Source organism: Thermothielavioides terrestris, chromosome 2 (assembly GCF_000226115.1).
Source record: "Thermothielavioides terrestris NRRL 8126 chromosome 2, complete sequence".
Taxonomy (NCBI): domain Eukaryota; kingdom Fungi; phylum Ascomycota; class Sordariomycetes; order Sordariales; family Chaetomiaceae; genus Thermothielavioides; species Thermothielavioides terrestris.
In genome coordinates this window covers 8,312,506-8,373,453 of record NC_016458.1, presented here as the reverse complement: position 1 = coordinate 8,373,453, position 60,948 = coordinate 8,312,506, and the positions used below count along the sequence as shown (strand labels likewise).

Here is a 60,948-nt window from a genome sequence, read left to right as displayed (position 1 = left end):
TAGCGATTAGTTTATATCGACAATAGGCTAGTTAATATAGTTAAGTAGCATTGTAATACCTAGGTCCTTCGTCTAATGTTCGTAGAGCATTATAATAGTAGACTATTTAAGCGTTAGATATATTATCTTGCTATACGCCTAAACCAAGCGTCAACGCTTTTAATCTAGGTATAGGGTCGTAAATAAACGCTATACTTCCTTTTTATATTCGCTCTCTAAGTAAAGGAAGACTAACACTCCTATAGCAACAAGGTGCTTTGCTATAGCTATAAACTGTTGTACCAACGTTCAACAACTCCTTTTAATAAGGATAGAGACGTCTATATAACTTAGCCCTTTAATAACTACGCTTCTTTTACTCCTCTCTTTAGCAATAAGTGTACCAACTATATCTAGTTAAAGAAGAAATATACTTAGACTTATATCTATAGGAATAATCAAAAGCACCTAGCTTAGGACTTGATTTTATAGGACTATCTTCTATATAATCCGAAGAACGATCCTAGGCTAAAGCTACGCCTAGAAGAGATAGGCTAAGAGTGGTTTGTCCTACTAGAGGTTGCTATTAAGGAATAAATAGTATAGTACTAAGCCAACTATAAGAGCTTATATTACTAAGGGATAGAGAAAATAGATAGGGATAGGCAAGGGGTAGGATATAGTCTAGGAGCTTGGCCTATAGACAATAGATCGAGAGACTATATATCCTAATTGTAGATTTTTCTTAGCCTTGACTTTAGCTCTAAGAAACTTAGTCCTATACAATAGAAACTATCTATCTAGAGGATAGAAGTGAAAAAGAAAAGGTAAGAACAACTGTAAAGCCTCTAAGAGTAGAGCCGCCCCTTAGAAAGAAAACTTAGGTACTAGCGAAAAAGAATAAAGGCCTAAAGGATAAAAATAAACGAACGATAGTAGATAAACGAAGATTAAGTAAGACGTAGCTAATAAAGATATTATTAGCAAGTAGAAGGCCAATATAATAACAAGTATTAAAAAGAAAATATAGTAAAACGCTAATGAAACTATTGAAGGTAGTAGCTTCTAGGACCTCTCCCCTTCTTAAACTATATATCTTTATATATCTAGAGGACTAGTATTAAAAACTAGGTGGTTTTCTATATAGGATTTCTATAATAAGCTCTTAACGAGGTTGCTCCTTCCTTATCCCCTTTGCGATAGTATAAGTTTAGCTTACCTAAGGCGCTATAGTACAACTAGGGGTTTCCTCTTTAAGGACCTCCTCCTCTACTATAGTTACAACGTCTTTAACGACTATTTATATAATTTCCTTCCTTAGTAGGCTATCGCTATAAGTATAATAAAGATCGCTAAGGCGGTACTATCGACTAGTCAAGGCGCTATATAGTTCACTACTATAAGGAAGCTCGACTAGTTGACTACTATTAGAAGTCTTAGCCAATTAATAAAGGTAATAACCTATAGTCTAGTCGCTAATATTCTAGTTGTCTTCGATAGTACTAGACCCCTCTTCACTATCCTTATAAAGCCTTAAACGACTGTCGAGGCAGTAGCATTCTCTTTAGAAGTATCTAGTATATATCTCCCTATCGTAGAGCGCCAAGGTAGCTAAGTCTCGGCTAGCGCTAAGGCTAGGATTAGCTCCCCTGTCGTTCTATACTTCGTTATAGCAACTGTCGAGGCGATAGCCTCCGTCGAAGCGGCTATCGTCGTAACAACTATCGTAGTAGCGCTTATCGTCGCTACGCCCCTCTAAGTAGAGGAACAGGTTTATATCGTCTACTTCTAGCTAGACGTTATCTAGTTTAAAGAACTTCTTTATACAATTTAGAGGATATAGTATCTAAATAGGTATATTGTCTAAAGTCTTTAGAAAGTAAATGTCCTAGTCTTTAATTATCTAAATATAGAATAGGCTAAACTAATAGTACTCTAGCTTCTAGACTAAGTTTATATCTAGCTACTAAACGTTATTATAAACGAGGACGAAGTCGTTAATAAATATTACTATATTTTCTAAGCGAAATTTATATTTATAGGCTTTATTATAGCGTTTAGCTAGCTTTTTATAAGCTATAGCAACCTATTCGACGATAATCTTATAGTTATACTTAGCTTCCTAGAGAATATAAGTATAGAAGGCAATAAGCTTTGTATAAAGTTTTATAGGATCCTCTCCCTTTATCTAGGTATAGACAGAGTCCTAGGTAAGAATTTACTAGGTAGAAACATTAAACTCGACTAGACTAATAGGCTTATAGTTGTAGGTAAGAAAGAAGGGAGATATTCTATAAGAGCCTCTAACGGTTATACGATCTATATATAAGATATATAGAAGGAGCTCCCTCTACCTCTTTCCTATACTATCAATTATCTTTATAAACAAGGTAGTAATTAGGATATAGCTAGCTTTATTTACTCCGTTTATATACGAATTGTATAGCGAGATAATAACTCTTCTAATCTATAGTTTATAAAAGATCTCTTTAACTTCGCCTTTGAACTTAGAGCCTCTATCGACGACTATAACAATAAGGTAGCCCTAGCAACAAAGGATGTACTATATAATAAAGGACTTAATAGCCTTAAAGGACTTGTTTAGTAAGATCTTAGCCTCGACGTCTTTTATAAGATCGTTATACACTTCAATAAGGAAACACTTCTTCTCCCTATAGCTAGACGATATATATTAGATATCGAAGTACTATTTAGCAAAAGGGAAAGGCGGAGGTATAGTCTAGTTTACCACTTCCTTGAACCTCTAGGCATTGTATACCTAATATAGTATATAAGCTTGAATCTACTTTGCTATATCTTCGTATATACTACATTAGTAGTAGTAGTTCATTATTCGTTAGTATATCGCCTCTCTCCTATAATAGCCAACTTCGCTATAGTATTAATCGAAGATTAAACGCCTTTCTTCAGAGATATTAACAATACACTTATAATACTATAAATAGTTTATACTTTAGAGGAAAAGGTGACGATCCTTAACAAAGTACTTTACCGCTTTTCTTTTAAGCTAACGTCGCTTCTAGTATAGCCTATAGCCTAGCAAGGTCTCTATCGTCGATAGGAAGTAAACAATGTCCTAGGAACATTAAGAGTAACTATCTTAAAGGCGGACAAGCTCTAGCTTCCCTTCTAAATACAATGCCTTTTCGCCTATATAGTTGATAAAGATCTAGGCGTCGACCTAATCGTCGATATCCTCCTCTACTTCCTTCTCTATATAGTTAGAGGGCCCAAGAGGTTTATAGGACAATACGTTGGCTACAACGTTTTTAGGACCTAGGATATACTTGACTTCGAAGTCAAATAGACGGATCTAAGCGATCTAACGTATTATTAGAGTACCTAGGACATCGTTTATAGTACTATTAAGCTAATGGACTAGAACTAGAGTATCAGTCTCTATAATAAAACGTATATTAAAGAGATAGCGACGAAAACGCTTTAAGAGGAAGAGTAGCCCTTTTAATTCCTTTTTTATAGTATTATACTATTTCTTTACCTCTAACTAAATATCACTCTTAAACCGATATAGGTATCTTTTACTATTAGGGCCAACCTACTCGAGTACCCTACTCTATTCGAAGATACTAGCGTTATAGACTAAAAAGATTATATTGAACTAAGGATCACTGTAGACAAGTATCATTAAAACTAAAGCGGTAATAATTTTCTCCTTTAGTTCGTCTATCGCCTTCTATTTAAAGGGCCCCTAGGTCTACTCAATATCTTTCTTTATTAGGGTATATAGAGGAATTACAATAATTGTAAAACCCTTAATCTAAATCTAGTAGTATCTGACTATTCTAATAAAGGTATATACCTCCTTAACGTTAAAATAGGTCTTCTACTCCCTTATCTTAATCACCTTCACTTCTTTAGGAAGATACCCCTCTAGTATATAGAGATAACTAAGTAGGACTACTTTTAATTATACCTACTTCGATTTCTTAGCGACGATAGTTATACTTACTAGCTTTATATTTAGCAATACTATATCGATGTTCTTAAGATATTTAATAATAAATTCTCAACGTCCCTCTCTATCTAGATAGCTAGTATAATTAGATCAAGGACCTTTTATAGCGATATCGTCTAGGTAGACGCGATAGACATTAGGGATAAGGTCACCGAAGATCGTTGTTATAGCTCGTTAGAACTAGGCAATGGAATTTATATCTCCTATCGGCAATATATATATATAGAAGAGCTCGATTAACGTTGTAAAAGTCGTTAAATCCTAGCTATACTTATAGAAGTTGACTTAGTTATATTTAGAGAAGAGATCTAAGAGGGACATTAGTCTATAGCCCTCGAAGTCTTTACTAAATTCCTCTATAGTAGGTGGAACAAAAGTATCGTAGATCATTATAGCATTAGCCTTTTAAGTATTATTAATAAGCTATAAACTACTATCCTTTTTTAAAACTAGGAACTAGTTATTATAGTAGCTTATATAGCTATATTCAATAATTCCTTATATCTACCTCTCTCTAAGTAGATCAATAACCTTCTATATTAGCGGTTTTAAGATTAGGATCGACTTACTCTACTAGGCCTTATATAGGATAGTCCTAATATACTAGGGTGGAACAACGTCTTTATAGATACGCCTATACTTAGTAAAATCCTATATAAATATAGCCTTTTAGTTCTATAAGATCTTAGTGAACATCTCTTTCTCTAGCTTAGTAAGAAAACCGTCTATAGTAGCAAGTATTTCTCGAAAGCGCTCCTTAGTAAGTCTTGAGCCTAGTTTAAAATCTAAGAAACGAGGGACTACAAGGTTTTCCTAGTCCTTCTCGAACTATATCTTAGCTTTAGCCTTTATAAGCTACTTTTTTTACTATAATAGGTCTCCCTCTAGCGTAGAGCTATTCGACAATGCTAAGTCAATAGGCTAAACCTTATTTACAATATTCTTCTAGAGTATAAACGTCCTTAGGGCCTTCCTAAATTTATAATAGAATACCCACCTTAGCCTTTTATTAGAAAAGGGGTTTCTAATTAGAGTCCCCCTCTTCCCTTTTAAATAGGGTAATAATTTGATTTTACTTTTCTTCTTTCGTCTAGATAGAGAAGACAACGAATAAGAATATACAACGTAAAAAAGAGTACTAAAGAGTAGTATATAGGACTTCTATAAAATAAAATAAAAAACCGCTTTACCTATATAATTATCAAGGAAACTAAGGGCAGTCTCACCCTCCTCTATCTCTACCTAGTCAAAGATTCTTTTAAGACTCTTCGTTAATCTTTGAAATTGCTTTTAAATAGATAGTTATATTAAAGATAGTAAGCAATTCCACTAGGCAATCTTCTTAGAGACGATATACGCCTAGACTATCTTCTTCTCTATAATTAGATTAACGATAATCAAATTGCTATCGTAGTAATCGAAGGTTAAGGTAATATCTTTGATAAACAATATACTAAGGATTACTTTATAGCTACTAGCAATGTCCTTAGTTATAAAGAAGTAAAGGTTAATGCCAACTCCTCCTAGGTATAGAGTGACCTAAGTCTCTCTAATAAACAGTACTAAGCTGTAAAGACTCTTCGAAATAACTTTGGTAGACTAGTATAGTATTATATACTTCTCAACAATACTTATCGAGATATAGTTGTACTCTAAACTAGAGTCGATTAAGGCAAAGTGCTTATTATAATAGCCTTTTTCGAACTAGATATATAGAGTAGGAAGAGACTATACTCTTATTATTATACTAAGTTTTATATACTATAAGACTAAAAGCGTTAAGATAGACTTTTAAAGTAGAATATAGATATGATTGTCAACGTCTCTAAATAGACCTTTATAAATCTAATACTCTTAGAGGCTTCCTATATAAATGCCCTATATACTATCTTTAGTGACTCTAAAGATTACTAGAACTATCTTAGTCTAACTAGAGGAAGAGTCGTTAAATATATTTATATTAGTATATAAAGCCTATATATAGACCCCTATATCTTTTAGTATAGTAGTCGGTCTATTAGGCTTAGGAACACTAGACCCCTTGTAGTCAATGACCTTAATGTCGATGGAAATGCCCTATAGATATACGATTAGAGCATCTTTGTACTTAGGCGAGATATAGACTAAGTTATTAAAGGTTAGACTAGTCTTCACCTTTATCGTAGTATAGATTATATCCTTTATATATAGAGGTAATATAGTAATCTTTAGTATAGGCGGCTTAGACTATAGCTCCTCTTTCTTTATATAATTCGCTATAGCTAGGTTCTTAAGGATAGTTATATAAGGAGGCTCCGCTAGAGGTATAGGAGTACTACTTATTTAGAAGTTATCTTCCCTTTTGTCTTTAGCGAACTGACGCTTAGTAGGCGATATACCTTAAAGTATAGTCTTCGTTTCCTTGTCCACTTCCTCTTTAGCTTCCTCTTCGATCTAGTTAGAGAGAGGAAAAGGTAGTTAGTGGAATTCGTTAGCCTTTAATATAGGCTATAGGACAATCTTCTAAGTTAAGATATAACCTCCCTCTAATGGAACTATATAAAACGACAACTGATTAGACGCTATATAATAGAAGGCGAAAGTAAGCTTAGGCTCCCCTTCGTATATAAGACGATTGATTGTTGTCTAGACAGTTGTAGGCTCTTAATATAGTTTAGGCTACTAGAGGTAATGCTTATTTAGTACTAGAGATATATCTAGCTTAAATAGGTAACTATTTAGACGCTTATATTTACAATAGTACGCCTAGTATATAGAGTAGCTATTATACTATAGGCAATAGGCTATATACGTAAGGACAAGCTAGCCGATCTTGCCGACCTCTTATATATTATTAATATCTACCTTCGTAAAGGTGATTGTCTTAGCTAGTATATAGCCTTTCTTACTCCTATCGCTAAAGCAGTAGTCTATACCTTTATAATATATTAGACCTATAGCTATAGCTTTTATAGCTTTTATATACTCGAGGACTATATAGTTAGAGTTACTATAATAGTAGTAATAGCTAGAGCTTATAGGTCTATTATAGCTAGAAGGACGACTATCAATATATAGGCTAGTGATAAAGCTAATGTATCTCTTCTATAAGCGGCTCCGCTATTGGAAATATATCTAAAGAACCTCGATCTTATTAGAAGTAAGATCGATTCTACGTAAACGAAGAGCTTTAATCTTCTGTTCGAACTACTTAGCGATCTTCTACTTCTAGATATATAGACGCTAAAGCTAATTAGCTAGATTGTCGATATCGTTAAGCGTAGATATAAGAGCTTTCTTTAGCTTCTCCTCTTCCTACTCCTATAGTTTAAAGGTCGTCTTAATAGTAGGTATAGCCAAAGGCGAGTAATACTTCTATAGATCGATCTTACGCTCGTAGGTCTTAAAAAAGAGGTCTCCTATATTAAGACCCTTCTAAAGAGTATCCTAAACGAACTCGAGGAAGTCTATCTACTTTGTAGTATAGATAGAGTCCTTGTCGTCCTTCTTCAAAGTACACTAACGGTCCTTAAGAGCTATTTAGATCTACTAATTAAGTATATACTATATAGTCGGAACGATTATATACTATAGCTCTTTACGAACTTTAGTAAAGGCAATAACGTATATATAGTCGATCAACTCGAAGTAGTTGTAGATAACTTTGCTAACTGGCTAGTATCTCCCTTCGATCAAATTAAAAAGGTAACCTCCGTCTCTATACTACTTAGGATCGTCGTTCTTCTAACACTTTAAGAACTTAGCTTTAAAAGCTATCTAGGTCTCTTAGTCCTTTTTCTCCTAGTAATAGATAATAGGCTAGATCGTAGTATTATATTAAAGCTTAAATAGATATATATAAGTTTTATCATTAGTAACCTAATAAGCCTTATATATCTCTTCGAAAGTTTTGATCCAACGTATAGCATTCTAACCAAAGAAGTGGCTCTAAAGGCCGGCCTTTACTAAGGTTAGAAAGGTCGTACTAAGTATAGTAATAAGAACGTACTTAGTTATCTTCTTTAGAGCTTTAGCTTTAGAGAGACTAGAAGGTGTTACTATAGGTACCTCTATATAGATAGGCGGAGTAGAGGTATCTAGCAAAGACGGAAGGGGTATCTATACTACTTTAGCTAGGTCTTCTTCGCTTAGTATACCTTAGAAAGGCTATAAGACAAATACGTCCTTGGACTCTCCTTTAGAGGTTAATATTAAGATTAATAGTATTATAGAGGTCGATAGAATTCCTAAAGCTTCTATAGACAATATATATATATATCGCTAGAGTCTAGTCATTAGACGTTTAACTATCGTCTTCGAGAAAGGCAACGACTATATCGATAGACTATAAAAAGACTAATATATATACTTCTATAGGAATATCAACTCTTTTAACGTCTATCTAAAGGAAGAAAACCTCTTAAGAAGCTAGGTTCCTTTAGAATATATAGTCTAAACGCCTTAAAGGATAACTATAGGCTCCTTATAGATTATTTAGATACCTTTAGCAACTAATATACTAGACCTAACTAGTATAATAACAATAAGAGTATAGCTTTTAAAAAGAAAAGTAAAAGTCTACACTAAGACCTTATATCTAATATAAAACAATGCTAGATATACTATTAGAAAGAGCCAAATGTTGTAAAGGTATAGTCCTAAGCTTAGAAGCTTATAAATAGCTACTATATTTAACCGCTTTTATAACTAGTTTAACTAGACTAGGGAAGAAAATAATAATTAATGAAAATTCTACCCCTATCTCTACTTAGGAGGATAGAACTATCGTCTTTCGATTAGGTTAGCGTTTTATAACCACTATATCGATAATAACGAAGCCTCAATAGGTCTTCGAAGTATTAGAGATAATAGGATATCTTTTCAATGCTCTACGTCGTTTAGGCAAAGGAAGGTCTTCTAGGACAAAGTCTCAATAGATCCCTAGAACGTATATACCTTAATAGGTTTCTATACTTCCTAGAAATACTAGTATCGATATACTAAAGCCTCAATAGGTCGGCTATATCGTCGTCGTATAGCTATCAATATAGTATTATATAGTTCTACGATCTTAGAAGACTTTATAGTCTATACTATCCTATTTAGATATAGAGCTAAGCTCCTCCCCGATTAAGCCCCTATTTGAAATAGTATAAAACCTCTATACCAACCTACTCTACTATACCTAGGATTAGACGTATAAGATAGCTCCTAAAGGAATATAGTATACCTCTAGACAGATGAAGATAGTGCGTATCGAGTAGTAGGAAGGATGTCTCCTAAGAGGAAGATATATAGCTCAGGTACGTCTAGTGGGATATAGTAGAAAGACAAAAGACAATAAGAATATAGTTAGAGCTCAACAGCTCGAATGCCTATCGTCTAGATAGAGGTAGGACAACGAAAGGAGAGGCTCAATAGCCTTCCTAGAAGAAGGAGGACCACCAACGTAGTGTCAACGAACGTATATTGACAACTGCTTAATGTCTTGCTTAATGATAAAGAAGATAGGCTTAGCCCACTTAAATATATATGATTAGAGGGCTAGACCCCCTAACAACGAATACAACGCTCTAAGACAAATAGAAAAGTAGAAAAACTAGGTCCCCCCTATATCTAGGTAGTCTATTACCCTAATCCACTATACCTACCCTCTATTGTACTTCGACCTACATTACAACGTTATATCGCTATAAAACTACGTATTTAGCCTATATCTAATAGATCCTATTGGTAAGTGGTTAACTAGTTTGCTACCGGCATATATTAGCAGTTGCTAAGTATTAATCTAGCTATAGACTAGTATCCTACTATAGACTAGCTTACTTTGTACGACTAGCAACTAAAAGATGTACTAGGTAAATTGTTTTGCTACTTGCTAATTAGTAGTTGCTTAGCATTGATCTAGCTATAGACTAGCTCCGAGATTTATATAGTTGACAATAAAACGATATACTATATAGCTAGTAGTAAAACAATGTACTATATAGCTAGTAGTATAACGTGCTATATAGCTAGTAGCAAAACGATATGCTAGGTAAGTTCTATTGTTTTACTATTTGCTGATTAGCAGTTGCTTAGTATTGATCTAGCTATAGACTAGCTTGATTTATATAGTTAGTAATAAAATGACGTGCTATATAGCTAGTAGTAAAACGATGTGCTATATAGCTAGCAGTAAAACGATACGCTAGGTAAGTTCTATTGTTTTACTATCTGCTAATTAGCAGTTGCTTAGCATTGATCTAGCTATAGACTAGCTTAATTTGTATAGTTAGCAATAAAACGACGTGCTATATAGCTAATAGTAAAACGATGTACTATATAGCTAATAGTAAAACGATATGCTATATAGCTAGCAACAAAACGACGTAGTATCTATAGCCTATTAGTGCCCTTAGTCCCCCTCAATATATAAGTGCTATTTAGTCAAATAGCGAATTTGATCACTAGCGTTGAATTGCTAATACTATGCCTATAGCGAGCTTCCTAGTCCTAGAATATATATCTACTAAACTTAACTTCGATCTAGCTACTTAGTAGGTACTACCCTAGCTCCTCTTTGTCTTTAAACCTCTAATTGTACAATCGTTATAATTAAGTAGTATTCCTAGTCCTACTTTAGCTTCTGCCTAGCTATTGGACAGCTCTATACTGTCCAATGAACTGTCTAATAAGGGAGACAGTTCCTTTATAAAGGAACTAGCTTCTAGATATAGGTATAGGTATATATCTTTAATTCGCCTATCTAGACTAGAGCCTAGGGCGCTAAATAGTGGCCTTACAATTCCTAACAACATTTAGGAGATCTAGGAATATTAGTTTAAAGAGGGCGAGTTTACCCTCCTATATATAGCCTAGTAAGCTAAATAGCGCTAGGTATCGCATTTCTATAGTAGAAGAGACGCCCTAAGGCAATAGCAAATAAAGACTGTTTTCTACTATTGCCTTTGGAAAACGCTATAAAAGACTAAAGGGCAAGGTAAATGTAATAAAGCGCTATAGAATATAGAACTATACTACTATACTCTCTACGAGGTTTAGTACAACAATAGCACCGTTGACATTGCAATTTACTATAGGCACAATTACTTAATAGAAGATATCGAGATAGTTAAACGCCTATGTACTATTATAGAGTATATTGTCTACTTCCTTACTACTAGATATAGCGATAGCGCTATAGAACACTAGCTATATAGCTACGCCGAAACTCTTAAGGCTAGGGTACGTCTTTACTACGTAGGTAGCTAGTATATTACGACCTAGGAGATTTACAACCTTTATAGATCTCTCAAGCTCTATAAATGTAATAATTATAAAGTATAGTCCTATAAAGTTTTCAAGGAGATAGAATTCGTAGAAGCCGTTACCTAGCTACTAGCCTATAGTGATTAGTATAAGTATAAGGCATTGACTATACCTAGTGAGAACTCTTCTACATTGGTCTTTATATATAGAGACCTATTAGATATACTAAAAAAGTATAGCCAACTAACGATTATAGATACTACTGATAAGACTACCTATAGCGGTTAGCACCTATTTATAATCATAGTTCAGGACTTCAATGGCTACTAGCTCCCTTCTACTTACTTCTTTACAAAGAGGTAGACTATTAATAGTATCGTAGTATACCTAGATATACTACTAGAGTAGTATAGGGGAGTAGCTAATAAAGGCTAGCTTTTAAAATATATAATTACCGACGACTCTATAGCCGAATAACTTACTATCTAAGAGGCATTTGGCTATAATAAGTATAGCCTTCTATATATATAACATCTCCTCTATATAAAGCATTGCTAAAAGACTTTAAAACGCTAGATTAGCATTAATAAGGAGTGCCTTAGCTATATAGTGGCTACTCTTCTAAGCCGTTGTTTAGAAAAAGGCTATATAGAGTCTATTAAAGCTACTATTGCTTACGCTAGTACTAACAGGCTTAAGCAATATTTAAAGAACAACTAGCTAAGTAATACTCGACTATAGGCGTATTAGGTACAAGACACAACCCCCTTGCTCTACTAGATTACTACAACAAATATAGTCAAAAGATAATACTCAAAGGTTAAGAACACTAAGCCTATACTAAAGTAGTAGATAACTAGTAACTTCCCTCTTACTAATTTAATCATTTACCTTGATTACTATATATAAGACTACTAAAACAAAGTAATCTAGGCTAAGTTTAGAAGTCTCAATTATATACTCCTAGCTATATATATAGAGTGGTTTAACGGCTAGGGCTTTAATAGGCTACCTAAGTAGGCTTAAGCACTAATTGTATATAAGCTATCGATAGTATATAAGCGATTCAATGCTAACGAGCCTCTCGACTTTAACAACGTTTTTATACTAGACTAGTTCTTTAGTCTATAATACAATGATAGGCAATAGTAAAGCAGTGTAGTAGCTATCTAGCTACTATAACTAACTGCCTAAGGTACTACCAACATTACTACCGAGGTCTCTATACTTAGGTAGGCTACTCTAGACGAACGTCGTAACCTAGACTACTACAATATAGTCAACTAGGCGGATTAAGTGGCTCAGCTCTTATAGGATACCCCAATTCTAGAGCTAGTTGGCATCCCTTGCTATAGGTATATATAGTTCAAGAGCTAGTTGCTCCCCTACTTATATATCTAGTATTATCACTTATTGACGAACTCGTTGTAGCCAAAGCACTTCTAGCAACTAGTTAGCATCTTAGAAGCAAAAGGGTTTAGGATATACTATAGCGTCGTTCTATAGCTAGCAGATCTCACTAGCTTAGACAAGGTCTTTATCAATCAGTAGCTATTCCTATAAATCTAGAAGCTAATATAATTACTATAAACTACGATATATAGGATCTAAGATAATATATAGGCAATATATAACTTGTAAGAGGATCTCGACTATATTCTAGGGAAGCTATTAGACAAGGTTTAAAAGGATTTGCAATAGGTTTAGACATTAGATATTCCTTTATTTATATCTCAGTAATAAGTAGCAATATATAGTTCTTTAGTTAAGTGCTAGCTAGCTACTAGACTATACTACTTTATATCCTTATTCCTACCTCCAACTTCAAAGAACTTCGTAATAACTAATAGCTAGAAGTTAGAGGATTAGTAGCTAGCTAGCTACTAGACTATAAGCGAGTTGCTCGGTTCCTAGCTAATTAGTACGTTTAGAAAGGAGTTTCTATAATACTAAGATATAGCAAATGTTGCTAGTAGTCTAAGTCTTAGCCCCTCTATAGCCGAACTTTATAGAGTTAATCGAAGTTTTTAAAAGGGGGCTCAACACTATATAAAATCGTAGATAAATAGAAATTTTATCCTAACCCCTAAGCTTAGCTTTATAAAGAAACTAGAGAAAGAATATAAGTATAAAGGAGATACTAGCCAACTACTTTTCTACTACTAGTCTAAATACTTTGTAGTTAAATAATTCTAAAAAATAAACAATGTTTACTCTATATAGTTGATATTAAAACCTTTGATTCTTTAAGAACTATATAGGTATATAAGCTATACCTTTTTCTACTACCTTAGAGCCCTCTACCTACTTCTTTTTCCTTTCCTTCTTCCAACCTTATAGCTATAGCTATTGCCATCCGCCCACCTATATATACTACTATTATATAAGTTGATTTAAAGCTATTTCCATCGTTGCTATCGCTAGAAAGCTAATTAGCTATATTATAGCTTTAATCTATACTTTTTATATACTCTATAAGTCGGTTAAATCGAAAAATCAGTCGAAATCGTAATAATAGCGATAGTATTACAATTAGTAGTAGCTAATTAAATTATATAGCAACTTTAAATATAATAATATAGAGCTATATAAGGAGAACAACCCCCTTGCTACTACTAATAATAACGCTTTTACTATTAGTAAATAGCTAGCTCCTGCTACCCCCCTAGCCCCTACCGCTAACCTTCCTACTACCCCTAACTAGTAGTAGTAGCGCCTCTAGCCCTACCCTATACGCCCTACACACTCTATACCCACTACTACTACCACTACTACTACTACTAACGAGGGCGCTACTAATAAACAGCTAGTTCCTACTACTCCCTCTACCCTAGCTACTACCCTTCCCACTACTCCTAGCTAGTAGTAGTAGCGCTTCTACGCTTGCCCTACACATTCTATACCTATTACTACTACTAATACTAGTACTAGTAGTAAGAACGCTACTAGTAAGTTGCTAGCCCCCCCTGCCCCCCTAGCCTCTACTACCTCTAGCTAATAGCAGTAGCGCTCTTATATATATCCTACGCCTATTATTACTACTAACATTAGTACTAACAGTAAGAACGCTACTAGCAAGTAGCTAGCCCCCCCCCTCCCCCTGCCCCCCCCGCCCTCGCCGCCTCTACTACCCCTGCTACCTCTACTAACAAGGGTAAGTCGAAGCCAGTTACACCTAACAACCTTTAGAAGCGCCTAGCTAGGTCCTTAGGTATAAAGTCTTTAGTAAAGAGTGCTATTTAGGTACTAGTTAGTAGCTAGCTAACGTTAGATAGGCTAAGAAAAAGAAGGAGGAGTTCGACTATAGTAAAGTATAGGCGGTACTATATATAGTCTACGTTATATATATCTATAATAGGGATATATAGGCCTACTACTTCTAAGAAAGTAAGTATAGTATTATATTTTTTAATATATTAGATTTATATTTGCTAATTAGTATATAGATCTAGGCAATATATACTAGGAGTATACTAAGTAGGGCTATACTAAGTTCTACGTTTTTATAAGTAATATTAATTAACAAACGACTATTAGTCTAATACTAATAAGCTATTAGTAGCTACTCTCTATAATTTAGCTAAAGATTATTAAATAGTATAAGCAAGTCTTTAAAATCGACGAAGACGAGCCTCTACCTATTAACTTTAAAATGTAAAGTAAGCGTTTAGTTACAACTATTTATAAGCTATATAGCTCTATAGCTACTTTATATTTATACCTAACTAACTAGTACTAAAAGGTACGATATATAAGGAGACTATTGCCGCCCTGCCCTTGGCTAACGCCAATATACCTACGTCTAACACTCTCGCTGCCTCTATAGCTCACTTTTTACTTACTAAGGCTAAGCCCTAGTAGAGCATTAAGGAGAGAGTTGCTTTAATAGCAGAGCGCTAGGCTATAGCTACTAAGTAGCTAGCTACTACTACTAAGGAGTTAGCCTAGCTAGCTCGAGATACCCTAGTAGAGGCTAAGCAATATACTAAAGCCTTGACCTAGGTATATAGGCACCTTATAAATATTAAGAAGAATATTATAAATATACTATACCTCTACTTTATAGCTAGCTAGTAGCTAATTAGTATAGTATAAAGAAATCTAAGGTAAAAAGGGTAGTAAAGATATAGATAAGGATAAAAGTAAAGCGGATATAAATATTTAAGTTCAATTCTTTTATTTTAATACGTTTCTATTGCTACCTAGTAACTAGCTAGGCTCTACCTAGGTCAAATATAGTTAGTCTTATACTTCCCTAGCCTAGCTATAGCCTCTATATATAACCTGTTCTTATATAGTAAGATAGTAGTAGCTCTAAGGTAGGTTATATCACCTACTATACGGACTTAACTAATATAGCGTAGATATAGCGATAGCCTGTAGCTAGCCTATAGCGTAAGCGCGCTATTACCCACCTTTAAGCGCGCTATACCCTAGAATATACACGAAGACCCCTTGCCGATACTGCTACAGTACTTCGAGTTGTGGTAGGGGGGTGGCGTTGACAGGGGCTGGAAATTAGTCTTGGCGGGACCTCTTTAACGACGACCCGTGGCTACGTAAAAACGTTGTAAAAACAAAGCCGACAATTGGCCAAAATTAGTCTTGGCGGGACCTCTTTAGCCATCAGCGTCCACATCTGGCACTAACTTAACCAAATGCGGGACTATTCAGATTGGCGAGTGAATGCTTTGCCCCACCAAACACGGTGGACGCGATCAATTTACTTTCTTCGCCCTAGCAACCGATTGAACTGCGCTGTCCCCATTCTCGCAACGAAACGTGGGCGGTTCATCGCACGTGCGTCGCATTATGCATCGCAAACATTGCTTAGATATCACCGCTCGTTCGACAGGAGTTGCGTAGCACTTGACTTGCGCTCGACCACATCGGCCCACTCCGATCATGGCGGACCTGGTTGAGCCGCCCAAGAAAAGGGCGCTGCCCTTCAAGCGCACCGTTCCGCGGAAGCAGCTGTCCGCTATAGCCGCAGAGAAGACGGATGATGACAGCGATCTCGACCTTTTTAGACATTCCCAGGAAGTCTTTCCCGAGATCCTCAGGGAAGTGCAGGAGGACCAGAAGGAACACGACCGCAAGCGCAGGAAGACGTCGCCGGACGGGGCTTCTTCTCAACGAAGGAGGTAGGTAGTATGCCATTGCTGCTCGAGAAGGTTGAAGCTGAATTAGAATACAGAGAGTTGTCGGCTGGCTCCCCACATGCTGCCGCATACCCACGGAAGGCATCCGCAGCAATGGAGGAGTCGGATGACGACCTAATAATGGATGTGAAGGGAAAGGGCAAAGAGATCATCGGGACGCGAACAAGGTCGGCACCCCGGACTCCTGTCTCAGCGAGTGCGACTCCAAGAACGCCAAGCTCCAAGAGAGGCACCCAGATTCCCGCTTCGGGACGCGCATCTCGGAAGTCCCACGGTTCACCAGGAGTTCCAATCACCGTGCTGGATGATGGCAGCGATTACGATGACGGTGCTCAAACCCTGGGGTCTTCTTCTTCCAAGCCGCGAAGGTCGAGTGAACGGCTGAATCCGCGCCGCCAGAATCCGCGGAGCAACGACGACAACGATGTCCCGGTGGAGATCCTCCCTGGCCCCAAAGAGACCGAGGTGGAGGAAGTCGCGCCGGCCGCCGAGCAGCCCGACGAATTCAGCGAGTGGGTGGCCAAGGCGCGCGAGATGCAGGCCCAGCAGAGCCAGCAGGCCGTGGTGAAGCTCTTCATGGTCTCGCAGCTGCCGGGCGCCGCGCCGCCCATCCTCGTCAAGCGCCGGCTGAACCAGGGCGTGCAGCTGCTGCTGGACGTGTGGGTCGCTAACGCGCGGGCCAAGGGCGTGGAGATCCCCGACGACGTCGCCAGCCGCCTGTTCCTCACCTGGAAGGGCAACAAGATCTACAGCCACAGCACGCTCGCCTCGCTGGGCGTGCAGGTGGACGCGCAGGGGAACCTGGAGGGCCACGACGGCGAGGGCTACCACCGCGACGGCCTGCTCCTCGAGGTCTGGACCGAGGAGGCCTACGCGGCCTATATGGAGGAGCGCGGCAGGAAACGCGGTCTGATCCTCGGTCCCGAGGACGACCTGCGCTTGGCCGCGGCGAGCGGGGAGGAGCCGTCGTCGCCGCCGCCGCCGGTGCAACAGCAGCCGCCGAGGAGGAAGGGCATCAAGATCGTCCTTAAGGCGAAGGAGCACGAGCCGCTCAAGCTGACCGGCAAGGACGATACGACGGTGGAGGCGCTGATCGAGGCATTCAGGGCACAAAGGAGCATTGGGCCGGAGTGGGATGTGGCCATATATTTTGACGGGGAGCGCTTGGATCAGGAATGCATGATCGCGGATATCGACGTCGACCCGGACGAGGCCAACCAGTTGGAGGTGCATATCAAGAAGGCCAATCGTTGAGTTCGGGCATGGGCATAGGCATGGGCACGGGCATGGATACGGATGACTTCAATGACCTGATGGGAGTTTGGAGCAATGATACCCGGGATTCCCGCAGCGGTGGAAGCAGGTCAAATATATCAATGATTTTTCAGCCGTTATGCTTTTTGCGAGCCAAATCCATCTGGTGAGTATGCAGTATCTGGATATGCTGCTGATGCTCGTTCACGACAAGATGCAGGAAGAACTCCAAGTACGCCTGAACGCCATAGCCGTCTCCCAATGCCCCCCTGCTGTTCTGTTTTCACACCTCAATCTATCTAAAAGCGCTCCTTCATCCTCGAGGCAATTATCCTCAGGTTGTTGTAAACCTTGCCGGGCTGGGCACCCAGCACGAGCGAGACGATGCTGCGAGACAGGTCAGCCAAGTCTGGGTCCAAGCAGACGCTCAGAGGGAGGAACCCACCTCTCACGGGCCATGCCGATGTTCTCGAAGGCACCCAGGATGTGAACCCTCGACCCGGCCAGCACGATACGGGTTTTCGTCGCTGGAGCCCATCCGTCAGACCCGAACCAAACTCACCCCTTGCAACACACAGATGATAACTCACCATTCTCGATCGCAAACTTAGTTTTCTAAAAGAAAGGGATAGAGAGTCAGCAATCTTCTTCCACCGACTCCCCCTCACTCTTTTTCTCACCCCCCAATCACCCAAGGCAGAAACACTCAAAAAGGAAAAGCAAAACATACCCCGTCCTTGCCGGCAATGCGCCCGATCGCGCGGCTGAGCGCGTCCTGACCGAGCGTCTGGCGCACGTCCTTGATGTCGAACGACTGGATGTACAGCGAGTCGAGGCGCAGCAGCGCGATGGCGTCGTCGATGTCGAAGCCCATGGCGAAGGCGGACACGAAGTCGGCGCCCATCTGCAGCGCCTCGTTGCTCGTCGTGAACCGGCTCGACCGCAGCTCCACCCGCTTCTCCTTGACGTTCATGCGCACCTGCAGCTTGCAGTGGTCGACCAGCGGCGGGTAGCTGGTGGTGGGGGAGGGAAGGGACGGAGGGGAAGGTTAGTTGGGGCTCGGCTTCAATTTAGGGGGAGGGGGGGGGGGGGTCCCGGGGTTGGAGGGCCGGGAGAGGAGGTGGAAGGGAGTTGCGTACATCTAGGACAGGTCAGTATAAGGACATGGCGGAGGGGGAGCTTGGGGAGGGTGGATGGAACATGCCTTGGGCCAGTTCGCTTTTAACGCCGACATGCGATTTGGCGGGATTGGGATCTTTCGTGTCTCGGCACGGCGAACGGGGTCCTAGACGGGGAGCAGGCTGTCAGCATCACAGCTTCGAGTCGTGGCGGAGGCTGGGTCAGCCACATACCACATCCCTCCCTGGCGCAAACCTCGGCCGCCCCTCTTCGTCAATGGCCATGTCTGTGTCTTCTTCGGCAGCAGCCGGGGGCGGCGCGGCAGCGCTGGGTCCGGCAGCGCTGCTCTGCTGCATGTCGACAAGGAGTTCATCTTCCTGTTCAGGCGCGGGGACGGGAGCCGCTTCGGGCGCTGGGGCCGGCTGCAGGAGGGCTGTTGGCGCAGGCATCGTCACAAATCTCGGATCAGGCAACGGCGGCGGGTAGTTATGCGCTCAGTCCTGTGATCAAGGGGCTGCCGCAGTCCGTCTATTTCGTTGGGTCGAGTGCGCTGCTCACCGTCTCTCGCTCGCTGGTCCTGTTATTTGGGTGGTGGGGTTCGAAAATCGCACAAAAACTTGTGGATCTCCCATTAAATGCATGCTTATCTATTGGCTAGCCGCATCGCCCAGCGATCATATCTCTGCGCGATAGGGAGCTGGGGGCCGCTCTTAGCGTCATCAAGTCTTTCATGCACGGCGCGTTCCCAAGTTTCGGTGCTGCGGCTAGTGCAGGAGCGACGACACAGCAGACAACCCGACCCCGTGGATGACGCCGCTTTCAAGACTAGCACCCCGAGTGCCCTCGGCCATGGCCTAGATTCTGCTCGCTGAGGTCTATGTGCTTCAGCATGTCTTTCAACAATGACTTCTAGCGCAACGACGACCCAGCTGGGCCGTCACCTCTGGGGCTCGATCCGCGACTCCGCCGCCGCGCTCTCCGCGAGGTTCACTGGCCGCCGCCCGCTGCCGAAGTGCCCGTCGGTAGGGAAATTTCTCCTCTTCAACACTCCGCACCGCCAGAACATGCGCCCCTTCCACTCGGCTCGGCGGTTTTTCCAGTCTCACCCCTCGCACATCTCACCCCGGAACGTCCGAAAGAGCTGCACGTCGGGCGGCCTACTGCTTCTTGGGCTGAGCTCTAGCACATCTTCGACGAGCACCGTCGTGACAACATGTACCGCAGCGGCGGACTCGGCACTGGTGGGAGGCGCGGGACAGAGAGCGAACTTGAGCCATTTGGCCAGGCAGATATGGATCAAGAGTCGGCAGGCCAGGGACGGCCGGGCGTGTGCTGGGAAAAGGGCCAGCAGCTCGAGCTCAAAAGGCGAGGAAGACAAGAGCAATGCGTCCACTACCGACGGGAAGCCAGACGCGCCGCAGCAAAGTCCCTCTACGACGCTATCTCCCCAAGCGTCTGAGAACGAGTCGCTTGCAGAGTCCATGTCGAAATATCTGCACCTTCCGAAGATGCCGCATCGGCCAACAAAGGAGGAGCTGCTAGCCGCCGCCAGCGGGTTTGGTCAGCGCCTAAAAGTGCGCTTCAAGTGGTTCTCGATCAGGAGCATGCGGCCTTGGAACGCTGACGAATGGGGGGCCTTTGTCTCCTGGTTCTTGTTCGGGCACATTGTGTGGATCTTGGTCGGGACGACTACCTTCTTCTCCCTTATCATCCTCTTCATCAACACCGTGTTTGCCCAAGGTATGTGCAAGCCGTCTTGCTGCTGACGAACGTGCCGCTGATCATGAGTAGAAACGCTCGCGAAGTGGATCGGCGACTACCTGACGCACTCGGCCGGCCTGACCGTCGTCTTCGAATCGGCAATCGTTCCGAAGTGGAAGGACGGCGTCATCACTTTCCGTAATGTCTTTGTGTCTCGACGACCTGGCCAAGTCCGGTCGTCCGTGAAGAAGGGGTCCTCCAACGCCGCGGCCGAGGCGGCCGCTGCCAGGAAGGCCGATCAAGATCTGGCCGTCGAGGAGGAAGACGACGGCAACTACACGCAATTCGACGTTACCATCGATACCGTCAACGTCACGCTGTCCTTCCTTAAGTGGTGGAACGGCAAGGGTCTCTTGAAAGACGTCGAGGTCAAGGGCGTCCGGGGCGTGGTGGACAGGACGTCAGTCCGCTGGGATGACGTCGACCGGGACCCGCTCTCCTACAGACATGAGCACAACCCCGGTGACTTCGAGCTGGACTACTTCAAACTTGAAGACCTGCTGGTCACAGTCCACCAGCCGGGCGGCTTCCGCCCCTTCTCCGTCTCCATCTTCTCTTGCGAGCTTCCCCAGTTGCGGAAACAGTGGCTGTTCTACGACTTTCTCAGCGCCTCGCACATGTCTGGGTCGTTTGACGGGTCCCTGTTCACCATCCACCCTCGACAGATACATGGGACCCCTTCCGCCGCGGAAAGGCGGCAGGCCGAATCTGACGAGGCATCCGCTTGGAAGAAGTTCTCGCGGCTACGAATTGACGGCCTGAAGATCGACCATCTGAATCGGGGCGTCGAGGGGCCGTTTGGCTGGATATACGAGGGAAACGTCGACATAGTGGCCGACATCATGTTCCCGGCCGATCCCGCCGAGGGCATCGGCAAGGTCGTAGCCGGGCTCTACGACAAAATGGAGGAAGCCGTCACGAGCAACCGGTACCTTAAAATTCTCGAACAGTCCAGCAGCCGGAACCGCCGGCCTGAAATCGACGTGATCGACAACTCCACGTCGGGCATATTCTACGACCGCAACCACAATCACGACGACAATAACAACAACCACGACGACGCCGCGGCGGCCCCTCCGGCCGAAAGCGGACCACCACCAATACCTCCCCCGGCCATGCCCACAACCACCCCGGCCAGCCTCGCCGCCGCAGCCGCCATCTCCCAACAACAGCACGACGGAACGCAGCAGGACGCCGCCGACGCCGAAGCACCGTCCTACCTCGTCATGGACATGCGCATCCACCTCAACGACGTGCGCGCCGCGGTGCCGCTCTTCAACAACCCGCACATCAGCTACGTCAACCAGGCGCTCGTGCGGCCGATCGTGGCCTACATCAACGCCAAGCGCACCTACATCCCCATCAACTGCCGCATCGTCAAGCGCGTCGCCGACTTCGACGGCGCCTGGTCCGTCTGGGACTGCGGCCTCATGGACGACACCGGGGCCGAGGTCTACGCCGCCTTCGCGCGCGACGTCGAGGACCAGCAGAACCGGGTCCGCCGCTTCAAGCGCGTCGGCCTGTGGACCGTCAGCCTCGTCGTGCATGCCTTGCTGGCTGGCGTGGCGGGGGATTTGATGTAGATGTTCTCTTTTTTTGGCGTCCTTTGGTTTTTGATTCTGGTCCCGTTGTGGTGGATGCGTTTCTCTCATCTCTCTGCTCTGCGCGTGATGAGTTTCGTGGATATGTATGTATATGGATGTACGGATGAACGGGGCGGTATGTATGATTTGTTGGCCACGCGAAAAGAACGAGCCGAGAGAGAGGCTTGACTTGGTATTTTGAAAGAGGAAGGGCGGGAGAACAACCATGTTCCATCCACTGGTCGGCTGCATGGGAGGAGCAAAACGGCGTCGATGGACTGGATGGGCTATACATACACAACAACTGTGATGGTTTGCGGGGCGAACAGCCAAGATCTGATACCCCCTTAGTTATTCTTGTATCAGATATACCACGATTGGAAGAGCAAATGGGGGGATCGGGGGTCGAAAAAAAGGGGGTGTAAACACGAGCGAATATCCCAAGATTCCCGCACAGACAGGCTCATAGGCTCAGGATATGTACATACATCTTGTATCACGTGTGCTCTGGTGCTCGGTGAATGGAAAAATGGCCCGCTAGCGAAGCAGTTCTCTATACGCTGTCTTGCGGTATGGCCCACTCCGAACATTATCTAGCCTCTTAAATCAACACCGGCGCAGCACACCCGACGGACTGCTTCCTCACTGACTTCCCTCTCAAAGCCTCTGTACCCTGCTGCTCCCTCTGAGTCTTGACGCGGAGGGGTTGGAGGCCACGCCAAGGGCTCCTGTTTTCCAGGGATGCCAGTAAGGGCTGCCCCCGAGTGTCTTTTCCCAAACCCTGACCAGCAGTGATGAGGACACTGCCGGGACGGTCCTGTTACCTGGCCTTCCTTTTCCCTTTCTTTTTTCCCCTTGGAGAAAGCAGGCGGGACGTTGGCGCAGCGAACTAACGGGTAGCCATTGGCAGCTTTCACATGAAGTCGTCACTAGTTGAGAGTTGATGTTAGCCCTCGACTTGATGACCTTTACGGGTTGCGAGCCAGATCACCTACTCTCCGAAGGCGTCGTCGTCATCCTCGTACGTGTTTAGGTCCGTCACGCCCCCGCGGGTGACCCCGGCAAGTGAAGCCTTGGTCTTGGCAGCCTTTGTTTTCTTGCCGCCCTTTTCGGCCGCCTTCTCCTCCTTCATCTTCTCGTTGCTGAGCGTCGTCAGCGTGCTGGCGACCTTCTTGATCTGGTCGCTCGGGAGATCCTTCGCCAGCTGCTTGGCGAACTCCTGGAGGAAGAGGGTGTAGTGCGGCTTCTTGGAGCTGCTGGTGATGAGCGGGACTAGTACGTTGCGCAGCTGCTCGAACTGCAGCTTGGTCGCGGGCTTGAACAGCGGCAGGGAGGACAGGTCGATGGTCTTGGTGGGGTCGCTCGCATCGATCGGCACAGCGGACCCGGCAGTCGTGGCCTTGCGCCCGCTGCCGATATTGATGTCTGCGAACAGGTCCTCGGCGTGGCGGAGATCAGACTCCTTCTCGGTGCGACGAAGGCGTTCGCGCCGCTGGGCCTCAGTCTCCTCTTCACTCTCCTCAGCCTCGGCTTCGGCCTTAGCCTTCGCACGCTCGGCCTGGCGCTCGGCGATCCGCTGTGATCTACTCTTCTTGTTGGCGGCGGCTTCAGCCTCCGCCTTCGCCTTCGCTTCGGCAGCCTTCTTTGCCTTTTCCCGCTCGACCTCGGAGTCCTCGGCGGCGTCCCACGACTCTAGCACCTATTTGTTGTGGCATGTTAGCCGGGCAGGGGACAGACGTGGGTAGTCACGAAAATCGCATGACGGAACACGTACATCGCTGCCCTCGGCTTCCTCGTCGTCGAATCTGCGGCGCGCGGGTGCAACGACGGGAGAGTCCGGGGCGGAGCTGGAGGACTCCTCTTCTTCCTCTGCAAAGCATGGCCCGTCAGCTCACCGCGCATCATGTCGAGCATAGCCGCCCCATAGAATGGAAATGAAAGGCCATAATCGGCAACGCAACTGAGGGCGCCCCGCCGAAGCGACGGTTTTTGCGACAACCAGACCTGGCACGAGATGGCCTTCCACAGATCGCGGGGTAATGGAAATTTGCGACTTACCCCACCGTTTCGCTGGTCCAGGCATGGTGATAACTGTTCGTTGCGGCGTGCAGGACGAGAATTCCGCAGATTCAGAAAACGGTGTGCAAAAAACTGACGTGCCTTGAAGTGGTTTGAGGGAGTTTGCGACGCAAAAGTTATCGTCGATTGGGCTTGGGGTTGGGCAGCTGCCGAAAAGCCTTTTTTCGAGTGTATCCAGTGTATCCGTACTCCGAACAGCACCGATACAGCGGCTACTTCCAGTTTCTCGATATCCACACTGGCCTGTGGCGGGGTATCAGGACTCTGTGCGGATGTAGACCCCGTAAAATGCAAACCCCGGATACATCTCTTTTCTTCTCCAGCATTTTTGCTGAAACCAGATTTCCAAGTTTCATGTTGAAGGGAAATGGGCACTTGGTTGGCTTCGAAACAACCTGGAAGGCTCCGCCATAAAGGGCAGATTCGTGCTGGGCTTGCTCGAGAGACCTGCACCTACTCCGTACCAGAGTACATTGTCCTGCCACTGAGAGAAACGTCGTCTTGGTTGACTGGCCGAGCTTTGGCCGAGCTTGGCTTCGTCGCATGAGGCTCTCATTGCGATGGCACAGAACTCCGCGGGTTACGGGCAACTCTCGGCAAGGATTACGGATTACGCAGGATTGCCCACCTCCGAGCGCCGTGGTTCCTCAGCCGTGCCCTCTGTAGTACAATACCTTACCTGTGCTGTGTATTATTCCCTTGGCCTCTTCCCACTGCAACCTCATTCTCAGTCCAGCTTATCGATAACTGATGCACAAAGTTAGCAGGGTTGATCCTCGCTGCGGTGGATGGAGGAAGTCAAATGGTTGTCTGTGTCGCTGAGGATTCGTTGCGGAGTGTCCCTTGTTCCCGAGTCTGCCTTGTGCGCAGTCGATCGCGCCATTGCTTACAACGATTGGCTTGTGTGATGGGACGAGGCAGAATCCAAGATAGCCGGAAGCGGAAAGCAGCAGTGAGGGATCGGATTGCCAAGCAGTGGCAGGCATCTGCCTGGCAGCTCAACAAGGCACCAATCGAGCTTCGGGCGCTGCTGATCGCCGGCTCCCGTCCTGGTCGTTCCTGCACCTTGTCCGGTCCCTGGGACGGCACGCCGGAGAGGCAGCCAATCCGCGGGCTTCTTACACTCTCTTTTGCAGTGCGTCCGGCCTTTTGCAGCGCCCTCCAGCGTCGGCCGCCCCAAAACCGCTTCCGACCTCAAGTCCTACCAAGTCCTAAGCACGCACGCTGCGGCGCGGCCACCTCAGGTTTGGAAAGAACACAGTAGGACCTTCGGTGACGCTTCCGCAACTCTTTCGAGGCCTCGCTGGCACCACGCAACCACATTGGCAGAGCCGCAAGTGTAACAAAATGGGTGGCGGATAATTACTCTGATCTCTGCCGTCGGTTGGACTCGTGCGCATTCCTCGTTACCTATTCGCTTCTCGAGACTCGCCCCTCATTTCTCAGCCTACTGTGGTAACCTCTCGGCACTTGAGTTGCTGCACACGCTTGGGTCTCGTCTGCTTGATTGCTGGCCCATCATCCGATGGACAGCAAGAAACATTTTGCCTCCCTCTTGGAGGACCACTCGCCTGGTCCCAGCGCCGCGGCGCCGAGGCCACTCTCGCCGTTCCGGACCGGCCCCCGGCCGGACAATCGGAGTGGAGATGGCGGGAGCACTTACGCGACCCCGTCCCGCCCGGGCCTTGACGTGGACCTCGACCTAAACCTCAACCGGGACCAGTCTGTCTTGTCCTGTGTGTAAGTAATTCGCCTGAGTTGTGTCTAATCTTCTCCCGCGGGCGCATCTGGGCCCTAATTAAATTACCTGTGCATACAGGACCAAAGAGACGTCACAAGAGGACTGTGCCAGGCACCGCTTCATCGTCTGGGCCGCCGTGAAGCGCAACTCATCGCCGCGCATGACCCCTCAGGAACGGCTGGAGTGTCCGTTGCTGAGATGTACGCAGCGGTTCCCCGACCACGAAGCGATGCTCAAGCATCTGGCCGGGTGCCGCTATCTCGCCTTTGGGGAGTACTGGTGCTACGACCACATGAGGGTGGAGCGCTTCGACGACCTGAAATGCAGGCGGTGCCTGGGTCATCCCTCCAAGAGGAGGAAGATACTGCACATGGCCAAGAGCTTCTTCCGCTCGCTCGGTCACAAGTCCAAGAAGATGCAGGGCATGAGCTCGGACGATGGCGATATCATGCTCCCGCCGCCGCCGAGCTATGATTCCCTCAACATCCCGAGCGTCAACGGCAGAGCAAGCGAGCTGCCGTCCACCGAGATCCTCGAAATCGACTCGATGGAGCTTCCTCTTATCCAGGCCCCACCCATGCCGGCGCCCAGCGACGTTATCGACCCTCAGGCGTTGATCATGACCGTGGCGCCCCCGCTGCCCGAGCTCGACTCGACGATGCTCTCGAGCGACGCCTTCATGCAGTGGCAACCGGTGTCGGCTATTGAGTCGCCCTCCTTCCCTATCATGACGCAGGACGATGGCTCCGTGAAAGTGCCAGCCACTAAACCGACGCTTCAATTGACCACGGCCGGGTTGCAGGGCCGTCGCCAAAGCCCTCGACCAGTTGCCAGACCCGCTTCCGTCGTCCCGCGCAGCAAAGGGCTCTCGCCAAGCTCATCGGTGAGGTCCACGGCCAGCACCGATACCAATGCCAGCACGACGAGCAACGGCAGTTCCTTGATCTCTCCGGCTTCAAACTGGAGCGGCGCTTGGTCGATGGGCTCCGGGCTGAACACAGGCATGACGTCCCCGGTCGACGGCATCGTGGCCGACGATATGTTTGCGGAAGCCTCAAATAGCTACAGCCACGACGCGTGTCCCAACTTCCTGCATGACCTCGTCTCGGAGCTCCCCGCAGACCTTCCCATGCTCGACAACGCCTCCGACATGCCTTCGGATGCCCTTCTTGGGTTCAACCCCTCGTCGACGGCTAATGTGTCGTACAATCCAGACATTGTCTTGACTGACGACGTGGCCGACGAAGTCGAGCGTGATGAGCCCGAGATCGCGGAAACGAACGCATGCTGCTCCGAGACCAAGTCGCTGGTCTGCTCAGCGTGGGATGCTCTGCAGGAGCACGTCGTGTCGTCCATGGTCAAGATACAAGATCAGCAGGGAAACCGCCTCGCCAGCCAGCTCGAGGCAATGTCGATCAAGACAGTAGCAACAACTGGCTTGCGAGTCCTGCGTGCGCTCATCAATGGCCACCAGCCGTCGTCCGCCAGCGATGCCCTTTGCTTGATCCATCTCGTCTACGCTTTCTCTCTAGTGCTGCATGAGCAAGGAATCCCGGAGCGTTTCGACGGTCTCTTTCTCCAGTCCTTAACGTACATGAACGAGTTGCCACCAAGCGATCGGGATCTTTACCGGCAGCTCGTCATGAGCATCTGGCAACCTCCCGGCATCAACCAGGCTAGGATCGATCATCATCTCGCGTCAGTGTCCGGCAGGCCATTTGGTTTATCCCCTGACCCTAAGGGCAAGTCTCCTCAGGTTCTGGATTGGGGGTTCGGGCAGAGCAGCGATTCGGTACTAGCGGCGGCACGAGACTTCCTTGACGGTGAGTTTTCTCGGAAAGATCACGCCTGCCCCTCTACTACTAGCCCTGCTGACTGCTTGATACAGAACTCGAGATGAGTCTCCTTCTAAGCCATGATTCCTTGCCGCTTGAGGTGCAGGTGTCCGACTTGCATATCACGCACTTGAAGGACACGAAACCCGCGGGATTGGCGAACGGGGCTTTGGTTGCAACGACGAAATACGTGTTAGAGATGCTTGCTCAGGGATTCAGCCACCCTCGCCTCAACGACAGGTTGGAAGAGATCTATCGGCGACTCGGCAGCGGCTCCATCTGCAGTGTTAGGCGGATAGAGATCGAGATCCTCCATGCGGGAAAGGTATTGTGTTCGTCAACCCCTGCTTGTTCGACTGGACTAACCAGTGAAGCAGATATGCCTGCCGGCCGCGAAGTTCTATGGCAATTTCGTCCCCCGAACCAGAAGATTGTGCGACCAAATCTACGGGCAACATGACACGGGCCCGTCACGGCGGGATATCTACCACGGACTCGGTATCACGCTGATTGAAAACCTGATCGCCGAGTTCGATAGTCCGGGCGTCGAAGCAGCAGTCGCCTCGCCTGACGACATCGATGCCTTCTTTAACGACCTGAGCTCGGAGGTTGACAACATGGGCATGACAGTCCCAGCCGCGCAGCCGAGCAATCCGCGGATGAGTGATTCCGGTGACGGCCAAATCCAGCTTCCAACACCGGGGGCCACCTCGAGCGGAAGTCCGTCCAGTACGCAGAGCGCGAGCCCAGCAGCGGAGCAACCACAGCAACCGGCAGCTGGCGAGACATCAGAGCAGCGGCGGCAGCAGCAGCAGCAGAAGCAGCAGCAATCCGGGCAGAAAGTGGAGGCCAGCTCGTGCTGTGAAATCTGCGGGTACCGGCCCAAGGGCGACCCGCAGTGGTTTAAAGGCAGTATGGCCAAGCACAAAAAGCTACAGCACAGCACGGAGCCGCCCAAGATCTACAAGTGCCCATACCCGGGCTGCACGAGCCAGTACAGGAACCGGCCGGACAACCTAAGGCAGCACCAGATCGAGAAGAACCATTGGGTGAAGGGCGACGAGGGCACGACCCGGCGACCGAGCAAGAGGAAGAAGGTAGCGGAGGACGGTGATTGATTGATGGGGCGGGAGTTGGTTTTGCACAGCGACCAAGGATTTGGCGCTGGGGGAGCGTGATTTATGGGGCATTTGAGAGGATCTTTTTGAGATTTTGTCTGATTCATGATACCACTCTGCACGGCGGGAAGGTGTTTTGGAGTTCGGCGGGATTGGGCTTGATAGATACAGGACGGGTCTGCGGTTGAATGGACCCGGTTACCAGCCGCGAGTCCACGGCAGCAACAGCGCTAGGCTTACAGGCTGGCAAACGGGACGCCTCCGGCCAGCTTCCGCTGAATAAGAAGTATTCAGCGTTAAATTATTGAGCGCCAGAATGGGTGGCAGGTTGAGAAAAACAATAACAACGGCCGGCCGTTTGCCTGAACGTCACACCCAACTCTCCACGTCCTGCAATTATTCTCAGGGGCGCTGCGGTTACCAACGGCACCTCGCACCTTGCGCGGCGACCCACATTCAAGCCCAAACCATCACCTCGACCACAGCTCAACTCATCGCACTCCATCCCATGCCCTCTCAATAAGTCCAAGCACCGAGTCCCGTAATCCAGGAACAACCAAACGTTTACATCCCGCCCGTCCCCCGTCAGGGGAAAATAAATAAAGAAGGGAAAAAAAGAAAAGAAAAGAAAAGAAGAGAAAAAAATGGCCACCCCCCCGCCCCGCCTCCCGCTCATCACCGTCCTCGGCTCCCTCAACATGGACCTCGTCGCCTACGTCCCGCACCACCCCGTGCCGGGCGAGACCCTCACCGCCGACCGCTTCGCCACGTCGCCCGGAGGCAAGGGCGCCAACCAGGCCGTCGCGTGCGCCAAGCTCTCGCGCGCGCGGCCGGCTTCTTTTGCTTCTTCTTCTTCTCAAACCCAGCAGCAGCTTGGTGCTGGTTCTGGCTCTGGTGCTGGCCCCGCTGGTGCCGGGGGGGCCGACTCGGCAGCGGCGACGACGGCGACGGCGACGGCGACGGCGCGCGTCAGCATGGTCGGGCGCGTGGGGGCGGACGCGCACGGCGCGGCGCTGCGCGCGGGCCTGGCGGCGTTCGGCGTCGACGTGCGGCGCGTCGCGGTGGTGGCCGCGCCCGGCGTCGACACGGGCGTCGCGCTGATCGTCGTCGACGTCCCCACCGGCGAGAACAGGATCGTGCTCTCCCCCGGCGCGAACTACGCTTTCCTCCCTGGGGAGGTGCGCACGCTTCGGGCTCCGGCTGCTAGTGTTGGTGGTGGTGGTGGTGAGGGGGAGGGGGAGGGGAAAACGGTGGAGGAAGGGGAGCTGCCGGATTTGCTGATCATGCAGCTGGAGATTCCGCTGGAGACGGTGCTGGCGGCGCTGGAGGCGGCCAGGCGCGAGGGCGTGGATGTGCTGTTGAATCCGGCGCCGGCGAGGAGGTTGCCGGAGGAGGCATACCGCGGGCTGGCGCATCTGGTAATGAATGAGACGGAGGCGGCCATCTTGGGGCAGGTGCAGGAGAGCGCGCTGGATGAGGAGGCAGGGCTGGAGGCGGTCGCGCAGGGATTCGTGCGGAAAGGGGTGCAGAACGTGATCATCACGCTGGGAGGCAGGGGGGTCTACTATATGAGCAGGGATGGGAGGAAAGGGCTGGTGCCAGCGGAGAAGGCGAAGGTGGTAGACACGACTGCCGCTGGGGACACGTTTGTTGGGCGGTATGCCCTCGACGCCGTGGGGAAGAAAGGGTCCGAGTTCGACATTGAGGCGGCGGTAAGGACGGCAAACAAGGCAGCTGCAAAAACGGTCGAGAGAGCGGGCGCGCAAGACTCGATTCCGTGGAGGGACGAGCTGGAGTAACGGTTGGATCGAGGCTGGTGGTACAAGCTTGCAATGCAAGACAAAAGCAAACTACGTTTGACTACGTGGCTGGAGCACTCGGTTTACCGCCATCGGCATTGCTCGTCCTCAAATCCTTATACCTCCCAACCTTCAGAGCCACCGGCAATCTTAGGGGTTGGCATACTGCTGGCCCCTGCTCCATCCGTCCACCTGCGTCGGCTTGACGCGCTTCAGGTCGAGCCCGTTGAAGGCGCGCAGGTTCATCGGCCGGAGGTCGAGCCGGGTGGCCCGGAACTCGCGAACCACCTCCGGCAGGGCGGCAATCTCCTCGTCTGTGAGGTCGGGGTTCGGCTCGGCTCCGATGTGCACGCCGCACGTTTTGCAAAACACTTTGCGGAACACACGGGTCCCAAACACGTACGTGGACAGGTTTTCGCGGCCCTGGATGGCGACCTGGCTCTCGGACGGGTAGATCCAGAGGTATCCAGCCTAGCAGTGTCAGCGACACGGAACAGAGACGCAAGGGACAGGGGCCGCGTACCCGCTGGCAAATGCTGCAGTTGCACTCGAGGATCCTCTCCTTGTATGTGTTGTCCTCCGGGGAGCCTTTGATCCTTACTGCGGTAGTGACGGCTCCACAATGGCAGCTGCCGTGGTACGTGTTGGCGTCCTCGAAGCCGGCTGGGTTGAGCTCCGGGCCCGAATAAGCGGGCGCGACGTACTGGGGGTCGTATGCAGCGCCGTCGAATCTGACGCGCGTTGTTAACTGTCAGTAAGTTGACGAGGCACGTCGTTGCAAGGCGCGTACGTCTTGATCTCCAGGTCCCAGACATTGAGCCCCTGGATGGTCCTGGCCTAGAACGGGAAACGTGTCAATGCACCACACCACGTTAACTGGCTGAACCGCCATACTCACGTTGACCCCGAACTTGGCTGGGAACATATCACTCGCGGCGAGCACAGTGATTCCGCAGTTGCCACAGAACTTCGGAGGTAAAGGATCCCGTCAGATAACCCCTCTATAACCACCCGCCAGCTACTACGGGCGCGAGTGACAGCTCACTTGGTGGTCCATATTCCTGCCAGCGAACGCATAGTGGACGAGCTTGCCGTCGTCCTTGATGATGGTCGGAGCGCTCTTGGGCACCAGCCACAAGTAGCCGCGCTTGGTGCAGATGCTGCAGTTGCAGTCACTCAGCGACTTAATCTCGGGGGCCTCGACCTCGAAGACGAAGGCGCCGCAGTGGCAGTTGCCACGGTACTTCTTCGTGGGCTGCTCGGGCTCGGACATAGTGGCCGGTGATACTTAGATGCTGCGAGTTCGGATGACAGACAAATGGCAATAAGCAACACTTGTTGAAGCTGAGGGAAACTGGTTTCACCACTCGATTCTGGGGTCCTGTGGCAAAAGGACGGCAGCCTCTAAATACCTCCGTGATGGGAACTTTCAACGGCTTGGAGTTGCGTCTGAAACCAACTGCGTTGGGAATTGGCGACGACGGTCCAGACCGCCAAAGCTGGGACACGAGCTGTCAATGCACGGAACCATATTGCAGGAGGCGTCGGATAGTCCCAATCTCCGCGGTAAGCAGCTGCAACCGACGGAGGGAATCGGTGTCCGAGATCCTCCAATCTGGGGACCAATGTCCTCTTCCCTCCGGTTTCTTGTTAAGGACACGTTGCACGCGTCGCAGGTCGACCCCTCATTCGTGCCACCAGCGCGCTGTCAGGTGACTTGGGTGGAGCTTGATTGGGTTCCCAACCGCTAAGAGAAATTTCGGGAGATACGCCGGAGATTCGCCGCTTTGTCCGTGTCTCGGACATGAGCCCCAGCACAGCCAGGGTTGAGCGGCTGAGCCGACGCCCTCGAAGCCTCAGCTTGAATGAAGGATACGTGGTTCTTTGAGGATCGATACGTCATACGGAAGCTGGGATTTCAACAGTTTACGGACCACTCAACGTCACTGACAAACAAACTCGGATCGCAAGGGTTATCAACCACTCAGAGGGAAGTTGATCAACCGAGGTAACATTGTGTACCGGAGTGCAGAGAGACACGCCGCTAGCAATGCTCTACACCAAGGCCACACTGAATTGCGAGGACATGTACGGAAGTCCAGACTCAGCACTGAAGCGGTCGTCGTTAAAGAGGTCCCGCCAAGACTAATTTCGGAGACTGCCGCTTACAAGTATTTACAATCGCCATGGGGTAAGCGGGGCCGCGACGACTTTGAGCAACATCAACAACGAAGAATCGTAAAGACTCGTAGCAACAACTTCGCAAAACCTCAACCAAATCGAAAAAAAAGAAAACGAAGTTAACCCGTATTATAGCCTTAATCCGTATTCTAACCTTAACCTAAACCCTAACCAACGGGGGGTTAGCGCCGCCTCTATACCCCTAGCGAACTAACCGCTTAGCGATAGTGTAAACGCCTTGGCGATCGGGGTTACGTAAAAACGTTGTAAAAACATTGCCGACAATTGGCCGAAATTAGTCTTGGCGGGACCTCTTTAACGTCTGCCACTGAAGCCCCTCCCGGGACTGTACAGTACAGCCCAACCCCCTCGTGGCAGGCAGATGTACGGATTACCAAGTAACCCCCGCCAGCCCCAATGCCGAATCAGTGGAACCCGCTCCGGGCGCCCGGGCGTGGGGTGTGTTCGTTTATTGGTGGGGATGACGTAGGTGATCGGTCGCCAAGCTGCATGAAATCGATTGCGGAATGCCGCCTGGTAACCGGCTTTCCACAATAAGACCCCCTATGAGGGTGTTCAACAACATGAGTTGACGCCGAGGTTGCGCTCCCCTCCAAACCAGCAAATTAATCGCCCGTGTTCAGGACGGGCCGTGCATGGAGGTGCCTTCTTCTTGATCTGACATCTCCGGAACTCCGTCATCCTGACGAGCGGGAATCCTGCCAGAGGAGAAACCTTGTCCCTCTCGGACGGGGTCCAGCACCAAGCTAGGGCGCGGGGTCTCTCGATGTCGAGAGGGGAACCATTGGTTTGTAAGTGCGGATTAACTAATCTGTGTTGCCGTTCTCGTTGCTGGCCTGCATCGAGGTCCCGCATCCGGGGAGGGTCGCACGCAGGCTGGACTTCAGGTACCTTCCGGTCAACACTCAATCGACGGGATACGCCGCGCTCTGCTTAATAAACCCCTCGTTCTGGGCTGCCTCTGGCATCCTTGCTTGGGCCCGAGATAGCACTGGAGTGGAGTGAAGGGCAAACTGCCAGACGATGACCTCGGGATGATGCTGTGGGACCGCTAAGACCTTGGTATGGATACTCAATGGAGTCCCAGGCAGGAGCTGACCGCGCGTCTCGCAGGCTGTTTCTGCCCGGCAGGTTCACTAACTGTTGCCTCGAGTACGTACTGCTCCTTCCGCCTTGCTTTGCGCATAGACTCCCTGCGCATCGCCAGGTACCTTCCACAGGAACATGCTTGAAGCCTGCTTGCCCCACAGTGGGGTGAGCGCTGAATTCGTGGGGCTAGAAGCTCCCGCAACCCAGAGCTGCCTTGTGATTTGTTCTCTGCATTACAAACTCCCACTCTCGTCAGCAGGAATGCTCGGCTCGTGGCATTCTCATGACAAAACGATTCGCGAGCTTCCCAGCGGCTCGACGCGGAGGCTTCCTTGTCCATGCCCTCCGCCCGCTTTTAGATCGCTTCTGGAATGGGACTCGGCGCTACTCTTCGTACACAGTGCCTCAACTTCAGGAGCGTTTAACGTTACCCGCCGGCGAACAGTCATGCTTCTTCCCCCTGAGTCGGCGACGCCCGGACAGGCGACGGAAAAGGCGCGCCCTTCGGGTCCTCGCCGTTCCTGGGTCACAAGTCTGCGCTTTCCCAATTAGTCTTGATTGGCAGGAGACAAGACAAATCGACACGTCCCATCACGGAGATCCCTCCGATCTCAGTGTTCCGGTATATCAGGTACCCCAGGTATACTCCAACAAGTATGGCGTACCTCCGAAGGCGACGGGTCTGTGCCGCCACAGCAGCCCGGCCACACTAGCATACGCGAAGGTACCAGTATACTTGCACGCTCGCTCATCAACCTCAGCGAGTAACCTCGACGCATTTGGCTTGGCTGATTACGGTATATATCCACTTCGTCGTTTGCGGGACTCAGAGGCGGCTACACTGTGCGAGCTGGAAGGCACTCCCCGCCGAATCCATGGGTCCATTGACTTATCCCGTCCCATCTCTTCCGGTAGCAACCTGGCCGGAACAGAGCGCAGGCACATCAGCAAGCTATATAAGTTCGTCATTCCAGTCTCTCCAAGCTTTAGGATCTAGCACTGCAACGGCCGGCAAAAATTCGCACAAAAAAGGTCAAGAACATGCCTAGCGTTCAGGAAGCCACTGGGGTGCTGCACGGCACCATCCCCCGTCTGGGGGCGATCAAAGAGAAGAAGGGGCTGCCAGATCTTCGCACGGCTGCAGCCGGCCCGAAGCTGGACATCATTGACATCCGCCACGCGGCGGTCGAGATCAACCTAAAGGCCGAGGTGCTCTCCATGTTTCACACGAGGGATGGCCCCAGGAAGCTACCCACACTCCTCCTCTACGACGAAAGAGGCTTGCAGCTGTTTGAGCAAGTGAGGCTTATTACCGTTATCTGGGAGCCTGCCACGGCGTGCCGCTCCCCACGCTAACTCGTTCCATCCCAGATCACATACCTGGACGAGTACTACCTGACCAATGACGAGATCGAAGTGCTCGAGTCCTGTGCCAGAGACATTGCCGAGAACATCCCATTGGGAGCCATGATCATTGAGCTCGGGAGCGGGTCAGTCATGCCTCGATGCCGCTCCTCTTGGTCCTTGGCTCCTCGGGCTGACTCGATCTCTCTGCGTGTGTGGCTTGTCTAGTAACCTCCGGAAGGTGAACCTCCTCCTGCAGGCCCTCGAAGACGCAGGCAAGAGCATCGACTACTACGCATTGGACCTTTCGCAGCAAGAGCTCGAACGGACCCTTGCTCAACTGCCCCCGTACCGGCACGTCCGCGCCCACGGCTTGCTCGGGACCTACGACGATGGGCGAGAGTGGCTCAAGGATCCGACCAATGCTTCGCGCCAGAAGTGCATCCTGAGCCTCGGCTCGAGCGTTGGTGAGTTGCTGCCGGCTGGGCCCTGCGCTGTGGCCGCCTGGGCTGACACCACACTCTCAATCTTGGTAGGCAACTTCGATCGAGGCGAGGCTGCTGCCTTCCTCAAGACTTTTGCCGACGTCCTCGGCCCGAGAGACACCATGTTGATTGGCCTGGACGCTTGCAACGACCCTGCCAGAGTGTAGTAAGTGTTGGCTTCCCGTTCCAAGTACCGTCAGCCAGGCTGCTGACGGTGAGTTAGCCACGCGTATAACGGTATGTGTCGACGCGCTGCGTTTCCTAACCTGATTGCTCTGACTCTAACTGCGCACCTTTCAGACAAGGAAGGCCTTACCCACCAGTATGCCACACTCATCGCGGCTTCTTCGGGTGCCAAAATGAACTCCTGCGGACTGTTGCTGACGAACCCAGGTTCATCCTGAATGGCCTTCGTCATGCCAACAGGGTCCTCGGCGAGACTGCCTTTGTCGAAGATGACTGGAAGGTCATCGGTGAATATGTGTACGACGCCGAAGGGGGCAGGCACCAGGCCTTTTATTCCCCGTTGCGGGACACGATCGTCATGGGCGAGCTCGTTCGGTCTCACGAGCGCATCCAGATCGAGCAGAGCCTCAAATACTCCGCCGCCGAGGCCCAAGTGCTGTGGCAGCGGGCGGGTATGACCGAGATCGCCCAGTGGCGGCGCCGCGAGGAATATGGTGAGTTAATTTATGCCGCTTTTCACTCCCTGCATCAGGGGTTGAGGCCGAGAACTTCCCCGTTCCAGCGCAGCCACATGCTTGGCTGCCGTTACCCCACGCTGTGGAACACGTGGGGCCAGTCATACGACACGCCGAGGTGTAAGTGAACGCCGCGGCGTGTCGTCACTGGCTTGCTGCTCGTGGGTGTCGGGCTGCGGGGTCAAGGTCAGGAACATGTTCTGCCCAAAAGTCTGGGCAGCTTGTTTTCCTCTCAGCTTTATCTGAATGAAAGTTATCTGAATCTCAAGGAACACTCCAACTAACATGATTTGTGCCGTGCAGGCCTCCATATGCTTGCCAAACCGAAAATGGCATTCAGCCTTGATCCCTCCGTCTACGCCCGCACTGCCCTTCCCTCCCTGGAGGACTGGGAAGGGCTATGGGCGGCTTGGGATGTCGTGACGCGTGAGATGCTACCTCCAGATGATTTACTTGAGAAGCCCATCAAGCTTCGCAATGCCTGCATCTTCTATCTCGGCCACATCCCCACCTTCCTGGACATCCAGCTCACCAAGACCACCCAACAGCCGCCCACGGACCCAGCTTATTATAGGGACATCTTCGAGAGGGGCATCGACCCGGACGTGGACAACCCCGAGCTGTGCCATGCGCACTCCGAGATCCCGGACGAATGGCCCGCCGTCGACGCAATCCTGGCCTATCAAAGCCGTGTGCGTGCCCGCCTGCAGAGCCTCTATGCAGAGGGCAATGACGCCATCCCGCGCCATGTCGGGAGAGCCATTTGGGTTGGCTTCGAGCACGAGCTTATGCACATTGAGACGCTGTTGTACATGATGCTGCAAAGTGACAAGACGCGGCCGCCGCCGCACGTCCCGGCCCCGGATTTTGAGAAGCTCGCCGCCAAAGCCCGGGCCGAGAGGGTCCCCAATCAGTGGTTCGACATCCCCGCGCAGGACATCACCATCGGGATTGACGATCCCGAGGACGGGACCGACCCGCATGCTCCCTATGGCTGGTAAGTCTTAGTCTGGTCTATCAGGGGAATGTATACTGAGAAGCGCTAGGGATAATGAGAAGCCCGTCAGACATGCGAGCGTCCATGCATTCCAGGCCAAAGGCAGGCCGATCAGCAACGAAGAGGTAGGCTTCTTATCGGGAGGATCTAGAGATTGCCGAACGTTGCGCTAAAAGATAGACCAGTACGCCCTATATCTGTACAGCAACCAGCTCACCAAGATTCCGGCGTCATGGGCGTATACCAGCGAGGCGTCGGTCTCAGATGCAAACAACGCCAGTGCTTCCAGCCACGCGAACGGGGACACCCGTGCCAGCGGCGACGCTATTGGCCAGCCCGATGGCGCACCCGCCGTCCCGGAGCACTTCCTCGAAGGCAAGGCTGTTCGGACCGTCTATGGGTTAGTGCCCCTGAAGCACGCCCTTGACTGGCCGGTCTTTGCATCCTACAACGAGCTGGCAGGCTGTGCAGCCTGGATGGGCGGACGCATCCCGACCTTTGAGGAGGCACGCAGCATCTACGCCCACGCGCAAGCCCTGAAGAAGAAGGAAGCCGAGAAGCAGCTCAGCCAGACAGTTCCGGCAGTGAACGGGTGAGTGTGCCCAGACACCGACCGCCCCCAACCTCTCTGGCGGCGGAGCGCTGTGCTGACGAATGCGAATGGCCAGCCATCTCTGCAATAACGGCGTCGAGATCTCCCCGCCGGCAACGCCCCCCGCGCCTGCCTCCGAGGCCGGCTGCACCGACGCCGACGCCGACGGGCTCTTCATCGACCTCGCCGGCGCCAACGTGGGCTTCCAGCACTGGCACCCGGTGGCCGTGACGGGCCGCGGCGGCTCGCTCGCCGGCCAGGCCGACGCGGGCGGCGTGTGGGAGTGGACCAGCTCGGAGCTGCGGCCCTGGCCCGGCTTCGCCCCCATGTCGTTGTACCCGGGCTACACGGCCGACTTCTTCGACGGCAAGCACAACATCGTGCTGGGCGGCTCGTGGGCCACGCACCCCCGCGTGGCGGGGCGCAAGAGCTTGTAAGTTGACTCTCTCTGTCACATTCACTCACTCTCTCTACCCGGTCTGCGTGCGTTGGAACAGACAGAAAAGCCTGGGACGGTCTGGGTGGTAGCTAACGAGCGGAATTTGACAGCGTCAACTGGTACCAGCGGAACTACCCGTACGCGTGGGTCGGCGCCCGGCTGGTGCGGGACCTGCAGTGAATTGAGGAGCTCTGTTTCTGCGGCGACGGCTGTTTGGTTTCGATCTGGTTTTAACTGAGACCGCGAGTTGGATCAGGATCAGCAACATATTGTTAACCAGTCCGCTCTCTTGGACCTGGCATCCGGTTGTTTCATTGATGTCTCGAGGAACACTCTCAGCTGATCCCCTGACGGCGGAGGGCAGCCGTCCTCCATGCTCCCACGCTCCTTGCTCGCACAGTGGCTGGATGTTCTTCTAGCCACGGCGCGGAATGTGTAGTTAAGAAGTTTTCTTATTCCGGTATCTCTTCTCCTGCGTTGCGCGATCCCAAAATCCGTTGTGATCGGCCACCGCGAGCTGGCGGCGGCGCAGGGCGGGCGCTCGTCCCAGTCCGTTGCACGCTGAACCCAGTGTGAAGGGTCCCTGCCGCAGAGAGCAGGCCTTTCTTTCCCAAACCCAATCGAATGTTCCCCTCTTTGGACTCCATGTCAACTAACCCCCCCCTTGGCCCCCTTTTTTTGACCCCAACCGAAACCGAAAACGCCTATAAAGCCCAAACGATGCTCTGAAACGCTCGACAGCCGGATTCTACTGAACATTGCCGACGCCAGAAAAGGAAAGGAACCGGCCCTCACAGATAGACATCCACCATCTCCCAGATAGCCGACGCCATCTTGACGCCCTGCTCGGTAATGAAGCCGTCGATGAGCTCCGGGTCGGTGTAGTCGACCTCGTCCTGCTCGGCCAGCAGGGCAGCGGCATCATCGGGGGCCGGGTCGACGCCGATATTGTCGAACTTGCTGACGTCCTTCTGGCGGACGCCGACGCGGTTGACCATCGGGTAGGCGATCGGGGTCTTGCGGCAGATCTTGTGGGTCTCGGCGGCGACGTAGAAGCGGCGGATGCCGCCCTTGACCGTCTTGGTCAGGTGGGCCAGCTGGGCGGTGCCCATGCCCGAGATGATGCCGCCGTTCTGCATGACCACCTCGGTGCCGACCAGCACCAGGTTGATCTGCTTCTGGTTGGCCAGCACGTACGCGACCTTGTGCGGCGAGATGGTCTCGACCTCGAGCCCGGCCGCGCGCAGCTGCGCCACGGCCACGTCGCTGCGCCGGTTGCGCCCGTCGACCACGTAGATCACCTTGAAGTGCTTGCTCGGGTCGGCGGCGGCGCGCAGCAGGATCTTGGTCACGGTGCGGCTGCCGCCGGCGGTCAGCACGATGCGCCCGTCCGACACGTAGCGGCTGCCCCAGAGGGCGATGTTGTCGCGCGCCATCTTGGCGCGCTGCGCGAAGAGCTGCTTGTTGTCCAGCAGGTGCTGCCGCGTCTGCTCGAAGCTGAGCACGCGGTCCGAGGCGCTGCTGCCGGTGCTGCCCTCTGCGGTGGGCCCTCTAAGCGACCGCAGCAGGTACTGCTCGAAGAGGTCGGCGCCGGCGAGGAGCGGGAGCGGGTTCGGTGTCGAGGCGAGCAGCTTGGCCTTTTCTTTCCGGACGACCTCAACGGTCTCCATGGCTGTTGAGGACGGCGTCGCGCGGAGGACCTCGATCAGGGACTCGATGGCGGCGACGCCCATGGTGAGGTCGCGGTCCGAGTTCAGGAGCTCGCGGTAAGTGCGCACGATGCTAGTGCGGTTAGCGGAGGTTGCTGCAGCGGGAAACGGGCCGCGGCACAAAGCCGTCGTGTGCTCACTCGAATGCGCCGGATCCATCTTCTTGTTGCGGTGGGTTAGAAGAGGCATGCGAGCGTATTGGCAGGTCTCGGGCGGCCGCCTCGGCCTCGTTCGATCTTGATGTCCCGGCAGCGGACATGGTGGACGTGAAGAAGACAGATGCACTGAATGGAGGAAGCGGACCGCGCAAGCGCATGCGCTGCAGCTTGGGGCCTGCAGCTGCTTTGCTTGTGGCGGGGGCAGACAGCGGTTATACAACCGGAAGGTGATCAAGCAATGACGACGGAATTACTCTTCGGCGCAGCATCAGTATCGTCTTGCTTCGGCGTTGCAGCCATCCATTCAGTGGGTTCCCACCGTGAGTCAAATGCTCCAGGCATTGAACTCGGCAGTTTTGCCGAGGCACACCGCCTTTTGCCCCGCTACTGGGGTCATGGGAGGGGCATGGCGGGGTTGTTGCAGAGACTCGGGGCGGTTGCGCCAGGCCCGGCACCGGCCTTCTGCCCGCCGAACCCCGGGAGTGTATAAACCGAGCCGGGTCGCTTCCAATTCCCCATCCCATCCTCCTTCAGTCTCAGTCACGAACCCTCTTAAACCACCATGGATCCGTCAGCGACAATTGACCCGGCGACCGGCCAGCCCCTCCCTCCAGACGCGATCGTGCGCGTGCTCCGTATGCTGTTCCGTCCCTTCACCTACCCACCTCTGCTAAAGCTCGACCGCAACAACTAACACTCTCCCCCCCTCCTGCCCCCACCAACCCAGACATCACCCCCAAAGTCCACGTCTACACCATCCCGCGCGGCGCCGTCGCCACCGCCGCAGGCTACGCGGCCTCGTCCTGGACCGCCGACCCGCGCAACCACATCTTCACCGCGCGCCTGCGCGTGCTCGAGACCTCCTTCACCACCTCCAGCCCCTCGCCGACCGCGTCCCCCTCCCGGACAACAACAACAACAGCAGAAGAAGCCACCGCCGCCGTCGACACCGACGGCACCGGCTCGACGACGCTAAAAGTTGACATCCTGCTCGAGGACCCGACCAGCGGCGCGCTGTTCGCGGCGGCGCCCTACACCGCGCCAGCGGCGGTCGAGCCGGCGACCGACAGCAGCCGGTTCTTTGCCGTGCGCGTGCGCGACCCGACGGGGCGGCAGAAGGCCACGCTCGGCGTCGGCTTCGAGGAGCGCGGCGAGGCGTTCGACTTCGGCGTCGCCCTGCAGGAGGCCGGGCGCGTGCTCGGGTGGGGTGGGGCCCATGGGGGTGGGAAGGGGCAACAGGGGAAGGGGGGTGGGCAAGGGAAGGGAGTGGTGCAACAACGGGGCGGAGGGGTAAGAGGGGACGGGGAGGAGGAGGAAGAGCAGGGGAGGAGGGATCTGAGTTTGAAGGAGGGAGAGACCATCACGGTGAATCTGAGCGGGACGAGGTTTGGGCGGCGGGTGGCTGCGGGGCAGTCGTCGCAGGGAGGGGGAGGGAAGACGGAAGAGGAGGGGAAGAGCCTGGCTGCGTTTGCGCTGCCGCCGCCGCCGCCGCCGAGCGCGAGGGAGGCGCGGGCGCAGAAGAGGTTGAGCGCGCAGCAATTGGGGTTTGATGACGGGCAGTTTGGGGAGTTTGCTTGATGATGGGTGGCCTTATTTTTTGGTTGTCTTGTGTCTGTCGTTGTCCAGAGCCTGGTTTGGCTTTGGAGGACCGTCCCGCGAATACCCACCCCATGTACGTACACCTGTAATTGAGAGCCGGCACAATCTCATGGCTATAAGAAAACATATGCGAGAACCTGGAAATCTCCCGCCGACGGCGTCCCTACCCCGCCATCGACTGCAAGCTGTTCCTGCGCGACCTGGACCACATGCTCTTGAGGTACGGCACGCTCAGCCGCTTGTCCCTCGCCTTGAGCGGCAGCGGGAGGTAGAGAGAGACCCTGCGCAGCCGCTCCCGCCAAGCCTGCGTGTTCTCGGAGTCGGCATCCAGCTCAGGATCCCAGCGAGGTGCGCCGTCGCTGTTCACTCGACCCGGCCGCTCATCAAAGCTTACCCCCCTTTCCTCCTCCCCGCCGGGATCGCGCTCCACGCGCTGACTACATTCCCCTTCCAACTCAGTTACGACCTCCCTCGAAACAACCCCCTCATCCACCCGACTCGCCGCGTTACCCTCGCCCACCTCTTCTTCCTTCCCGGGCGGCGGCAGGGAGCCGTCCGCCTCCGCCGCCTTCTCCTCCACCTTCTCCGCCGCCTCTACCTCCGCCTCTCCCGCCTCCACCTCCACCTCCACCTTCTCCTCTACCGCCTCCTCCTCCACCTCCTCCACCTCCGCCGCCTCTACCTCTGCCTCCGCCGCCTCCTCAGCCTCCTTCTTGCCACCCGACGACGCCCCGGACGCGCGCGACCAAATGTCCTCGGCAAAGACCACGCCCGGCGTGAAGCACGGCGACAGCGGGCTGAGCAGCGACGCGGAGCGCGAGCCGCACGAGAAGTACTCGGTCGCCGCCGCCGACGGCGGGGTGGTGGTGGCGGTGGTGTCCGGTTCCTCGTGGCAGGGGCTCAGGGTGCATGCGTCGCGGAGGGGTGCGGTCGGGGGGAGGGTGGTGATAGGCGGGGAGGGGGGATGATGATGTTGATGGTTATCATAGTCATAGAGAGGGAGAAGGGGCGGGTGCTGGAGGGGGTAGAGCGGTTGCAGCGGTTGCGGAGGTTGCAGCGGCGAGAAGGGTGGCAGGTATGGCTGGTGGTGGTGGGGGTGGTGGTAGTTGTGCACCTGCATCCAGCGGTCGCGGTTCTGCAGCTCGACGTGGATCTCGGTCAGGCGCAGCCAGATGAGCTGCTCCTGCTGGGTGCTCTCGGCGATCTTGGCCCGCACGAGCGTCGCCTCCTTCTTGCACCTCTTGGTCTCGGAGGGGCTGACGGCCGCCGCGAGTCGGGCCTCGACGGCGGCGTACCGCTGGAAGAGCCGCGTCGCGCGCTCGCCTTGCTTCCGCAGGTCGTGGAGCAGGTAGGCCTGCTCGTTGGTCAGCTCCTCCAGCGGCCGCGGGTCGAGGCTCTGCACCGCCAACATGTAGCTGCTTGCCGGAGACGGCGGTTGGCAACTGGCGACCGGTATGGACCGGCGTGCAGCTTGTTGCGGGCGAGCGCCCTTGCTGGCGCCCTGGTCGCTGCCAGTACGGAGAGGCGGAAGCGTCTTCGGAGACACGGATCGGGAGTTGTCCCTACCGGTTCCTGTTGCTTCAATTGAAGGCATCCTCGTAAAGCGTAAAAAAAGGGAACACGGCCGCGGCCGCTTGTGTCGAGGCTCTGCCTGATTTACTAGATCAAACAACTTCGAAGACGGCAACTCTTCAATCCGAGCCGAGCCTCGTGAGCCATGTCCGACGCAACGGTCTTTAAAGTTGGCAGTCGACCCTCGAGGTCGCACTGCGGCTACGAAGGACGCGCACAAAGGACAGGCGGGAGGAGTGCTGAGGCTGCGGGATCCCTGTCGTGCTTTGTTTGCCCTCCCTAGACGGCCATCAGGAAACCCGGAAACCCCGCCATGAGGCACACGGCTCCCTGGTTTTAAGCTGGTTGGCCGCCGGCTTCTCAAGGAAACGAGGTTCTCACTGGCTTTTGAAGGAAACAGAACCTACGGGTGCTACGGATGCATGCCGTAATGCTGACGGTCTTCCGTTTGCCGCGGCCTCTTCCGTGGCGTCCCCCAGCTGTGGCGTCAATAAATGCTGAAAAGAGGACTGCTACATTCCACAACAACCGTTCCCGGGCGTCCGCTCTAGAACGGTCGCTTCCAGCGCCCATGCTTATAGGCTGAAGCCATCATGCCTGGGCGGGTCGCAGAAGCGCCAGAGCCCGGCCGCCTCTGCTGCCTTCCGCACCGTCGAGATCTCGTCTGGCGTCACAGCGCGGTTTATGTCAGCATACCGCCTCTCGCTAGCGCGGTCGTTGCCGCCGCCTTTGTCGGCAGCCGGTTGCTTTGACCTGCTTCGGGGCCGACCGACGTAGGCGTCCGGATGGTACTGCTCCATGATATTGACGAAGCAGTCCCGGGAGACCTCGGTCGCGAGGAAGGCCATGATCTCGGCGCCCTCGGCCTCGTAGCCCGGCATGACGAGGTGGCGCACCAGCAGGCCCTTCTTGGCAATGCCGTCGGCGGTGAAGCAGAGGTCGCCGACCTGGGCGTGCATGGCTTTGATGCTCTCCCTCGCTGTGGCTGGGTAGTCCTCGGCCTTCAAGAGGCGCTTGGAGCTGGCGGGCGACCACAGCTTGAAATCTGGGAGGTAGATGTCAACGAGGCCGTCCAGCAGCTCGAGCGACGCTAGCGAGTCGTAGGCCGACGTGTTGTAGATGATGGGCAGCGTCAGCCCCTTGTCCCGCGCGTGGAGGATGCTCAAAGCGACCTGGGGCACGACGCTGTCACACAGGCTCAGCCGTCCCAGTCAAAGAAAGCTGCGCAGCCAATGGCGACGACGACGACGGAGGATGCAACCAGGACTCACTGCTCAGGGGTGATGAGGTTGATATTGTGCACGTTGCCCACGTCCTGCAGCTTGAGGTACCTGTGTCGTGTTTCCATGTCAGCCGCTCAGGTGCAGGGCAATTACACGGCGTCGACGCTGTTTTGGGAGTGACCACTGCATGCTGGAACGTTATCCCTAGGCTTCCGCTTTGCGAGGCAAACATACGCCCCCAAACTCCTCCACATTCACATCGTTCCGGCCGTGCGGGCCGCCCCTACGGGGGTCGTGTCTACGTACCAGTCCGCGAGCTCCTCGGGCGTCAAGTCCTGGCCGTTGCGCGTGTGGGCGATGTCGTGGTTCTGGCAGAAGACGCAGCGCAGGTTGCACATGCTGAAGAAGACGGAGCCGCTGCCATGGTGGCCCTGCACGCACGGCTCCTCGCCGAAGTGCGGCGCGATGACGTTTACCTTGACCTTGTCGCCGATGAGGCACATGCCGGTCGTCTCGAAGCGGTTGACGCCGCAGCGCCGCGGGCACAGGTTGCAGTTGCTCAGGTGCGCGTAGGCCTGGGACCGCTTCTTGGCCGCGTCGGCGGCGCTCAGGGCCATGTAGCGCGGCGTGTAGTCTTCGAGGAGAAACGGCGGGGCGAGGTGCAGGTGCCGCCGTCGACCGCTGGTTCTCAGCGTTTCGAGCTGTCTTCGTCGATCGAGACGACTGTCACAAAAATACCCTTCATACAACGCAGCAGTCCTCCGTGATCCGGCCCTCCGGCGCAAGGCCCAGCTGAACCCGCTTGTTGCGAGCATCTTCGGTTTACAGCAGCTCGGTGGCCTCGGTTGGGTGAAAATGACGATCCAACCGTACGGATAGAGGAGCTGAAGTTGACCTCAATTCACGGATTCCATTCTGCTGCGTCTGTCATCCGGATGTTGTTGTTGCACAGTAAAACCAGTAACTAAATTGGAACGTTACCGGTAGTTAGCTGGCGCACGCACCTATCGGCTGCCTACGGCGCTCCAAACGCATCACTGTCCATAAACGTGACACTCGTTTGCAACTAACTCCAACCAAACAAACAAACCTGGCCCACTTTCAAAATCGCTCTTCGCTATATGCAATAAAACATTGCCTACCCTGCCTATCGCTCCCGCTTACCTACCTATGGCTTGTACGCACCCTGCGGCACCCACAGTTACGCACCACTATAGTATCTACAGTTACGTACCCTGCGGTACCCACAGTTACGTACCTTGCAGCACCTACAGTTACGTACCCTACGGCACCTACAGGGGGTTATAGCTAAAGAGGTCCCGCCAAGACTAATTTCGGAGACTGCCGTTTACAAGTATTTACAATCGCCACGGGGTAAGCGGGGCCACGACGACTTCGAGCAACATCAACAACGAAGAATCGTAAAGACTCGGAGCAGCAACTTCGCGAAACCTCAACCAAATCAAAAAAAAAGAAAACTAAAATAACCTATACCCTAACTATAACCCCGATCGTAACTATAACCTAATCCCTAACTAGCGGGGGGCTGGCCCCCCTGTACCCTAGCGAACTAACTAACCGCCTAGCGATAGTGTAAACGCCTTGGCGATCAGGGTTGCGTAAAAACGTTGTAAAAACATTGCCGACAATTGGCCGAAATTAGTCTTGGCGGGACCTCTTTAGCCATTAGCCCTATAGGGCAGTTACATACCGCGGTACCTATAGTTGTATACAATCAGCTATAGAAAGTTATTAGCTAGCCTCTTTATCTAAATATTGCTATATCTTAGTAACCACTTAACCAAATATTGTACAATTTGGAACACTTTTACATTATACTTATAAGTATATATATCTAATTTCAGATTTGGAATATCGCTTAAATAGCGTAACTTAACTTAAATTGAAGTAGTAAAATTTTAAGCCTATTAGTTAACATTATTTAAAAGGTATAAAATGTATTATATAAAATATAGAAAAATTAAATACATTATATCTACTATTGAACTAATTAAATATATAGTTTAAAGCTATAATATTATAACTGGATTTAGTATTTAATTTTTAAATATATAGACTATATATCTTAGAAAAGAAAACTTATTAATTTATCTTTAGATAACAATAGTAGATTTACTTAAATCTAATTTTAATATCTTATTTCTATTTTAAAATATATATAAATATAAATTTTAACCCTAATTTACTAATATATTATAACTTATATAAATTTATCTCTATTATATATAGCTTTTTCAATATTGTATTTTATTATAACTACTAAGTAATGTTCTTTTTAATATAATAAAATCTATAAATCTTTAGTATATATTAACATTATTTACTATAACAAAGTTGTATCTTAAAGTTTATTAAATAAATAATATTGTAAAACCTAATATAGATATTTCTAAGTTTTATAGTATAATATTATATCTATACTTATAGTTATTAGAATGTAGATTTTAATTTCGTGATTTATATTATTTTAATTAGCGATATACTAAATTGTAGTAAATTCGCTCTATTGGTTCTGATTTTATTGCAAAATGAAAATAAATGAGGTGGCTAATGACTTTCTATAGCTGATTATACCTACCTAATGTTACACATAGTTGTAGGTCACCTGTGGCCACCTATAGCCAACTACGTATATGTAGGTCCACTGGGCCCACTAGGCCCTACAATAGCACTAGGCCCTATAACAGTGCATAGGCCACCTTACGTATAGGCTACTACACTCTTATATTTAGGTAGGCACTTGCTTATATCCTACACTTACGCAGTTGGCCATAGGTGGCCACAGGTGACCTACAACTGCGTATAACACCTAAGGTACCCTGCGGCACCTACAGTTACATACCCTGTAGCACTTATAGTTACGTACCTTGCGGCACCTTGTCAGGAGCAGGGGCTCCTAGAAGGAAGGGGGTATACGTTGAAGTGACAGAGTACGAGCAAGGTATATATAGAGTATACGCTACAAAGTAGCTACGAGGTAGGGGGGGGTGTAGATAGTTGCATTGAACGCTAGCCTCTCTCACTGCCTATAGGTTCTATTCCCTTTATCTCTCCTATCCTAGCCCTCGATCTTCCTCCGCATTAGCCAACCTCTATTCCTAGGCTCGCAGATCCTTTCCTAGGCCATCCTATAGCGCCTATATAGCTCCCTAAGTACGCTTAATCTACTCTATTGCCGACCTAATATCTCAGTTCCCTATACTTACTTAGCCTAATACCCTATACTTTACTTAGCTCTATACTCCTCTGATCGCTCCTCTAGGTAGTTTATATAATCAAAGCTATTGACGTATACCCTAGTAACGTATATAGATAACCTATATAGTGCCCTATAGTTAGCTAGGCTATACTAGGTGCCGGATATAGGGCGAGGTGGTTGGGCCAAGGGTTACGCTAGGTACTAAGGCGTATTCCAAGGGCTATACTAGGTACCGAGGCGAGTCCTATAGATTAAGGTGGTTCTAGGGTATAATAGGGCCCTCCTCCTTTAAGGTCCCTGACCCTAGGGACTACTATACTATAGCTTAAGGGGCATAGCGATTACGCTTTAGGTTATAGCCTTATATACCTAGTGGCGAACTATATAATAGTAGTTTAGGTAGTATATATACGGCTTACGATCTTACTATATATATAGTTCTTGTCGATTGTACTTTGGCCTATAGCCTAGCCTACTAGTAGCAAATTATATAGCAGTAGTTCAGGTAGTATATACGTAGCTTACGATCTTTCTATATATATAGCCTCTATCGATCTAACTGCTTCTCTATATATATAATCTAGGGTAGCCTAGATAGAAGTAGCCTATTTAGATCTAGGGCCGCCTATTTAGGGCCTATTTAGGCTTGAAATAGGAAAGTAACAATAGAGCTAAATAGAACTAAATAAAAGGTATATATATTTAGAGTAATAGTAGAAAGAAAAAGGGGTAAAGAGTATATACTATATACGTCCTAAACGCCTTTGCTATATATATAGGAAAGGGGAATTGAAACTTCTACTAGAACATCGCAATATAAGAAATATAGAATTTTAAGCCTTCTAAGCTTAGACTACTTTACCAAGTATATCTTCTAGGCTCGTAGCTCCTAGCCTTCCTTTCCTCCTTTCTTCCTTTGTACTATCTTCGTAAATACCTAGCCTACCTAAGTGCCTAGCCTACTACGACGATAATACAATACTAGCCTACGATTACAATTATATATATACCCTCTACTTCCTTTTAACGCTCTCTCTAATCGTATATATATAGCTAACTTCTTTGCTTTATAGATAATTCGTTTTTTTAGCGCTCTCGCCCTCGCCTCTCTTCGGTAGGTCGCTCTACGATAGTTTAGTCGATTAGTAAAATAGCTTTCGATCAATAGGATAGCTCTAGCAATTCTAATATATAAAGGCTATATAGCTAGTGAACTCGCTATATAGTTGGTAGAAAAAATGCAATAGTATACTAATAATATAGTAGATTTAAATAACTCATTTATTTCTAGCTACACCTTGTAAATGACCTTTAACGCTAAGATATCGATAGATAGTGTAGGGTAGACGTTGCTAATACACTAGGTAGAAGCAATTATATCAAAGTTGTTCTCGAGCCTAGGCTTCTAGCCTATCAATATAGTGCCTAAAGAGTACCCTTTTAGCGAGGTGGAGTTGCCTATCGACAATATGTCCGTAGCTCCTACAGAGTGTACGTCTAGTATAGCGACTACGCCTATTAGCGACGATAAGAAGGAGGAGAAGAAGGAGGAGGACGAGGACGAAGAGATAGAGTCGAAGCCTTCGACTCTATATAAAGGCGGCTTTAGCTATAAGAGAAGAGTAGTATATAGAGAGGGCGTAGATAAGGAGTAATATAATTGCTAATAGTACGGTAGTTTAGCGACTTTGACTCAACGTCTAAAAAGAGGATTCCTATAGGCGTTGCCTATATTATTCTATAAGTATAGGGAGCGTAATCGAAGTATATTAGAGGTATAGGCTATATATATATTGACAATGATAGCTATCGCTATTATATAGCTAAGTTTTTCGATAATAATAGCGCCCTCGTCTACTATTATTAAGCTAGTATATATCTATATATAGGTTATATATCTATTACGTCTAATATATTTATAGGTTTTAGTTTATACTACATTAAGTATATATAGAATAACTATACTTGCTTAGCTATAAGTTGCCCTCCTTCTTCAAAGGCGCTAACCTTAGCGCCTTAAAGCCGAAACCTACATTTTCGTTATATATATATTACGCTATTGCTAATTCCTCTAAAAAAATGAAGATTTATTCTATTGCCCTCGCTATAGTTTATAGCTTTATCGAAGCCTTCGATAAAAGGGACTACTCCATTATCAACGAAAAGGTAAGTTTTAAGTATCTCCCTTATATATATAGTACGTATACTAAGTGTGTTCTAGCTGGCTATACTTATCTAGGGTGTTGTCAACACGTTTATAGTAGCCTACGAAGCTATTAGCGATGCTCTAGTCGCCTCTACTGCCTACTCTAAGAACTTCTTAGAGCAGTGGAGGGAGGTATAGAAGGCGGAGAGTATACTAAAGAGGCGCCTCTAGCGCTTCGTTGGTGTACTCGCGCTACTTCTACCTCCTCCTCCTCTTCTTAGTACTACGCTAGAGGAGGTAGTAGAGAGGCTAGCTAAGCTAGAGGAGTAATAGAAGTATATAGAGGGGGTAGTAGTAAGTCTATAAGTCTATTATATCTATAAAGCGTATATATAGCTAACAATCAAAGAATGAAATTTTAGTAGTAATAAAGAGCTAGGGTCCGCTATTAGAAGAGGGTAAAGAGGGGGAGGGGGGTAGCGAGGAGGGCGCTAATGACGTATAGGTGGACGAGTTTATAATGGAGTCGATCTAGGGCTTAGAGAAGGACTTAGCGATATAGGGGATAGCTATTAGGTAGATAGATAGTTCTTACGTTGTTTTTTCTTTTTTCCTTTTCTTTTCTTTTTCCTTTAATTGAAGCGTCGCTTAGCGCCTTCGTTATATTCTCGCCACTTATCGCCTACGCCTATACTTATCTTGAATATATACTTTATAAATATATAGTAAAGGCTTATTATCAATATACCTATATAGCTCCTAGGTGTTCTCCTCTAGTAGGTAGTTCTTCTATTTAATAAGGAAATACTTGTCGAGAGGTAGCTCTATATAATTAAGAATAGCTTCGACCTCCTAATGCTACTCCTATACAACGACCTATATATAGTTGCGGTACGTGAGCGCTTCCTATAGATTGCTATTGAATAGCTTAAGCATTGTAATAGAGAAAACTAAGTGGAACTTAAATATAGGCAAGAGATCTAAGCGGTATACTATCTTCTTACTACCTATATTAGCGATAATTTTAAATAGCCTAAGATACTTATCTACGAGTTTACTGCTTAGACGTCGCTAGCGAATATACCTTAAATCGACCTAAACCTACTAGCTAACTCTGAAGGTTATAGGCGTACACTTACGGTTGTACTACTTTGTATAACCTTCGTTAGCTTGTACTAGGGCTTTGTAGATTCTTTCCTAATCCTTAGCAAGCCTATAGGTACGCTCCTCTATAGTAGGAACGTTGCTCAAGCTATTCGTAAGTAGGTCTATTAGATTATATAGGTAGTAGCTGTAAAGGAAGTATATTAGGGTTGCCTTTATAGCCGAATACACTGAGGTATTGTAAATATATTTGGCTAGAGCCAACTTCTATACCTAGTTATATTGCTCCTATATATAGTAAGTGTATAGGTAATGCTCTAACGCCTAATTCTACCTCTCTATCTAACTATCAGTCTAAGGATAGTATATAGTGCTTAGCTTTTATATAATATCTAAAAGGTTATAGAGTATATACTAAAACCCGCTTGTAAACAAGCTTCTATAGTTAGAAACAATGGTCTATAGTAGGCCAAAGGGTCGGTAGACGTAATCGAAGAAGAGATAGGCAAAGGCGCTAGCCTAGAGCTATTTGTATATTACAATATAGAGGGTGTACTTAGTAAACTTGTCGACGATAACGAGGATAGCATTGTAGAGCTTGTATATACGAAGGTCGATAGAGGTAGGTAGGCCAATGACGAAATCGACGATAATATCCTACTATAGGCGCTTAGGAACTAGCAACGCTACAAGCTTACTATAAAGGTAGTAGATTCTTACTTTCGTATAGCTATATATAATGTATTCTACTATATATTGATCGATCTCCCTATATATATCTAGCTAATAGTAGTAGTATATTAGGCGTTTACAAGTCTTTCTAATATCGCTATAGCTACTTGTTGCAACGTTGTAGTAGTATACTAAAAGTATATACTATAGAGCTATAGGTATATAGATCTAGCCACTATAACGTAGAATGCTATTATCGCTACGCTTCTATTACCTATATATATAAGCCGTCTTCTAAGCGCCCTTAGTCACCTAGGGATCGACTTCTTATATCTAAATTAGTTGCTGCTTAAAAGGCTAGCCTTCGTCCTCTACTAGCTTCCTAATAGCGGTAGCGACGTATAGGCGGTAATTAGGCGTATATACGCTACTAGCTAGACTACTATAGGCCATCTAGTCCAAGGGGGGTCGCCGCCTAGGCCTTAGGTAGCTAGATTCCCTTATATATATTTCCTAGGCCTCTAGAGAGCTATACTCTAGTAGCGGTTTACTAGATCTATCTAGGCTATAGGTAGCACTTCCATCTATACTGTGGTTGACTAATGGAAAAGCGTTATCTAGGCGAGGCCTTTGTACTACTACCTCTCCCTTGTCCTTAGCTATAGGCTTACAGTGACGCTTGCCGCTACCTATATGCTATAGGACCTCTTAATTACCTTGCTTAAGACGTATATTAGGCGTAATACTCTTATTAAACTCTCGTTTATATAGCTTATATATATCCTTCAACTCTCTAAGGTCTATACTAGGTCTCGGCTATATAGCTAGAGTGATAGCCTTAACTATAGAGCGGTGCCCTAGTATATAGTCCTTTCCTATAGCAATACGCTCCTTTAGGAGTCGTAGTAGTAGGTTCTTAGTGCCCTCGTCGCTAAGGCCTTCCACTAGGTCTAATCTTTAAGAGAGTCTATTAGTAGAGTTCTATAGGCTAGGGCGATACTTAATAACGAAGTTAAATTCTATAAGCTTATTGCTTTAACGTAGCTACTATATAGAAGGCTGTTTCTTTGTCTTTATATACTCGAGGTTTAGGTAGTTAATAAGGGCGATAACGGTAGTCTATAAATATAGAAGGTAATATCGCTAAGCCCAAAAGGCGTTAACAAATATAAGTAGCTCTCTATTACCAATGCTATAGCACATTTCCTTAGGGCTAAGCTTATAAGAGTAGAACGCAATAGGGTGCTATTGGCCTTCAAACAGTTGGGAGAGGACTATACCGATAGCGAACTTCGAAGTATCTATCTCTATATAGGTTGGAAAGCTAGGGTCGAAATAGCGTAGGATAGGCGCTTCCTAGAATTTACGCTATAGCTCGTAGAATATATCAATCGTATCCTAGGTTATCTCAAAGGTATAATTGCCTTAGAGTAGGTCGGTCAAAGGGGTATAGATCTTTGAATAGTTATAGATAAACCTATAGTAAAAGCCAGTGAACCTAAGGAACACCTAGATGTCGTAAACGCTATAAGGTAATGGCTACTATACAATAGCTTCAATGTACAATAGTTCCATCTTAATACCCTCTAAGGTGACAATGAACCTAAGGAATTCGACTTTGTATATATAGAACTAGTATTTAAGGAGGTTAATGTAGAAGTCGGCTTTTTACAACTATTCTAAAACTTTGTATATATACCGCTTATACTTAGCTTCGTTGTTGCTAAAGATCAGTATATTATCTAAATATACAATGTAGGTAACGTCAATAAGGCTAAAGAGGGTGTAGTTAATATAAGTCTAGAAGGTTATAGATACATTAGCTAGGCCTATTAGTATTATAACAAACTCAAAGTAGCTATATCGTATATAAAAGGCGGTCTTCCACTCGTCGCCTTTGTATAGCTAGATCCGATAGTATATATCCTTTAAATCGAGCTTAGTATAGATCTTCGTAGAAGATAGGCGATCGAGGATCTTACTAATCAGAGGAATAGGAGCATAGTTTTTATAGGTAATGTAATTAAACGTATAATAGTCGACAACGAGGTATAATTCGCCTCCCTTCTTTAGAACGAATAGAATAGGTACGCTTATAGGACTAGTAGAAGGTCGGATCCACTGCTTCTCTAGAGCCTCCGTAAGCTACTTATATAGGGTTTCCAATTCCTTCTCGCTAAGAGGGTAGATCGGCCCCTATAGCATAGTCGTATCGTCTTCGAGATCAATATAGTGTTTAAACGTAGTATAGCGAGGCAAAGGAGGTCGATCTATAGTAGAGAAGAGGTCTCGATAGGCCTTATATACTTCTAAGAGCTTAGGAGTAGTAGGTTACAAGCCAATAGTAGACGAGTCTTCTTTAGCTAGGTCATCTAGGTTAGCTAGGTTAAGCAGTTTAGCTAGGTTAGTGACTAGTATAAGTATAGTAATAAGGAAAGCATTATCGCTCTAATCCTATTTAGGCTTAATTTATAAGCTAAGGTAGTACTTCGAATTTAAGTAAGTCTAAATCTTCTTATAATAGTTAAAGAATAGCTCGGCTATCTCTATCTAAGTTTAGCCTAAAAGGATTATAAATAGTTCGATATCTACAACTATAAAGTATAGTAGATAGATCTAGAAGTATCTAAGGTAGTCGGTAATACAAATATATAGGGGGTATACACTATATATTAAAATAGGTATATTGCTAATAACGATAAATCTAAAGTATTAAATAAACTTAGTCAACTACAAATGTTTAGCTAGAAAGCTATAACTAATTATATTATAATCCGACCTAATATCTAGCATTGCTACTATAGGCTTCTAATTCTTATCTAAGCGTATAAGGACAATGCTCTTGATCTAAGACGACCTAGGCCCCCTAAGTTCCTAGGTAGCGTTAGCGCTATAGTTATACCTAAGCGGAGCAAGGTTTAGGTTATTCTAGGCGTTTAGGTTTAGAGGCTCTAGGCAATGAATAGCGGTATAGCCTATATGCCTACAACGATAGTAGATAGCCTTAGAGCAGAATATAGAGATATAGCCAACTTCGTTATAAGTATAGTAAACTAGATACGACTTAGGTATAGCGGTAGATACTATAGTAGCATCTAGGGCTAGTTGCTAGGGTATAGGCTATATAGGAGGAAGCTAGGTAGGTGTAGCTATAGACGGAATAGGCTAAATAAGTAGGGCAGAAGGCGGGGTAGGCTAGGTAAGAGGGCGGTTCTCAGGGTAGTTAGTATAGCGATAGCCCTCTCTACTATAGATAAAGTATTGAATAGGGTATTAGAAGGGCGTAGGCAGGACGTTAATAGGGTATAGTAGCTATAGAGCTATAGGGGCGTTGTTTAATGAGCGAGGGCGATAGCAAGAGGTACTAGTAATGTACTAACTATATTCGATATAGTAGGCGAAGCTTATAAGCTACTAGAATATAGTAGGTAACTAGGGGGAGTAGTTAAGGATAAAGCTGATCTCTAGGCAAAACTTTAGTAAAAGGGTGACTATATAGGTAGGTTTATTCTACTTCGAAGGTATATCGACGATTACATTAGTGAACCGTTTAACGAACTCTAGGATAGTTTCGTCTTTGCACTATATAAGGCGCTTAAGCTCTATAGTCGTATTAAAGGTATATAAATTAGGATTAGATAGTTCGTTTTAAAGGAATATAACGAACTTGCTCTAGGTAATAGCTAAGAGATAGAAGTTAAGATCGGCCTTCTACTCCTAGATATACTTTACCTAGGCGTTTTTAAATAGGCCTCGGAGGTAGCTTACTATATATATAATGTAGTCGCTACTATTAAGTAAGTAGCCTATAAGCTAGAAGTTAGTATAGTAGTCGTATAGGAAAGCCTAGAGCAAAGTAGTATCTTTGCTACTATATATAGGGTAGTTCAAGCTAGTAGTACGTTAGAGGGGAGCTCCTATAGCGCTAGGAAAGATTAGCGAAGGTATAATAGAAGCACTAAGCTTAGGATTAGTAGTAGGTAAAGCGGTATCGATAGCGATAGGCATAGCTATAGGTACGGCTATAGGTGTAGGCGTAGGCATAGTGGCTATAGACGTAGCCTTAGGCGTAGCAATAGGCGTAAAAGTAGATATAGGAGTAGATATAGGTATAGGCATAGCAATAGATATAGCTAGTACAATGGTATTGGCGGCCTAGGTAGCAAGAGGGTTGGAATTCGAAGAGGTAACGCCCTTAGCAATATATATAAGCTAGGCATTTTAGCGTAGAAGCTATATATACTAAGCTCGTAGTTAGAGGATAGCTTGATAACGATGTTTAAAAGTGATCTTAGCGCTTAGACGATACTCCTCCTTAATAAGATCGTACTCCTAGGTAGAAAGTAGGGGGTCAATAGGCGCTATATAGAAGCTATTTAGATCAATCTAGGTATACTAGGAGCTCTCGCCTATAGTAGCATTAGGCGTAGATAGTATAGAGAAGATGTATAAAGAAGTTAGATTAGTGGAAAGTGCCTAAGATTATAAAGGCGTAGGGCTCTGCTTAAGTGTAATGTAGGCGTAGGTCTAGGCTATAGCTCGTCTCCGCTAGTTCAACTCCTTAAGATAAGATAAGAGCGTTCAATTTATTAAAAGTAGGGGCTCCTAGAAGGAAGGGGGTATACATTGAAATAATAGAGTATAAGCAAAGTATATATAGAGTATATACTATAAGGTAGCTATAAGGTAGAGGGGGGTATAGGTAGTTGCATTGAACGCTAGCCTCTCTTATTGCCTATAGGTTCTATCTCCTTTATCTCTCCTATCCTAGCCCTCGATCTTCCTCTATATTGGCTAGCCTCTATTCCTAGGCTCGTAGATCTTTTCCTAGGCTATCCTATAGCGCCTATATAGCTCCCTAAGTACGCCTAATCCGCTTTATTGCCGACCTAATATCTTAGTTCTCTATACTTACTTAGCCTAATGCCCTATACTTCGCTTAGCTCTATACCTCTCTGATCGCTCCTCTAGGTAGCTTATATGATTAGGGCTACTAACGTATGCCCTAGTAGCGTATATAGATGACCTATATAGTGCCCTATAGTTGGCTAGGCTATATTAAGTGCTGGATATAGAGCGAGGTGGTTGGGCCGAGGGTTACGCTAGGTGCCGAGGCGCGTTCCGAGAGCTGTACTGGGTGCTAAGGCGGGTCCTGTAGGTTAGGGTGGTTCTAGGGCATAACACACCTACAGTTACGTACCCTACTTGTAGCAGCCACAGTTGTGCATCCTGCCTATGGCAGCTACAGTTGTGCATCCTGCCTATAGCTTATATACGCCCTGCCTATAGCTCCTAGAGGTATTGCAAGGTGTAAGGTAGCTCAAATATCTTTAATTGCATAAAGCGAGGGGCGATTGTATAGAGCGAGGGGCGATTCTTAAAATCGGGTTGCAGCGGGGTAAGCTAGTTGCTATAGCGATTGTTCGGCCGGTAATCAGTTGCAAACGGGTTTAGGTTAATGGACAGTGATACGTTTAGAGCGCTATAGCTGCCTGAATATTTCCTAAATACGTCGGTAATTACCGTGGTCGTGAGTTTAGAGTAACCGCCCGATAGGTAGTGTAAAAAGAGAAGAGGAAAGTAAACTCGAGGGGATTAAAGTCCCACTAGTGAAGCCCTCCTACTATTACCTATAATAGGTGAATCAAGGCATTACAAACCGTTTTGAAATCGTTGAAGATGAAACTATTTAGCACATTTGTAACTACCTCCCACAATTAACAAAGGAGACTTGGGTCCGCCAGCGTTAGTTCGCTTCAATGACGATGCCTTTCGAATGTATACTATATACATAGAGGAAGCGAGGAAGGAGGCTTCGGTTCTTTTACTAGGTGTTATGCCTTAGAACCACCCTAACCCGCAGGACCCGCCTCGGCACCTGGTATAGCCCTTGGAACGCGCCTTAGCACCTAGCGTAACCCTTAGCCTAACCACCTCGCCCTGCATCTAGCACCTAGTATAGTCTAGCCAACTATAGAGCACTACACAGGTCATCTATATACACTACTAGGGCGTACATTAGTAGCCCTGATTATACAAGCTACCTAGAGGAGCGATTAGAAGGGCATAGAGCTAAGCGAAGTATAGGGCATTAGGCTAAGCAAGTGTAGGGAACTAAGACATTAGGTCGGCAACAGAGTAGATTAAGCGTACTTAGGGAGCTATATAAGCGCTATAGGATAGCCTAGGAAAGGATCTATAAGCCTAGGAATAGAGGCTAGCCAATACAGAGGAAGATCGAGGGCTAGGATAAGAGAGATAAAGGGGATAGAACCTATAGGCAATAAGAGAGGCTAGCGTTCAATGCAACTACCTATACCCTCTACCTTATAGCTACTTTATAGCATATACTCTATATATACTTTGCTTATATTCTATTACTTCAATGTATACCCCCTTCCTTCTAAGAGCCCCTACTCTTAATAAGTTGAACGCTCTTATCCTACCTTAGGGAGTTGAACCAATGGAGATAAGCTATAGCCTAGACCTACGCCTATACTACATTTAAGTAGAGCTCTACGCCCTTATAATCTTAGGCACTTTCTACTGATCTAACCTCTTTATATACCCTCTCTATACCGCCTACGCCTAACGCTACTATAGGCGAGAGCTCCTAGTATACCTAGATTGATCTAAATAGCTCCTATATAGCGCCTATCGACCCTCTGCTTTCTACCTAGGAGTATAATCTTACTAAGGAGGAGCGTCGTCTAAGCGCTAAAATCGCTTTTAAGTACTATCGTCAAGCTATCCTCCAACTATAAGCTTAGTATATATAGCTTCTACGCTAGAATACCTAGTTTATATATATTGCTAAGGGTACTACCTCTTCGAATTCCAACCCTCTTACCGCCTAGGCCACTAATACTATTATACTAGCTATATCTATTACTACGTCTATGCCTATACCTACTCTTGTACCTGCTCCTACGCCTATTGCTATACCTAAGGCTACGCCTATAGCCGCTACGCCTACGCCTATACCTATAGCTACACCTATAGCTACGCCTATCGCTATCGATACCGCTTTACCTACTACTAATCCTAAGCTTAGTACTTCTATTGTGCCTTTGCTAATCCTTCCTAGCGCTATAGGAGCTCTCCTCTAGCGTACTACTGGCTTAAACTACCCTATATATAGTGGCAAGGATACTACTTCGCTCTAGGCCTTCCTATACAACTACTGTACTAACTTCTAGCTTATAGGCTATTTGCTCAATAGTAGCGACTACGTTATATATATAGTAAGCTGCCTCTAAGGCCTACCTAAGAACGCTTAGGTAAAGTATATCTAGGAATAGAAGGCTAATCTTAACTTCTATTTCTTAGCTATTACCTAGGGCAAGTTCATTATATTCCTTTAAAACGAACTATCTAATCCTAATTTATACGCCTTTAGTATAGCTATAGAGCTTAAGCGCTTTGTATAGTATAAAGACGAGACTATCCTAGAGTTTATTGAACAGTTTACTAGTATAATCGCTAATATACCTTCGAAGTAGGATAAACCTACCTATATAGTTACCCTTCTACTAAAGTTCTATCTAAAGATCAGCTTTATCTTCAACTATTCCCCTTAATTACCTACTATATTCTAGTAGCTTATAAGCTTCGCCTACTATATCGAATATAGTCAACGTATTGCTAGCACCTCTTGCTATCGCCCTCGCTCATTAAACAACGCCCCTATAGCTCTATAGCTACTACGCTCTATTAACGTCCTGCCTACACCCTTCTAGCGCCCTATTCAATACTTTACCTATAGTAGAGAGGGCTATCGCTATACCAACTGCCCTAAGAACCGCCCTTCTACCTAGCCTACCCCACCTTCTACCTCGCCTATTTAGCCTATTCCGCCTATAGCTATATCCACCTAGCTCCCTTCTATATAGCCTATACCCTAGTAACTAGCCCTAGATGCTACTATAGTACTCGCCACTACGCCTAAGTCGCACCTAGTTTACTATACTTATAACGAAGTTGGCTATATCTCTATATTCTACTCTAAAGCTATCTACTGTCGTTGTAGGTATATAGGCTATACCGCTATTCGTTGCCTAGAGCCTTTAAACCTAAACGCCTAGAATAACCTAAACTTTACTCTACTTAGGCACGACTATAGCGCTAACGCCACTTAGGAACTTAGGGGGCCTAGGTCGTCTTAGATCGAGAGCATTGTCTTTGTACACTTAGATAAAAATTAGAAGTCTATAGTAGCAATGCTAGATACTAGGTTGGATTACAATATAATTAGTTATAGCTTTTTAGCTAAGTACTTATAGTTAACTAAGTTTATTTAGTGCCTTAGATTTACTACTATTAGCAATATATTTATTTTAACGTATAGTATATACTCCTTATATATTCGTATTACCGACTACCTTAGATACTCCTAGACCTACCTACTATACTTTGTAGTTATAGATATCGAGCTATTTATAATCCTTTTAGGCTAAACTTAGATAGAGATAGCTAAGCTATTCTTCAACTACTATAAGAAGACTTGGACTTACCTAAACTCAAAGTACTACCTTGGCTTATAAGTTAAGCCTAAGTAGGATTAGAGCAATAATACTTTCTTTATTGCTATACTTATACTAGTCACCGACCTAGCTAAATCGCCTAACTTAGCTAACCTAGATAACCTAGCTAAAGAAGACTTGCCTACCGTTGGCTTACAACCTACTACTCCTAAGCTCCTAGAAGTGTATAAGGCCTACTAAGACCTCTTCTCTACTATAGATCGACCTCCTCTACCTCGCTATACTACGCTCGAACACTATATCGATCTCGAAGACGGTACGACTACGCTATAGGGGCCGATCTACCCTCTTAGCGAAAAGGAATTAGAAACTCTATATAAGTAGCTTATAGAGGCTCTAGAGAAGTAGTAGATCCGACCTTCTACTAATTCTATAGACACACCTATTTTATTCGTTCTAAAGAAGGGAGGCGAATTATACTTCGTTGTCGACTATTATATATTCAATCACATTATTTATAAGAACTATACTCCTATTCCTCTAATCGACAAGATCC

At 48.2% G+C, this 60,948-nt stretch overlaps 13 protein-coding genes across 13 annotated transcripts in view; 8 read left to right on the top strand and 5 right to left on the bottom strand.

The window, feature by feature from the left end:
- Positions 1-15,921: 15,921 nt before the first annotated feature.
- Positions 15,922-17,772, top strand: THITE_2115919 (uncharacterized protein). The gene is made up of 2 exons (XM_003653397.1): positions 15,922-16,350; positions 16,404-17,772. The coding sequence occupies exons 1-2, from the start codon at positions 16,112-16,114 to the stop codon at positions 17,620-17,622; spliced, it is 1,458 nt and encodes a 485-aa protein (XP_003653445.1). The 5' UTR covers positions 15,922-16,111; the 3' UTR covers positions 17,623-17,772.
- THITE_2150620 (uncharacterized protein) lies at positions 17,723-19,313 on the bottom strand. The gene is made up of 6 exons (XM_003653396.1): positions 18,975-19,313; positions 18,825-18,907; positions 18,353-18,635; positions 18,213-18,237; positions 18,068-18,149; positions 17,723-18,009 (listed from the first exon to the last, which is right to left on the bottom strand). Exons 1-6 carry the CDS (start codon positions 19,188-19,190, stop codon positions 17,922-17,924), a joined length of 777 nt encoding a protein of 258 aa, XP_003653444.1. The 5' UTR covers positions 19,191-19,313; the 3' UTR covers positions 17,723-17,921.
- A 174-nt stretch (positions 19,314-19,487) lies between these two features.
- THITE_2154828 (uncharacterized protein) lies at positions 19,488-22,527 on the top strand. The gene is made up of 2 exons (XM_003653395.1): positions 19,488-20,481; positions 20,533-22,527. Exons 1-2 carry the CDS (start codon positions 19,644-19,646, stop codon positions 22,083-22,085), a joined length of 2,391 nt encoding a protein of 796 aa, XP_003653443.1. The 5' UTR covers positions 19,488-19,643; the 3' UTR covers positions 22,086-22,527.
- Positions 22,492-24,275, bottom strand: THITE_2170481 (uncharacterized protein). The gene is made up of 4 exons (XM_003653394.1): positions 24,144-24,275; positions 23,860-23,954; positions 23,081-23,784; positions 22,492-23,014 (listed from the first exon to the last, which is right to left on the bottom strand). Exons 1-4 carry the CDS (start codon positions 24,166-24,168, stop codon positions 22,999-23,001), a joined length of 840 nt encoding a protein of 279 aa, XP_003653442.1. The 5' UTR covers positions 24,169-24,275; the 3' UTR covers positions 22,492-22,998.
- A 1,468-nt stretch (positions 24,276-25,743) lies between these two features.
- On the top strand, positions 25,744-28,264 carry THITE_2115907 (uncharacterized protein). Its single transcript, XM_003653393.1, has 3 exons — positions 25,744-25,904; positions 25,992-27,728; positions 27,794-28,264. The coding sequence occupies exons 2-3, from the start codon at positions 26,066-26,068 to the stop codon at positions 28,198-28,200; spliced, it is 2,070 nt and encodes a 689-aa protein (XP_003653441.1). The 5' UTR covers positions 25,744-25,904; positions 25,992-26,065; the 3' UTR covers positions 28,201-28,264.
- A 1,238-nt stretch (positions 28,265-29,502) lies between these two features.
- Positions 29,503-30,086, top strand: THITE_2129056 (uncharacterized protein; the record flags this gene model as incomplete). Its single annotated transcript, XM_003653392.1, has 2 exons — positions 29,503-30,036; positions 30,066-30,086. The coding sequence occupies 2 exons, from the start codon at positions 29,503-29,505 to the stop codon at positions 30,084-30,086; spliced, it is 555 nt and encodes a 184-aa protein (XP_003653440.1).
- A 395-nt stretch (positions 30,087-30,481) lies between these two features.
- THITE_2115904 (uncharacterized protein) lies at positions 30,482-32,056 on the bottom strand. The gene is made up of 5 exons (XM_003653391.1): positions 31,703-32,056; positions 31,556-31,624; positions 31,448-31,494; positions 31,181-31,388; positions 30,482-31,128 (listed from the first exon to the last, which is right to left on the bottom strand). Exons 1-5 carry the CDS (start codon positions 31,928-31,930, stop codon positions 30,808-30,810), a joined length of 873 nt encoding a protein of 290 aa, XP_003653439.1. The 5' UTR covers positions 31,931-32,056; the 3' UTR covers positions 30,482-30,807.
- A 2,150-nt stretch (positions 32,057-34,206) lies between these two features.
- On the top strand, positions 34,207-35,309 carry THITE_2115903 (uncharacterized protein). The gene has a single exon (XM_003653390.1). It carries the CDS (start codon positions 34,990-34,992, stop codon positions 35,302-35,304), a length of 315 nt encoding a protein of 104 aa, XP_003653438.1. The 5' UTR covers positions 34,207-34,989; the 3' UTR covers positions 35,305-35,309.
- Position 35,310: 1 nt separating this feature from the next.
- THITE_2115901 (uncharacterized protein) lies at positions 35,311-38,287 on the top strand. The gene is made up of 8 exons (XM_003653389.1): positions 35,311-35,759; positions 35,829-35,943; positions 36,001-36,014; positions 36,078-36,099; positions 36,171-36,457; positions 36,782-37,475; positions 37,525-37,600; positions 37,661-38,287. The coding sequence occupies exons 2-8, from the start codon at positions 35,900-35,902 to the stop codon at positions 38,069-38,071; spliced, it is 1,548 nt and encodes a 515-aa protein (XP_003653437.1). The 5' UTR covers positions 35,311-35,759; positions 35,829-35,899; the 3' UTR covers positions 38,072-38,287.
- A 455-nt stretch (positions 38,288-38,742) lies between these two features.
- On the bottom strand, positions 38,743-40,354 carry THITE_2115897 (uncharacterized protein). The gene has a single exon (XM_003653388.1). It carries the CDS (start codon positions 40,237-40,239, stop codon positions 39,298-39,300), a length of 942 nt encoding a protein of 313 aa, XP_003653436.1. The 5' UTR covers positions 40,240-40,354; the 3' UTR covers positions 38,743-39,297.
- Positions 40,355-40,813: 459 nt separating this feature from the next.
- THITE_2115895 (uncharacterized protein) lies at positions 40,814-42,215 on the top strand. The gene is made up of 2 exons (XM_003653387.1): positions 40,814-41,008; positions 41,101-42,215. Exons 1-2 carry the CDS (start codon positions 40,936-40,938, stop codon positions 41,949-41,951), a joined length of 924 nt encoding a protein of 307 aa, XP_003653435.1. The 5' UTR covers positions 40,814-40,935; the 3' UTR covers positions 41,952-42,215.
- A 1,524-nt stretch (positions 42,216-43,739) lies between these two features.
- Positions 43,740-45,717, bottom strand: THITE_2115893 (uncharacterized protein). Its single transcript, XM_003653386.1, has 3 exons — positions 45,074-45,717; positions 44,816-44,875; positions 43,740-44,729 (listed from the first exon to the last, which is right to left on the bottom strand). The coding sequence occupies exons 1-3, from the start codon at positions 45,382-45,384 to the stop codon at positions 44,120-44,122; spliced, it is 981 nt and encodes a 326-aa protein (XP_003653434.1). The 5' UTR covers positions 45,385-45,717; the 3' UTR covers positions 43,740-44,119.
- A 15,086-nt stretch (positions 45,718-60,803) lies between these two features.
- THITE_2015222 (uncharacterized protein) overlaps positions 60,804-60,948 on the top strand; it is a gene marked incomplete at both ends in the record, with an annotated part of 162 nt that continues 17 nt past the window's right edge. The window contains one exon of the mRNA XM_003653385.1: positions 60,804-60,948. This exon is cut by the window's right edge and continues 17 nt beyond it. Coding sequence (XP_003653433.1) covers positions 60,804-60,948 — 145 coding nt within the window.

Excerpts from the sequence above, each read along its gene's own strand:
- THITE_2115903 (XM_003653390.1), top strand. The coding sequence starts at position 34,990 with ATGCCTAGCGTTCAGGAAGCCACTGGGGTGCTGCACGGCACCATCCCC.
- THITE_2170481 (XM_003653394.1), bottom strand. The coding sequence starts at position 24,168 with ATGCCTGGACCAGCGAAACGGTGGG. Across the intron at positions 23,955-24,143 it reads TGGACCAGCGAAACGGTGGG|AGGAAGAAGAGGAGTCCTCC; the intron begins GTAAGTCGCAAA and ends CATGCTTTGCAG. Across the intron at positions 23,785-23,859 it reads AGGAAGCCGAGGGCAGCGAT|GTGCTAGAGTCGTGGGACGC; the intron begins GTACGTGTTCCG and ends CACAACAAATAG.
- THITE_2150620 (XM_003653396.1), bottom strand. The coding sequence starts at position 19,190 with ATGCCTGCGCCAACAGCCCTCCTGCAGCCGGCCCCAGCGCCCGAAGCG. Across the intron at positions 18,150-18,212 it reads TAAGTTTGCGATCGAGAATG|CGACGAAAACCCGTATCGTG; the intron begins GTGAGTTATCAT and ends GATGGGCTCCAG. Across the intron at positions 18,010-18,067 it reads ATCGGCATGGCCCGTGAGAG|CATCGTCTCGCTCGTGCTGG; the intron begins GTGGGTTCCTCC and ends CCTGTCTCGCAG.
- THITE_2115919 (XM_003653397.1), top strand. The coding sequence starts at position 16,112 with ATGGCGGACCTGGTTGAGCCGCCCAAGAAAAGGGCGCTGCCCTTCAAG. Across the intron at positions 16,351-16,403 it reads GCTTCTTCTCAACGAAGGAG|AGAGTTGTCGGCTGGCTCCC; the intron begins GTAGGTAGTATG and ends ATTAGAATACAG.
- THITE_2115907 (XM_003653393.1), top strand. The coding sequence starts at position 26,066 with ATGACCCCTCAGGAACGGCTGGAGTGTCCGTTGCTGAGATGTACGCAG. Across the intron at positions 27,729-27,793 it reads GGCACGAGACTTCCTTGACG|AACTCGAGATGAGTCTCCTT; the intron begins GTGAGTTTTCTC and ends TGCTTGATACAG.
- THITE_2115904 (XM_003653391.1), bottom strand. The coding sequence starts at position 31,930 with ATGTCCGAGCCCGAGCAGCCCACGAAGAAGTACCGTGGCAACTGCCAC. Across the intron at positions 31,625-31,702 it reads GCAGGAATATGGACCACCAA|TTCTGTGGCAACTGCGGAAT; the intron begins GTGAGCTGTCAC and ends TTACCTCCGAAG. Across the intron at positions 31,389-31,447 it reads TGGGACCTGGAGATCAAGAC|ATTCGACGGCGCTGCATACG; the intron begins GTACGCGCCTTG and ends AACGCGCGTCAG.
- THITE_2115901 (XM_003653389.1), top strand. The coding sequence starts at position 35,900 with ATGTTGATTGGCCTGGACGCTTGCAACGACCCTGCCAGAGTGTA. Across the intron at positions 36,100-36,170 it reads AAGGAAGGCCTTACCCACCA|GTTCATCCTGAATGGCCTTC; the intron begins GTATGCCACACT and ends TGACGAACCCAG. Across the intron at positions 37,601-37,660 it reads GGCCGATCAGCAACGAAGAG|TACGCCCTATATCTGTACAG; the intron begins GTAGGCTTCTTA and ends AAGATAGACCAG.
- THITE_2115893 (XM_003653386.1), bottom strand. The coding sequence starts at position 45,384 with ATGGCCCTGAGCGCCGCCGACGCGGCCAAGAAGCGGTCCCAGGCCTAC. Across the intron at positions 44,876-45,073 it reads CCCGAGGAGCTCGCGGACTG|GTACCTCAAGCTGCAGGACG; the intron begins GTACGTAGACAC and ends AACACGACACAG. Across the intron at positions 44,730-44,815 it reads AACCTCATCACCCCTGAGCA|CGTCGTGCCCCAGGTCGCTT; the intron begins GTGAGTCCTGGT and ends CCTGTGTGACAG.
- THITE_2115895 (XM_003653387.1), top strand. The coding sequence starts at position 40,936 with ATGGATCCGTCAGCGACAATTGACCCGGCGACCGGCCAGCCCCTCCCT. Across the intron at positions 41,009-41,100 it reads CGCGATCGTGCGCGTGCTCC|ACATCACCCCCAAAGTCCAC; the intron begins GTATGCTGTTCC and ends CCACCAACCCAG.
- THITE_2154828 (XM_003653395.1), top strand. The coding sequence starts at position 19,644 with ATGACTTCTAGCGCAACGACGACCCAGCTGGGCCGTCACCTCTGGGGC. Across the intron at positions 20,482-20,532 it reads CAACACCGTGTTTGCCCAAG|AAACGCTCGCGAAGTGGATC; the intron begins GTATGTGCAAGC and ends GATCATGAGTAG.
- THITE_2115897 (XM_003653388.1), bottom strand. The coding sequence starts at position 40,239 with ATGGGCGTCGCCGCCATCGAGTCCCTGATCGAGGTCCTCCGCGCGACG.